The sequence below is a fragment of the Cnephaeus nilssonii genome (assembly GCF_951640355.1).
Source record: "Cnephaeus nilssonii genome assembly, chromosome: 20".
Lineage (NCBI taxonomy): Eukaryota > Metazoa > Chordata > Mammalia > Chiroptera > Vespertilionidae > Cnephaeus > Cnephaeus nilssonii.
In genome coordinates this window covers 35,454,006-35,504,703 of record NC_137091.1, presented here as the reverse complement: position 1 = coordinate 35,504,703, position 50,698 = coordinate 35,454,006, and the positions used below count along the sequence as shown (strand labels likewise).

At 49.8% G+C, this 50,698-nt stretch overlaps 4 protein-coding genes and 2 pseudogenes across 10 annotated transcripts; 1 reads left to right on the top strand and 5 right to left on the bottom strand.

Annotated features, from left to right (window-relative positions):
* Window positions 1–4,779: 4,779 nt before the first annotated feature.
* On the bottom strand, window positions 4,780–11,217 carry COX6B1 (cytochrome c oxidase subunit 6B1). Its single transcript, XM_079799614.1, has 4 exons — window positions 11,084–11,217; window positions 9,060–9,176; window positions 7,066–7,166; window positions 4,780–4,943 (listed from the first exon to the last, which is right to left on the bottom strand). The coding sequence occupies exons 2-4, from the start codon at window positions 9,163–9,165 to the stop codon at window positions 4,890–4,892; spliced, it is 261 nt and encodes an 86-aa protein (XP_079655740.1). The 5' UTR covers window positions 9,166–9,176; window positions 11,084–11,217; the 3' UTR covers window positions 4,780–4,889.
* A 4,265-nt stretch (window positions 11,218–15,482) lies between these two features.
* Window positions 15,483–18,006, bottom strand: ETV2 (ETS variant transcription factor 2; the record flags this gene model as incomplete). The annotated part of the gene is made up of 5 exons (XM_079759773.1): window positions 17,751–18,006; window positions 17,250–17,309; window positions 16,538–16,996; window positions 15,931–16,043; window positions 15,483–15,689 (listed from the first exon to the last, which is right to left on the bottom strand). Exons 1-5 carry the CDS (start codon window positions 17,839–17,841, stop codon window positions 15,483–15,485), a joined length of 930 nt encoding a protein of 309 aa, XP_079615899.1. The 5' UTR covers window positions 17,842–18,006.
* A 2,880-nt stretch (window positions 18,007–20,886) lies between these two features.
* On the bottom strand, window positions 20,887–29,483 carry RBM42 (RNA binding motif protein 42). Of its 3 annotated transcripts, none has more exons than XM_079800363.1 (10): window positions 29,266–29,483; window positions 28,885–29,029; window positions 27,562–27,646; window positions 27,133–27,207; window positions 25,566–25,631; window positions 25,316–25,491; window positions 24,515–24,847; window positions 23,872–23,989; window positions 21,213–21,407; window positions 20,887–21,132 (listed from the first exon to the last, which is right to left on the bottom strand). In XM_079800363.1, exons 1-10 carry the CDS (start codon window positions 29,391–29,393, stop codon window positions 21,020–21,022), a joined length of 1,434 nt encoding a protein of 477 aa, XP_079656489.1. In that variant the 5' UTR covers window positions 29,394–29,483; the 3' UTR covers window positions 20,887–21,019. The 3 variants fall into 3 exon arrangements, with proteins under 3 accessions (XP_079656489.1, XP_079656490.1, XP_079656491.1); XM_079800364.1 differs by having other exon boundaries at window positions 25,316–25,470; XM_079800365.1 differs by lacking the exon at window positions 25,566–25,631 and having other exon boundaries at window positions 25,316–25,470.
* Window positions 29,484–32,372: 2,889 nt separating this feature from the next.
* Window positions 32,373–33,614, top strand: LOC307092495 (EEF1A lysine methyltransferase 4-like; annotated as a pseudogene). Its single transcript has 2 exons — window positions 32,373–32,400; window positions 32,977–33,614. The product of its transcript is annotated as an EEF1A lysine methyltransferase 4-like (transcript).
* A 907-nt stretch (window positions 33,615–34,521) lies between these two features.
* Window positions 34,522–43,696, bottom strand: HAUS5 (HAUS augmin like complex subunit 5). 3 transcript variants are annotated; one of them, XM_079800080.1, is made up of 19 exons: window positions 43,575–43,696; window positions 42,782–42,844; window positions 42,664–42,696; window positions 42,502–42,526; window positions 41,812–41,917; window positions 41,574–41,733; window positions 40,114–40,183; window positions 39,940–40,022; window positions 39,375–39,432; window positions 39,096–39,220; window positions 38,834–38,897; window positions 38,593–38,723; window positions 38,244–38,406; window positions 37,946–38,026; window positions 37,701–37,846; window positions 37,335–37,446; window positions 37,124–37,256; window positions 35,097–35,229; window positions 34,522–34,727 (listed from the first exon to the last, which is right to left on the bottom strand). In XM_079800080.1, the coding sequence occupies exons 1-19, from the start codon at window positions 43,670–43,672 to the stop codon at window positions 34,610–34,612; spliced, it is 1,902 nt and encodes a 633-aa protein (XP_079656206.1). In that variant the 5' UTR covers window positions 43,673–43,696; the 3' UTR covers window positions 34,522–34,609. The 3 variants fall into 3 exon arrangements, with proteins under 3 accessions (XP_079656206.1, XP_079656208.1, XP_079656207.1); XM_079800082.1 differs by having other exon boundaries at window positions 38,593–38,669; XM_079800081.1 differs by lacking the exon at window positions 39,096–39,220 and having other exon boundaries at window positions 38,593–38,897.
* A 290-nt stretch (window positions 43,697–43,986) lies between these two features.
* Window positions 43,987–46,397, bottom strand: LOC307092494 (small ribosomal subunit protein uS5-like; annotated as a pseudogene). The gene is made up of 3 exons: window positions 45,753–46,397; window positions 44,669–44,726; window positions 43,987–44,008 (listed from the first exon to the last, which is right to left on the bottom strand). The product of its transcript is annotated as a small ribosomal subunit protein uS5-like (transcript).
* Window positions 46,398–50,698: the final 4,301 nt, after the last annotated feature.

The following is a 50,698-nucleotide window of genomic DNA, read 5'->3' as shown; positions in this document are numbered from 1 at the left end:
TTGGCGGAGTCCTTAGGACTTCTTATACGCAAGATCATCATCTTCAAACAGAGACCATTTTAATTCTCCCAAAGACATAATCAGTCGTTCACGGTTCAATTCCCAGTCAGGATACATGCCTGGGTTGAGGGCTCGATCCCCAGTAGGAGGCATGCAGGAGGCAGCCGATCAATGATTCTCTCCCATCATTGATGTTTCTATCTCTCTCCCCCCCGCCCTGTGTTTCCTCTCTCTGAAATCAATAAAACATTAAAAAAAACCCCACAAACTTCCATATTCTTAAAAAAAAAAAAGTATAAGCCACTGTGGAGAACAGTATGGAGTTTCCTCAAAAAACTAAAAATGGAACTCCCATTTGACCCAGTGATCCCACTTCTAGAAATACTAGTATATCCCAAGAAACTAGAAACACCAATCAGAAAGGATGTATGCACCCCTATGTTCATAGCAGCACAATTTACAAGGAGGACAAGGAGTGGATCCCTGTCACCAAGCTCGGCTGCCTGTAGTCAGTGTGCTCCCACAGGGGGAGTGCCGCTCAGCCAGAAGCCGGGCTCACGGCTGGCAAGCACATGATTTGGAAACAGCCTAAGCGCCCATCAGCAGATGAGTGGATTAAAAAACTGTGGTACATCTACACACTGGATAAAAAGGAACTCCTACCATTCGCAATAGCATGGATGGGCCTAGAGAGCATTATGCTAAGTGACATAAGCCAGTCAGAGAAAGATAAATATCACATGATCTCATTCATTTGTGGAATAGAATGAACATAAACTGATGAACAAAAACAGATCCAGAGACAGAGAAGCATTGATCAGACCATCAAACCTCAGAGGGAAGGCAGGGGGTAAGGGTGGGGGTAAGAGGGAGAGATCAACCAAAGGACTCGTATGCATGCATGTAAGCATAACCAATGGACACAGACACCAGGGGGGTGAGGGCATGAGCTGGGGGTGGGGGTGGTGAGGAGGGGTGTGGGGGGAAGCAAAGTGGGGATAAGGGCACATATGTAATACCTTAATCAATTAAGAGAAAAAAAAGTACAGACAAGGGAGTCCTGGCCAGCCTGGAGCAGAAGCTGAAGGAGCGTGGGATGCAGGAGAGCAGGTGTGTGGACCTCAAACTCACCGTGGAGGTGAAGGATAACTTGAGAAGGCTGAGGCCACGCCATAGCACTGGGTACCACTTGGAGAACATGGACACTGCCCCAAACTGTATCCCAGTCAACTCTGCAACGGCACTCAAGAACAGACCTCTTTGGCTCAGTTGGTTGGTTGGGCATTGTCCTGTGCACCATACGGCTGCTGGTTTAATTCCTACTGAGGGCACATGCCTGGGGTGGGTTGTGTGCTTGATTCCTGATAGGGGGCGTGCAGGAGGCAGGTGATTGATGTTTTGCTTTCACACTGATGTTTCCCCCTTTCTCCCTCTCCCTCTCAATAAAAATAAATCTTCAAAAAAAAAAAGAAAAATAACAGACCACTTTCTGTCACAGTCACAGGCAAAGGCACTGTCCTCCAGAAAGCCAAGGAATGGGAGAAGGAAGGAAGGAGCCTGCAACCTAGGTACATACCCTTGATCAGAATCAAACCCGGACCCTGTGGTTGGTAGGCCGAGGCATCATCCACGGCTAGGGCAAGATATGACATTTCTTAGCCCCCCAGCAGCAGACCTTCGTTTTTTCCTCCAGGAGTGTGGTGGAAAAACCCAGATCACCTTCTTGAATTCTTATTACCCAAGTTACCAAGAACACTGCGAGTGGCATACTGGGAGCTTATCCAATGAGCTGTCAGAAAAGGTGTTTCCCCCAATAGCGCCCCTCCACCTGGTTCCCACCCCACCCTCTGCCCTTATCCCCACCCCACCCCAACCCCCGCTGCCACTGTCCTCATCCATAGGTGTACAGTTTTTGTCCAGTTTCTTCCCGCACCGCCCACACCCCTTTCCCCCAGAGAATTGTCAGTCCACTCCCTTTCTATGCCCCTGATTCTATTATATTCACCAGTTTGTTCTGTTCATCAGATGTTTTAATCACTTGATTTTTAGATTCACTTGTTGATAGACATGTATTTGTTGTTCATAATTTTTAGCTTTACCTTTTTCTTCTTCCTCTTCTTAAAGAATATCTTTCAGCATTTCATATAATACTGGTTTGGAAGTGATGAACTCCTTTAGCTTTGTCTTATCTGTGAAGCTCTTTATCTAACCTTCAATTCTGAATGATAGCTTTGCTGGGTAGAGTAATTTTGGTTGTACGTTCTTGCTATTCATCACTGAATATTTCTTGCCACTCCCTTCTGGCCTGCATAGTTTCTGTTGAGAAATCAGCTGACAGTCATATGGGTACTCCCTTGTAGGTAACTGTTTTTCTCTTGCTGCTTTTAATATTCTTTGTCTTTTGCTCCTGGCATTTTAATTATGATGTGTCTTGGTGTGGTCCTCTTTGGGTTCCTTTTGTTTGGGGTTCTCTGCACTTCCTGGACTTGTAAGTCTATTTCTTTCACCAGGTGGGGGAAGTTTTCAGTCATTATTTCTTCAAATAGGTTTTCAGTATCTTGCTCTCTTCTTCTGGCACCCCCATAATTCGGATGTGGTACACTTGAAGTTGTCCCAGAGGCTCCTTACACTGTCATGTTTTTGGATTCTTTTTGCTTTTCCGTTTGGGTGTTTTTTGCTTCTTTATATTTCAAATCTTTGACTTGATCCTTGCGATCCTCTAGTCCAGTGGTTGGCAAACTCATTAGTCAACAGAGCCAAATATCAACAGTACAATGATTGAAATTTCTTTTGAGCTGAAAACTGACTTCTGCGCATGGGCCATGAAGTTTCAATCACACTGTACGTGCGCGCCGGCACGTGGTATTTTGTGGAAGAGCCGCATGTGGCTCGCAAGCCGCAGTTTGCAGACCACTGCTCTAGTCTGCTGTTGGATCTCTGTATGTTATTTTTTATTTCAGTCAGTGTATGCTTAATTTCTAGTTGGTCCTGCTTCATATCCTCGAGGGTGTCACTAAATTTATCGGCCTTTTCTAGAAAATTCTTGAAAAACCTTATTACTGTGGTTTTGAACTCTATATCCATTCGTTTGCTTTCCTCCATTTCTTTCAGTTGTGACCTGTTTCTTTGTCTCCGCATTTTGGCTGCTTCCCTGAGTTGATAGAGTGGCTTTGTGTGGTAGGTGTCCTATAGGGCCCCGTGGCTCAGCCTCCCCAGTTACCTGAGGTGGACACTCTTGGTGCACCCCTTTGTGAGCTGTGTGCACAGTCTTGATTGTTGTTGGTATTACTGAGAGGAACTGACCTCCAGGCCAATTGGCTGTGAGGATTAGCTGTGTCTACGATGGGAGAACTTCTGTGCGGGAGACACCCTTATGAGACAAGACTTGCTTCAGTGGAGCTTTGGTGCTGTGTCTGCCCCCTGAGTGTGTCCCTTATGGATCTGAGGAGTTGTAATCTGGATGGTCCTACTCTGACCCTTGGGTACACTGGCTCTTGTATCTCCAAGGAGGTGCTAATTTAGCCTCTGCCTGAGGCCACCCAGCAGGAGTTATGGAGAGATCTGCAGATTCCTCTTCTTTGTTTGGGTTTTGGTGGTGCCCAGATGAGGCCCAGCTGTGAAGCAATGCAAGCTGCTGTGGGGCCTTGGGCCTTCTTTTGGATGTTCTGGGTCTCTCTGACTCAGCTGCAGTTTGTTAGGTAAGTTTAGAATTCAAAGGACCAGGCCATTCATATGCAAAAGCCTCTGCGCTCAGCTTGGATGGGGCGGAGTCTCAGGGCGGAGCAAACAGCAATGGCTTCCCGTCAGCCCTGCCCTAAGAGGCCCCTGGAGCTCAGTGTCTGGTGGTAATCGCTGCCTGCACCTCTGAGAGAAAGCCGCCCTTGAGTTTCGCCCACTGCTAGACAGTCCAGTTTCTCCCCGTATGAGTCTGGGTCCCCAGAGTCTTGCCCAGAACTGGAGTTCAGAGCAGTCGGGAGCTTTTGTCTCCCTCCCACTTGAAAAAGCCAGCTGCGTACTCAGTTGCCAGCCCTCTTCGCGGCGTGCGCGTCTCCGTACCTCTGCCTTTACTTCCGCAGCTCCTGTGAACCTCAGTGTGCTTTTCTCTTCCCTTCTAGTTGTAGAATTTCCACTCAGCCAGCCTTCCTGTGGTTCTGGATGATGTCCCTTTTGTCGTTTAGTTGTAGTTTTTAAATTATTGTGCAAGGCAGCAGTTCAGGTGTTTACCTATACCGCCATCTTGGTTTCTCTCCCCACATATGTGTTTTTATTATACTATTTTCATTACCTAAGAAAAGTTTAAAAAATTATCTGACAATTAAGGGAACATACTAGTACACATAAACTTCAGCATATACAGCGCTTAAGACTATTTCATATAATCATTCATCCTACTGTCTGGAACAGAAAAGGTGGTCAAATTTTGATAAAACAAAAATTAAAAACAAGCCGAAACCGGTTTGGGTCAGTGGATAGAGCGTCGGCCTGTGGACTGAAAGGTCCTGGGTTCGATTCTGGTCAAGGGCATGTACCTTGGTTGCGGGCACATCCCCAGTAGGGGGTGTGCAGGAGGCAGCTGATTGATGTTTCTCTCTCATCGATGTTTCTAACTCTCTATCCCTCTCTCTTCCTCTCTGTAAAAAATCAATAAAATATATTTTTAAAAAATTAAAAACAAAATTAAAATATACTCACTCTGAAGCCCCTCTTACTGGTCCAGGTACTATTTCCAACCCCGATTCTTGCCCAGTAATCCAGCTTTTTACACATACACAGTCTTACATTTTTCCAACAAGTATTTATTATTAGTTAAGCCATGATTCAGGATTCTAGGGTGGGGTGTTCCCAGGCCCCCCTTCACCTCCCTGGGAGAAGGATGGAGGATGCCCAGTTCAGATCTTCCCAGGAAACGTGCCTTCTGCCCGGCGGTCATCCCAGGCCGAAACCTGTGGAAAGAAAACCAGTGTTACTTACTCCCTTCCTCTCTGGGAAACCAGATGGGTGGACTTAATTTTTCTCACTTTGCCTACCTGTTCATTTCTTCAGTCAATCAACAAATAACCCCAGTACCTACAGAAGCTGGGGAACCAGCAGTGACCAGAAAGAATTACTGTGGTGTTTGGCTGGCATGGCTCAGTGGTTGAGCATCGACCCATGAACCAGGAGGTCACAGTTTGATTTCCATTCAGGGCACATGCCCGGGTTGCGGCCTCCATCCCCAGTGTGAGGCATGCAGGAGGCAGCCAATTAGTAATTCTGTCTCATCATTGATGTTTCTCTCTCTCTCTCTCCGTCTCTGAAATAAATAAAAATATATTTTAAAAAACCACAAAAAAACAAAGAATCACAGTCCTGAATGAGCTGATACAAGCTGAACCACTAAAGGGGTGAGGGGAGGAAAAATAACACACAGGAAAATCCCCAACTTCCTGCAGGGCTGTTCATGGGAGATATGTGAGGTACAGAGCTTCAGGAGAGTGGCTATGCCCTGCTTCAGGAAACCTAGTCAACACTCAATGATGTTTGTCAGAATAGAGGAAAGAAGAAATACTAGGCAGCTGTGAAAAAGGTAAGGCTGATCTATGCTCCAGCACAAATAGATCTCTAAGACATAGTCAAGTGCAAAAAGATGCCAAATGGAATCAAGAGTAGGATACTAGTGTTAATCACAGATATAGTCAAACAATTAGGCTCTCGACCAAGTTGTTCATAGATAAAATGTTGAACAAAAACTTCAGTCCTGACAACCCTTTCATGCTGATACATCACCATGAAAAAAAGGCATCTCTCAGGCCATAAACTAAGGAGAGAATGTGAATTAGTTTACCCCTAAACCTCACTGCTTCTTAACATCTCAGGAAATCGTGCTGTGAATACATATTTAATATTTTGCTTTTTAAACTTTTTTAAAATTTTTATTGATTTCAGAGAGGAAGGGAGAGGGAGAGAGAATCATTGATGGCTATCTCATGCATGACCCCTACTAGGAATCAAGCCTGCAACCCGGGGGACTGGAATCCAACCCGGGATCCTTCAGTCGAAAGGCTGACACTCTATCCACTGAGCCAAATTGGCTAGGGGCGTACTGTGAATATTTTTGTTTTTGCTTTTGTTGCTGCCAAAATGGACAATTAGCACAATTTAAAAACATAAAGAGGCCATCAAGTGCTAATGTTGTTCAATCTCCAGACAGGGCACATACAACAAGCAACCAATGAATGCATAAATAAGTGGAACAACAAATTGATCCCCCCACCACCATCTCTCTCTCCCACCCTCAAATCAATCAATAAAATTAGCCCTGGCCAGTGTGGCTCAGTTGGTTGAGCATAGACCCATGCACCAAAAGTTCACCAGTTCACCAGGGCACATGACTGGGTTACAGGCTCAATCTCTTGTAGGGGGCATGCAGGAGGCAGCCAATCAACGTTCCTCTCTCTCCCTCACTCTAAAATCAATAAAAACATATGAAAACAAAGTAATTAAAATAAAGAATTTCAGTTATCAGGGCTAAAAGGACTGACTGCCTCAGTGTCCATATTTTTTAGGTACACACTTGAAGTAAGGAGGGGTGAAATGACATGCTGGGATTCATTTCAAAATACTTCAGCAACAAAGGAAAGATGAAAAAGAAAAGGGATAGATGAAGGAAATGTGGAAAAATTGTGACATTATTCAGTTTGGGTGATGGGTATATTTTGTGGCATATTATCCTACTTTTATGTGTATTTGAAAATGTTCACAATGAAAGAGGACAGGATGGCACAAAATGGTGAGCTCCACAGGGACAGGAACGCAGCACTGAGTATGTATCTACAGAGTGCGTGAGCAAGATGGGTTTAGCAAGAAGACAGCTCTGGTCACCTGGGCTGAGAGCCCTGACTTACTGAATGTATCAGTGAAAGAAGAAAAGGAAGGCAATTATAGGAAGAAAAGGACAAGTCCCATGACAGTGCGATGCCCTGTCTTCCCTCCACCTCTTGCAGCTGACCTTCCACCAAGTCACCAAACTCCCCTCTCCTAAGACCCCACCCGTGTATCCCAAGGGCCCCAGCAGGAGTCACTTACCCAGGATACGGGGCACAGGGACTTGTACACACGCCGGTACCATTCACACACAGAGACATCACCCCCTTTCGCAGTCATTGCCTTCTCACAGCGGTGGAAGTCTGAAAAAAGGGGTTCAGGTTCAGTTCAGACAAAGGGCTAGGACACATTTTTTTTTTTTAATGCTTTTATTGATTTCAGAGAGAGAGGGAGAGAGAAAGAGAGAGATAGAAACATCAATGATGAGAGAGAATCATTGATCGGCTGCCTCCTGCACGTCCCCTACTGGGGATTGAGCCTCAACCTGGGCATATGCCCTTGTTGGAATTGAACCTGGGACTCTTCAGTCCGCAGGCCAATGCTCTATCCACTGAGCCAAACCAGCCAGGACTAGAACACATTTTTTAACAAAACTCACAGAAATACCCTTTTACCAGTTACACACACACACACAATTTTGCAAATAATGTATAGCCTTACAAGTGGACTAAAAAGGGTTAGATATAACTCACTAAATTGACTTTGCAACCTCTAGAGAACTGCTGTTTAACTAGAAATCTCTGGGGTCAGACCCTAGCAAGTTTCACTCAGTAGGTAAGAGCATTGGCCCATGGACTGAAGGGCCCCGGGTTTGATTCCGGTCAAGGGCATGTACCTTGGTTGCGGGCACATCCCCGGTAGGGGGTGTACAGGAGGCAGCTGATTGGTGTTTCTCTCTCATCGATGTTTCTAACTCTATCTCTCTCCCTTCCTCTCTGTAAAAAAAATCAATAAAATATATATTAAAAAAAAAAAAAAGCAATTAAGCCTGGCTGATATGGCTCAGTGGTTGAGCATCAACTCAATAACAAAGGGGTCACTGGTTCGATTCCCAGTCAGAGCACATACCCAGGCTTTGGGCTTGATCCCCAATGAGGACATACAGGAGGCAGCCAATCAATGTTTCTCTCTCATCAATGTTTCTATCTCTCTATCCCTCTCCTTTCCTCTCTCTCTAAAAATCAATAAAAACACACTTTTTGGTTTTTTTTTAAGTAAGCAGTTAATTAGCGTTGGCCAGGTAACTGAGTTGGTTAGAACAGCGTCCCGATACGCAATCCCTGGTCAGGGCACATACAAGAATCAACCAATGAGCCCTAACTGGTTTGGCTCAGTGGATAGAGCGTCAGCCTGCGGACTGAAAGGTCCCAGGTTCGATTCCGGTCAAGGGCATGTATCTTGGTTGCAGGCACATCCCCAATAGGAGGTGTGCAGGAGGCAGCTGATCGATGTTTCTCTCTCATCGATGTTTCTAACTCTCTATCCCTCTCCCTTCCTCACTGTAAAAAATCAATAATATATATATATATATATATATATATATATATATATATATATATTTTTTTTTTAAAAAGAATCAACCAATGAATGCATAAATAAGTGGAACAATGAGTTGATATTTCTCTCTCTCTAATCAATGAAAAATAAATAAATAAATAAATAAATAAATAAATAAATGTAAGCAATTAATTAAAAAAACAATCAATCCAGGTATTCATTTAGCTGTACATTATGTTTTCTGTACTTCCTGCATGTTTGTTCCATAACACACACACACACACACACACACACACACACACACACACATCTTATTTTTAAAACTGATTTGAAAGAGGGAGAGAGAGAGAGAGAAACATCAATTTGTTCCATTTGTTCATGCATTCATTTGTTGCTTCTTGTACGTGCCTGACCAAGGATCGAACCCACAACCTTGGCATATCAGGAAGATGCTCTAACCAACAGAGCTACCCAAGCCATGGACTTAATAAATCTTTAAAAGAAGAAATCATGTAGGAACCATTGCACTGGCCCAGACCTTGAACACAGCTGATAAGTAGCCTAGGTCCTGTGAGGTAGGATGTCCATAAATAAAAAAGGCCTGAGATTCGTGGGTCCCCAAGGAGGCAAGAGGTGAGCAACTTCAGGTGTGGGAACAGGGGAAGATCTGCATTCCCCAACCACCATGAACTGCTTACCCAGGTAGTTCTGCCAACAGTTCCTGGTCTGGTTCTGGTTGGGGAAGCGGCTGTCAAAAGGAGCAGTCCGGTAGTTCTTGATTTTTGTCTTGATGTCTTCTGCCATGTTGCTGATTCCTAGAGGCAAAGAGAATGGGTGTTAGCAGGGGTTGTATGGGGCCTGAACCTGACCATGTCAGCCCACCCAGGCCCAATGGGGCCCCAGATACAGAAGATGGGCTGGGTGTGAATAAGCCACTATCCCCGCCCTGACAACATACACACACAGATATGAGCGACAGAGCAAATCCATAGGTCTAAATGTGTAAGACAGCAAGGTTTGGAGGGAGGGTCAACTCCTTGGTAAAATTTGGCCTTATCTGTCGCAAAATAACACTAGCTAACCCGCACTGAGCGCTTACTATAGGCCAGGTGCTGTTCTACACTCCTACAGCTTTACTCCTGCCGCCAGTCTAATAAAAGGTAAGAACTATTACTGTCACTGTTTCTCAGACAAGTGTCTAAGTGACTTCTCAAGGTCACACCGTATACAAGTGGTGGAGCTGCATTCAATCATTAACATAATGTACAATGCAGAGATTCTTAATGTCTCTGGTGCCATGAACTCTTCAGAGGGGTCTAGTGATCCCTTTCTTAGCACGTGTTTAAGTGCATTAAAAAACTGCACACCCGTGACTGGTTTGGCTCAGTGGATAGAGCATCGGCCTGTGGACTGAAGGGTCCCAGGTTTGATTCCAGTCAAGGGCACATGCCTGGGTTTCTGGCTTGATCCCCACGAGGGGGCGTGCGGGAGGCGGCCGATCAATGATTCTCTTTCAACACGATGTTTCTATCTCTACCTCTTCCTTCCTCTATATGCAGCTGAGGTTTTATGAAGTACTACAGTTTTGGCCCTAACCGGTTTGGCTCAGTGGATAGAGCGTCGGCCTGCGGACTCAAGGGTCCCAGGTTCGATTCCGGTCAAGGGCATGTACCTTGGTTGCGGGCACATCCCCAGTAGGAGGTGTGCAGGAGGCAGCTGATGGATGTTTCTCTCATTGATGTTTCTAACTCTCTCCCTTCCTCTATGTAAAAAAAAAAATCAGTAAAATATATTTTTAAAAAAGTACTACAGTTTTGAAGTAATCATGAGTAGAAACATTTTGTGCTATCTGCAACCATTTGATTGCTGAAGTCACAGATGCTAATATTCCTGAGGTTGTTGCCTCCATGCCTAACTGAAGCAAATGCTACATTTCAATTAGAGGTCAGTAAAAATGCAGATGTAATTCTCCCCCCCCACCCACTGGAGTACTGTAACTCCTTGAATTCACTAGATTCAGTAGACACAGGGTTAAAAAACCTCCGGTACAATGTCTCTTATGAGGTGACACACAGTTTTCACCAGGGAACCTGAGAGAAGCTGCCTCTACCCAGAGATTTCGAGGAGTCCTGGGTTTACACTGAGGTGAGCAAGCCAGTATTAAATTGAAGCGATCCCAGATAGCGGTCGGGATCTGGGACAGTAAATTGGGAGGAGATCTTGACCCGCTATTTGGGTGAGGGTGGATCCGGATGACACTGTGACCCCACAACGCCCAAGGGGAGAGGAGGGGCCAGGCACCAGGGAGCCGGGCTGCGGCCCTGGCAAACTGCGGGCACCCACGCCTCTGGCCCAAGGATTAAGGGCACCGCAGTCCACACCACTGAGTCCAAATCATGGTCGCTGGCTAAGTAGCTTAATAACCTCTGAGGCTCGGGTGCCTCCCTGTCAAAAGGGACAATTACAGGCTGGGGGTGGGGGTGGGGTTGGGGGTGGGGGTGGGGGTGGGGGGCTAAATGAATTACTATGTCACTTGGAATGTTGCCCGGCATGAAGGGAGAACGAAACGTTAGCGGTGACTACGAACACAACAGAACCCCAGGCCCCCGCAGGAGGCCGAACCCCGCCGTCCGGAAACCGCACCTCGTCCTCGGGGAAGCTAGGGCCCGGGTCCTCAGCCCCCCAGGATGGGATGCCGGGTACCCGAGCCCTCGGCACTCACCTAAAGGCGCCCCTGAAGCCGCTCGCAGCTCAATGTGACCTCAGCAAAGAGACTCCTCCGTCTGGCCGGAAGCGGAAGTAAAGCGGGCCGGAAGCCGGGCGGGATCAGTGAGTCTCTCACCCGGCTAGAGCGCCCTCGGAAGGGCGGCCCCTGAGGCTAGTGAGACCACGCCCATGCAGGAGAGCCCCGGTCTTCTATTGGGCTGATAGCTGTTCATCAACACTCTAGGCCCAGCCCTAGCCGGTTTGGCTCAGTGGATAGAGCGTCGGCCTGCCGACTCAGGGGGTCCTGGGTTCGATTCCAGTCAAGGGCATGTACCTTGGTTGCGGGCACATCCCCAGTAAGGAGTGTGCAAGAGGCAGCTGAATTGATGTTTCTCCCTCATCGATGTTTCTAACTCCTCTTCCTCTCTGTAAAAAAATCAATAAAATATATTTTAAAAAACACACACACGAAAAACCACTCCAGGCCCAATCATGAACTTGTACCGACTGGTTACAGCCTCTCCTCACTTCCTTGGCTTTACCTGCAGAAAGAAATTCTGTTTGGGTCCTGCTGCTGGCTCCAGAGTGGGCCTGGGGAAATACCCAAGCGGAAGCACTCTTTTTGTGCGAGTATTATTTGTTGCATGCCAGGTATTTTTGTAAGGGTTGGGGATGCATTCTTGAACCAAAGGCAACCCATACCCTCTTTGAGATTGTTAGGAGGTCAATCGTTCGGGTATTGGAAAAGAACCAGCCTTTCTCGCAGGGTCATTTGTCATGTTAAGAGGAATGCCTGCCGGGACTCCGCTTCCAAACCCAGAAAGATTTGGGTGGCTGAGGACTCAGAAATCAGTCCTGCATCACGGAGAGGAGGGGTTAAGAATTAAAACTTGGTTCTGTGAAGGATCTGGCAGAAACCGTTCCATCTCGGGAAATTGACAACTCTGTTCTTCTGGACAGTTGTCCTTGACGCCTATCTTTCTCTCACGCCTTATAGCTGATCTATCTAGAAATCCGGTTGGCTCTGCCTTTAAAAATATACTCAGAATCTTCTGCCATCTGGTTCAAGTCCCCAGCACCTCCAGCCTGGACTATTACAGTAGCCCACTCCCTGGCTTCCTGGCTTCCCTACTGCCCTCCACAATCAAGTCCACTCAGCCAGAGGGACCCTGCTAACACCTGTCAGATCATTCCCCTTCCTTAACTTAGAGCCCTACCCTGGTGTCTGGTCTGACTTTTAGTCTAAACAGAAAGTCCTTACAAATGACCTACACAGTTGCCCCCCTTTTGACCCTCATCTCTGTAAAAACTGATAAAACCTTATTCAAAATGGAGTTGGAAAATCCTGGAGAGTTCTCATGCACACGTAATGAAAAAGAAAAATAAGATATTTTTATTAATATCAGAGAGGAAGGGAGAGGGAAAGAGAGGTAGGAACATCAATGGTGAGAGAGAATCATAGAGAGGCTGCCTCCTGCATGCGCTCCACTGGGGATCAAGACCTAAACCTGGGCATGTGCCCTAACCTGGAATCAGAATGTGACCTCCTGCACAGCCATGCACACCACCCAGGCAAGAATTATTTTAACAAGGTCTGTTTATCAACTTCTTGTCTGTGATAATGTTACTTTTCATCTAGTTCAAAGGAGACATTTTTCTTTTCTTTTTTAAAATATATATATTTTATTGATTTTTTTACAGAGAGGAAGGGAGAGGGATAGAGAGTTAGAAACATCGATGAGAGAGAAACATCCATCAGCTGCCTCCTGCACACCCCCTACTGGGGATGTGCCTGCAACCAAGGTACATGCCCTTGACTGGAATCTAACCTGGGACCCTTGAGTCCGCAGTCCGACGCTCTATTCACTGAGCCAAACTGGTTAGGGCAAAGGAGACATTTTTCACATGGGAATTTTATCTCCTGCTAAAGAGAGAGGGTAAAAAAAAGATCCCTCCCTGCCCCAACAATAACACACTAGCCACCGCTTGCAGCCAGTGAGAAACCACTGCAGCCTCAAACTCTTGTTCTCCTCCAATGGACTTTGGCTCAAAACCACCCTCCCTAATTTCCTCCTAAAACCTAATAAAAGCTGACCTTCCCTTTGTCTCTTTGGACTTGCCTGTAGTTTGCTACAGTTTGCCTGTCCTGAATTGGAATTCCTCCCCTATTCCTGAATAAACTATTTTTTTGAGCTTGCCTCAGTTTACCTTTTTAAGTCAACATCTCCTACCCTTCTTCTCACTCTCTGCGTCAGCCTGGGAGCTGGCCGCCTCAAAGGTCCTTACATATGTGGGCTGGCTCCCTCCAAAGAGCCTTTGTGCTTGTCGCCCCTTAGCCTGGAATACTCTCCACAGCTGGCTCCCGCCTCACCTCCTTCCGTTTTTTTGCTCAAATGCCACCTTCTTGGCGAGCCCTTCTCAGACTAAGTATGTGAAGTTGCCATCTTGTCAGCCTCTATCTCCCTTCTCTACTTTATTTCTCCATAGCACGTATCCTCTCAGACACGACGTCCTTTCTTTTATTGTGTTTACCTTCTTTTGTTTTCCTCAATGTAATAGAAGATCGGAAGGAGCAATTTTTGTCCTATTCACCATTGTATCTCCAGCACCTGAAATATCACCTGGCACACAGGAGGTACACTATAAATATTTGTTGAAGGAGTGAATTTCTTGTGTGAATAAAGCGCCGAATGGGGACTGGACAAAGGAGCTGTGGGAAAGAACTGCTTTCCTCCTCCTCTTGGTCTGGCCTCCAAACCCTCCCATATACTGCCCAGGCCTTATTGGGTCAGGGGGGAGGGTAGGGAAGGGTGGGGGTAAAGGGGAAGATCAACCAAAGGACTTGTGTGCAGGCATATGAGCCTAACCAGCGGTTAAGGACAACAGGGGGGTGGGGGCATGTGTGGGGAGGGGTGTGGGATGGGAATGGGGGGACGAGGACAAATATGTGATACCTTAATCAATAAAAAAATAAAAAAAATAAAATAAATATATATATTTTATTGATTTTTTTTTACAGAGAGGAAGGGAGAGGGAGAGAGTTAGAAACATCAGTGAGAGAGAAACATCCATCAGCTGCCTCCTGCACACCCCCCACTGGGGATGTGCCCGCAACCAAGGTACATGCCCTTGACCAGAATCGAACCCGGGACCCTTTAGTTTGCAGGCCGACGCTCTATCCACTGAGCCAAACCGGTCAGGGCAAGGGTCAGGGGCTTCTTATACATTCTGTGTTCATCAACATTGTAATTATTTGTGGAACTACCTGTTTATGTGCCTTTATTCACTCCCTTCAACAAGATCTTCCTAAAGCCCAAACCCTTTCCATGCTTAACCCCGCTATGGCTCCCCTGTGACCTCAGGACAAAATCCAGGCTCCTTAGCATGGCCCCACAGATTCTTTGTGAACTGACCCAGGGCCCCCTCTCCGACCACAGTGATATTTCAGTTTATTGAACAGTGCTATGAAATCTCCTACCTTCAGGCCTCTGCCCATGCTGCTTCTTCTGCCTGGAACATTCTTTGCCTGACTTCTAAAATCAGCTGTTGTTTTTTTTTTGTTTTTTTTTTTCCTCTCTCAGGAAGCCTTTCCTGACCTCCTCTTCCCCAGGCAAGGTAAAGTTCCTCCTTTTGGGTCCCTCCATATCCTGGAGTTTTCCTATCTCAGCTCTGACCACTCTGGGCTGTCCCTGTCTGATGATGAGTCCGTCTCCCTAAAGGGCAGGGTCCAGAGTTGCCTTAGTCACTGCTGTTATCACCACACCAGCCTTGTCCACAGGACCACTCAGCAAGCCTCCTGCACACCCCCTACTGGGGATGTGCAGGATGTGCCCGAAACCAAGGTATGTGCCCTTGGCTCTCTTTAGGGGCCCAGTGGTTTCCAGAATGGGGCAGGCTCTTCTTAGAGTCTAGGTCTGAGTTCTATGTTCTCCAGCTTGGGTGGGGAAAGAGTAGGTGGCTTTGGGGCGGGGGAGGGGAGTGGGAGGTGGTGGGAAGCACTAGGTCTGATTCCTTGCCAGTCCCTAGCATTGTGAGAGCACACACTAAGCCCTTTTTGGAGCCCCAGTCCTCTTTCCAAGGGGGACAGAGTAGGTAAAGTCACAAGTTGGTGATTTTTTGGGTCTGATTTTTTTTTTTTTTTACAAGTTCCAGCACAGGGCAGGCACACAGCAGAGCCTCTGGGGGGTACTGAGTTAGAATCCTTTGCATGTCTCATCACACAATGAGCACACAGTTAAGTCCTCTAGGTCTGGGTCTGTTTTGGTCCTGGCATGTCTTAGGATCACACAGGTGGGGAGGGGTGGGGTGTGTGTGGGGGGAGGGTGCACACAGGCTCCCCAGCGGGTCTAGGGGTCTTAGTCGGTATCATTGAGAAGGATGCAGACAGCACACGAAGGAAGTTTGACCGGAGATTTTTATTCCGTGGCTGCTCCCTGTCGGACCCTGGCCCCGGCGTGGTCTGGATAAGCGAGGCCCGGCACGCGGCCCCCGAAGCGGTACGTGTACTTGCGCCCACCGCTCTTTCGCACGATATCGCGGCGGTAGTAGTAACGCAGGCCTCGGCTCAGCTTCTCGTAATTCATGCCAGGTTTTCTCTTGCGCTCGCCCCACAGTCGCGCCACCTAGGGCGAAGGCCGGGCTTAGAGAAAGTGGGAGCCGGGGTGTGTGTGTGTGGGGGTGCATAGCAATAGATGGGCAGGGTTCCGGTGAAGTCCGCACACAGGTTAGGTCGGGCAGAGTGCGGGTGAGGTGAGGGCATGCTGGGGCGGGACCAAGGGCGAGGCAAAATGAATGGTGGTGCTAAGCTGGACTAGAGGAGACTAGGGCCGGACTGGGCGGGTCGGGGGGGGGGGGCTGCCCCACCTCTTTGGGGTCGCACAGTTGGAACTCGAGGCTGTTGCCTGTCCAGCGGATGCAGCTGCTCCGCGCCTCGTCTTGGAGCAGCTCCAGGAGGAACTGCCACAGCTGAATGGGACCTGCAGGGGGGTGGAGGGGGTGGGGAGGGGGCGGCAGGTGACGACTCAGGTATTCGGGCCCTGGTCCAGGTCATGCCGATGACCCAGGAGCCTGGGGTCCCTCACCTCGAAGGTCCAAGGGTCCAGGTTTCCCAAATCGGGACCTAGGAATCCGGATCCCCTCCTCCTTGGGGACCAGCGAGTCCAAATCCCTCCATAGAAGGGGCCCAAGAGTCAGCCCCAGGCCCCATCTCGGGGATTTGGGAGTTTGGGTGCCCACCTCTGAGACCTGTCCCCTAATCCAGGAGCTTAGGTCTTCGTCCCTGGCTCCCTAGAAGACGACCAGCGTCTGACTCCTCCCTTCCCTTCCCTTCGGACTCAGGAGTGAGGTCTGGGGCACCTAAGTCCCGCCCCCTCCCCGCCAATTTCCCGGGTCCCCGCCCCTTCGGCGTCCAGGCCCGCCCCGCTAGACTCCAGCTCCGCTCCCTCCGGACCAAGTCTCCCGGACCTCTCACCTCGGTGGTTCGTTTTGGGGTAACGGGCCAAAATCGCGCGGTCCAGCTGCTGCTGCGGTTCGGAGGAAGTGGTGAGATCGGAACTCTGGTACCCCTTGGGAGAGGCGGTGCACGCCGCGTGCAGCCCCGAGTCCCAGGAGGCGGGGCAGTCCGAGCCCCCAGGCGCACCCCAGGACATGCAGTCGGCGCGCCGCTCCTCCGCGCAGAGGCCCCGGGTCCAGTACGCGGCGCTGTCGGAGCCGAGAGGGTCGTCCCCGCCGGGGGAGCTAGCGGGGGCGGGGGCGCGCGACCACGAGTGGGTGTCCCCCGCGGAGCTGGCAGCGTTCTGGCCCGCGACCCCCGGAGACGCAGCGAAGGGGGCGGGGCCCGGCGCCGGCGAGACTCGGCTCCACGCGTCCCAACCGGTGCATCCCCGTTGGATCCAGTCCCCCAGCCACGGGAGAGCCTGCGAGGCGTGCTCTGCGAGGAGGAGCGGACCCGGAATGAGGGGAGGCCAGGGGTCCCGCTCCCTGGCCCCCTCGGGAGTTCTAGAAGCCAGAGCTCTCGGCCCTCGCGCCCGAGGCCCCCTGGCTCCCCGATCTGGGCCAGGCCTCGTGAAGGACACAAGCGTCCCCAGTCCTATCCCCATTCTCCCTCAAAATGTCAGGGAAGCTACACTTCAGCCCTGGTGGAAGACCCCCGACTCCTTCCCTGCCTCTCCGCACACACTCACCCGCCCCCCAGGGAGTTTCTGGGTGCGGCCACGCGGAGCTCCAGTCCTGCGGTGGGAGGCCTGCGAGGGGTAAAGAGGTAGCTGAGTTTAGGGAAGAGTGTGAGCAGTGACTAGAGCACCCCCTCAACCACTCACCCAGCAGGCTTTATTTGTCGGGGACTGAGAGTCCTTATTACCCCCGGCCCCTACTCATTCAGACCTAGGGCTCAGGACCCAGCCCCCTCCTCTTTCAACCTCAGGAGTTCAAGCCTGCGGCCCTCTCCCCACTAAACCCCAGGAGTCCAGGCACGCCCCCTTCCTCCTCAGACCTAACCTTCCCCAGCACCCCGGGGGCTCTGCTCACAAACACCTTTCCAGCAGGTCTCCTCTGTCAGTGTGTCCACTTCAGGGAGGCAGAAGCCAAGCTCAGCTCCTTCTGCAGGCAATCAGATCAGAGCTGGTCAGGGTCAGCGGAGGCCCCCCACCTGGGCACCCCCCTTCCCCCCCCCCCCCCCCACACACAGTTCAGGCCCACAAACCTACCCAGCCTTGACAGTCTGTTTCCCAGGGGCACTCCCTGTGGCGGTGCTTCATCCCACGTCCACAGGTCCATGGGTGCTTGTGAGTGCTGGGCAGGGGGAGCTGGGGACACTGAGGGACCCTGCAGTCTGGGCCCCAGCCTGCTTCTCTCAGACCCAGTAGTCCAGACCTCCAGTCCCCAGTTCACCACGGCTCACCTCTGGTGGGTTCCTCTGCCCCACCTGGGGGTCTCAGCCTCATTTCATACCATGCATCCCCTCCCCTGGGGGCCTGGGCAGGGGGAATTTTCCGAGACGTCAGAGCTGGGGGTTGAAGCTAGGGTTGAAGCTAAGGTCGAGTTGCAGGGGGCTGGGGCGGGGCTGAGCTACACTCCCCTCGCCTCCTCCCCCGCCCCCCCCCCCCCCACACACACACCTCAGGGATGGCCGCCTGCCTCGTAGCTGGGGCTGTCCTGCTACAGGGATGGCTAGGACTTGGACAGAAGCTTGGGGAACAGCAGGCTGGGCAATGGGGGGTGCAGGGGGTGATGGGAGTGGGACAGGGGGCTTGGTGGACAGGTTCTCCATCTTGGGGACTTGATCCTGCGAAATGAGTGGTGGTGGTGGGGAGGAGGGTTTGGGTACAGCTGGGCTGTTCCAGGCTTATCTGCAACCGGAAGGGGGATTTCCGGCCAGACCCTTGGTCTGCCTACGTCACAATCCACAGGGGGACTGGGGGGGATGGGAATGGGGGGGAGGCCTGACCAGGGTTTGAGTTCTCCCCTCCCAGGGCTTTGAGGACATTCTGGGCTGCTCTGGAGGAGCATTAATCATAACAATAGCATTAAGAAAATAAACAATAACAACGGAAACAGCCGCCCTAGTCCGGCTGCAGGTTTAATTCCTGATTAAGGGCACATACCTGGGTTGCAGGTTTCATCCCTGGCCCTGGTTGGGGCGCTTGCAGGAGGCAACCAATCAACGCATGTGTCTCTCCCTCCCTCCCTCCCTTCCACTCTCTAAAAAAAAAAAAAATTCAATGGGAAAAATACCATTGGGTGAGGATTAACAACAAAAATAAATAAATAACAGTAATACTGATAGCTAACATTTTATTGAGGGCTCATTGCATGCCACCAACAGTGCCATGGGCCTTCATTTAACTTTCTTATGAGGTAGGTACAAGTCTGATCTCTATTTTATGGAAAGAGGAAATTGAGGAAGACTTTCTTCATCTCCAGAGTCCATGCCCTCCCATGCTATAATAGTTTGGGACAAATGGGAAATTTGAGTATAAACTGAATATGACATATAGAATTACTAATTTTCTTAGATGTGACAGTGGTATCATGATATGAATGATATCTCTATAATGAAATGAACACTGAGATATTTAGGGGTGATTATGATGTCTGTAACTTGCTTCAGATGATTCAGTAAACCTCCCCAGGTCTCTGTTTTTTAAAAATATATATTTTATTGATTTTTTACAGAGAGGAAGGGAGAGGGAGAGAGAGAGCCAGAAACATCGATGAGAGAGAAACATCGATCAGCTGCCTCCTGCCCCCCACCCCCCCGGGGATGTGCCCACAACCCAGGTACATGCCCTTGACCGGAATCGAACCTGGGACCTTTGAGTCCACAGGCTGACGCTCTATCCACCGAGTCAAACCGACTAGGGCCCCAGGTCTGTTTTTGAGCCTCTCTCTCTTCTGCCCATCTCCAGGCCCATTGTACTGCCTCACAGCACTCATATCTTTTATTTTTCTGCTTTCCTTCCCCATCCTTCCATTTCTCTCCATCTCTCAACTCACAATCTTTCTGTTCTCACTTTAAAACCCTATTTTCTGGCATTATTCTCCTTCCTTATCGCCTCCTTTGCCCCTGTGGTATCAGTAGAGGCAGGGCAGGAGTAGGGAGGGCTAGTGATATGGGGGTGGGGTTTCAGGGTGGTCGAGCCCAGGTGGCAGGGGACTGAAGGGCACTTCCTGCTGGGGAAGGAGGCCCTCACCCTCTGACCAGACTGGAAAATGTGACATCAGAGAGGGGGCAGTAAAGGAGAAAGGCAGAGGGAATTTGACACCTCTCCTGGGTGGCTAGCTTCCTGGAGACTGGCATTTTTTCCCACTTCACCTCTTACCACTTCCAATCCAGGGTTCTGACTACTATGCTCCTGGGAGAATCTCATCCCTTCCTCATGCTGGAACCATGCAGTCTCCCTCCTCTGCTTCATCCCTGCCCCAGCCTCCTAGACCTCCAGCCCACAGTAGTCTCAAGACTTTCTAAAGTGCAGATCTGTGATGCCAGATCCCTGCCTGAACTGTCTCAACTGCTGCCTTTGTGGTCAAGTCTAAGCTTTTAGTCTGGTATTCAAGGTCCTGCATGGACACTTCTTCAGACAGGCAGAGACAAGCTGGGAGCTGGGAAGAGATGGGAGGAGAGACCCACAGATACAGAGAGAACTGATTCAGAGAGATCTAGATGCATAGCAAGGGATAAACAGGGCACTCACAGAGAAACACTCAGAGAGGATTTATAGAATGAAGAAATTGGGAAACAGTCTCAGAGATCCAGAAGGTGAGAACTGCAGACTTGGAATGATAAAAGAGAATGAGACAGTCTCAGAAGTGACCAGTTCCTTCAGGAAGCCCTCCTTGATTCCCAGGTTGCACCAAACTCCCCCATTCCAACCCTGACCCATCTGAGCTGTCACTATCTGGCACTGGGCCTATCTTCTGACACTGGACCAGGAGCTTTGAGGGAATGACCTGGGACTGCTTGTCACCGATGTGTCCCTTGCAGTGCGTAAGTACTAGGTAAGTTTGCTGAAAGCCTAGAAGGCGCTGAGCTCCAGAAGGGCGAGGTCCGGAACCCCTACCTTGGTGTCAGAGAGCATGGGTCTGAGCCTCAGCCTGGCTTCAGCCCTGCCATAGCCCAGCTTCCTCTTCTGTGGAATGGGCTGCACTCAGCGTGCACTTCAGAGGTTTCCAGAAGATGTTATGGGAACTCAGGAGGGACTGAAAAATGCCCGTCTGCATTTCTGTCTGTGTTAACTTAACTCTCAAAGCTCCCCACTATTCCCAGGTGCGGTTTGCGCTAAGCCTTGCACCCCAAAGAGTGCTTGCAAGCCCAGCCAGCGATGGAAATGAACAAAAATTTATTGACACTCGTTTTGGGGAGGATGGATGGGTGAATAGTTGGGGGTTTTCCAAAGATAACTATGGGGAGGAGCCAGCGCCCGGCCAAGTGGGAGCGGGTGCCCGGCCACAGACCCTATCTCAGGCCCAACTTCTTCTTCTCTTTCTGCTTCTTGCGCACCACATCCAGGTTCCGGTCCTTCCACATGCTCTTGCGCAGCTTGATGGGGCGCGAGCCCACATACTTCCCTGTGGGAATGGAGGTTTCCAGGTCAGGTTTAGGCCAGATGCCCGTCACACCCACTGTCCCTAGGGGAAGCCTCACTCACCATTCATCTCACGCATGGCTCGCACATAGTCGCTGGGGTCCTTAAAGCTAACGAAGCCATAGCCCTTGGTCTTGCCTGTGCGCTTGTCACGGATCACTTTAGCCTTAAGGAAGGATGGGAAGCGGCTGAAGGCGCGTGCCAAGATGTCATCATTCACCTCATTGCCCAGATCCCCACAGAAGATCCGGAAATCATCTGGAGTTGGGAGAAGAGAGGTCAGAGGATGCAGATGCCTAGTCCAGTGTCTGCCTTATTTAAAGAACCCCACCTTCTTTGGAGGCACTCCCTTCCCCACTCCGCCCCCAGCCATCCTCCCTTTGTATCCCTCAGCACTGGCCCCCTTAGTAATAACAGCCAACACCTGTACAGTATTTACCCGTACTAGGCTGCCCACTAAGCACTCATGAGGTTTTTAACACATCTGGAACTCCCAACAACCCTTCTACACGGAGGCACAGAGAGGTCAAGTGGCTCAAACAGGAAATGGTAGAACTGGGACAAGAACTCAGGCATCTGGCTCCATAGTTCTTTTGATTAATTGTACTATCCTTCCCCACCCTAGGGACATCTTACCCACTCCTATGATGAAGCCCCTAACTCTATCCCAGCCCTGGCTTCTTCTCTGAGCCCTTGGTATCCCTTGGTCTCCTGGATACCTCCCCACGGACATTCCCTGGGTCCCTGACACAGCTGGCTCCCATAATGGCCCCCTCCTACCACAGACTTCATCTTTCCTCAGCTCTGCTTTCTCTGCAAAGCCTACTCTTAATTCCCACTTGAGTCCCTGGAACCTGAACACATTGCCTGATCCTTCTCCAAGGCTGACCTCAGTTGCCTTTTCCAGACATATCCTCTGGGCTGAGCCTCAACAGAACATGCTCACGCCCAAAGAATCCCTTCCCCACGAAGCACATACTATTATTATCCCCTTGTTAGAGAGGAGGAAAACGAGACTGGAAAGGCTAAGTGACTTGCCCAATGTCACAAATCTAAGATCTACATCAGTGGTTCCCAAAGTGGGGCACACGCCCCCACAGGGGGGCAATTTTATTTTTAAGGGGGGCAATTAGAGAATGAGTTATCTGAATTTTTTGCATTTCTTATGGTTCTAGGGGCCTCATATACATATATAAACATATATTGTGACATATTTATGCATTTTCTCTATTATGTTTTGAAACTTTGCTATTTTTCGTATCACTTCATATTATTATGTTTTAACAATTCTTAGTGATTTCTGCCTCAGTACTTCAACTGTCCTTTCTTTTATTTTTCTCTCCCATGAATGCCATGTTCTTTGGAATCCTGTTTAGACCAAGTTAATGGCCTTTTAGGCTTCCTCCACCTGAATAGGAGTCCACTTTTTGAATAATCAGAATTATTATGTCACAGGGGGGCATCAGGATTTTAGAGATGCTTAGGTGGGGCATGGCCAAAAAAAGGTTGGGAACCACTGGTCTACATCCTGTACTGGCCACATCTGGGCCCATGCTGTCATGGCCATGGCCTGGGGTGGTAAACTATCCAAGGAGAACAGGTAGAAGTCAAGGACTGGGATGGGAGGTAGGTACCTTTCTTCACCTACAACGGGCTGCCCATTGTTTCTGTGGTAATTAAGGACACTCTGAGAACAAGTTAGGCCAACCCAGGAAAAAATAATCTAACAAACTCAAGAGGGTGAGATCTTCTATAAGACAACTGGTCTGGACACTTCATATAACTATTATACACAAAACAAGGCAGTGGGAGGGAAACCATTCTCATTAAAAGATAATCTAGAGCTCTAGATTATCAGTGGATAGAGTGTCAGCCTGTGGACTGAAGAGTCCCAGGTTCGATTCCTGTCAAGGGCACATGCCCAGGTTGCAGTCTTGATCCCCAATAGGGGGCATGCATGAGGCAGCTGATCAGTGATTCTTATCATTGATGTTTCGCTCTCTCTCTCTCCCTCTCCCTTCCTCTTTGAAATCAATAAAAATATTTATATTAAAAAAATCTCGAGGCATAAAACTGCATGTATCCTGATTTGGGGGAAAATGGCTATAACATATAGTTTGGGGAGAACTGAGTTAATTTGAATATAAATGGACATGAGATACCATAGAATTTTTGTTAATTTTTTTTTTCTTACATGTGTTAATGGTATTATGACATGGAAGAGAATGTCACTTTTCTTAGGAGATGAATACTGAGGTGTTTAGCAGTGAAGTGATAACTTAATCTATAACTTGCTTCAAATGATTGAGCAATAACCCAAAAAGCACACATACACACAGAGATAAAATAAATATAGCAAAATAGTTGAATATAGGTGGCGTATATGTTGCTGTTCACTGTGCAATTCAGTGTTTAACATTGTTCATAAGAAGCTGGGAGAAAAAGAATGTTTTCAAGCCAGGCCCCTCATGAATAAAACAGAGGCCAGAAGGTCCTCAGTGCCAATCACCTCGATCAAGTTCTGTTCAGTGGCTGGATGAGGGCCTGGCCCTGAGAGCTGCAGCCCAGTCCTCCATGAGGTGTGCTAACCACCATGCCTGCCCTACAAAGAGGAGGCAGTTGTGAAGTGACCTGGTTCATCTTCCCTCTTCCTGCCTCAAGAAAGAGAGCTTGGCCTGACTTCGGCTCAGCAATGCCTGACCCTGAACTTTGGCCCACTTACCTGCATCCCACTCCAGCAGGCTGGGGTCTTCCCAGCTGCTCCCAGCTGCTGTGCGAATGCAGCGTTTTAATTTCTCTGGCTTTCCTTTCTTCTTGTCCTCACCCAGTGGCTCTGGGACCTGCAGAAGAAAGGGGAGCAAAGGCTTGGTGTTGGAGTCTTTTGGACCCATCTGCCCCCGCTCCCCTCTTCCTTTGCTCCACTCCCACCTTCCTTTGCCCTCCTGCCTCCACAGTTAAAGGATATGGTCCTGGGTGTGGGGTATGTGTTTGTCACCCTCTCCCCATGTCTTTCCAGTCCCTCCAATGTCCTAGGCCAGCGGTCGGCAAACTCATTAGTCAACAGAGCCAAATATCAGCAGTACAACGATTGAAATTTCTTTTGAGAGCCAAATTTTTTAAACTTAAACTTCTAATGCCATTTCTTCAAAATAGACTCGCCCAGGCCGTGGTATTTTGTGGAAGAGCCACACTCAAGGGGCCAAAGAGCCGCATGTGGCTCGCGAGCCGGTTTGCCGACCACGGTCCTAGGCCCCTCCTACTTCCTTCAATAGAGGACCACATGTGTTTCTGGGTGTGAAAGCCCATGGGCTCCTGTCTGCCCTCCCAGTCCTTTCTCTCCCCCCTCTGTGGTGCTCCTTACTTACCTCAAGAGCCATGAGGCCAGGGGGTGGCTCAGGCCTCGGGGGCCGGGGTCGTGGACGCAAGGACAGGAGCTCAGGAATGCGTAGTGGGGGCAGCAGGCCTCGCACAACTTCCAGAGGGAGGGGCAGGGGCTCAGGCTCAGGCAAAGGCATGGCCAGGGCCAGTGGTAGGCTGGGTCCAATGACGGCAGGGCCAGTTGGGGTGGCTCCTGCTCCCACAGCTACTGCTGCACTAGCATCCTCCAGCCCGGCTGCTGCTGCCACCACTGCCTCCTCCTTCTCTTTAAGGCCCAACCCCAGGCCTAGGCCCAGCTCTCGGGGTGTTGCTGGCTCTTCCTGTGGGCAAGGGAAGTGAATGAGAGGGTCAGCTCAAGGCTCAGACTTTACTCCCGTTCTAATCCTGTATAACAAAGCAAGGGCCTGGGGGTCAGGGAGCAGGCAAGAAATATGGAGACAGAGAAAGGAGTCTCGTCAGAAACAGACACAGGGACAGAGAAACACAGTCAGAGATACACACATACGAACAGATACAAGGACAAAGAAAGATACCAAGACAGAAAAACAGAGAGGGCCAATCAGAGGAAAAATTGAGATACAGAAATATACCACAGCATGTTTCTCTCTACAGTTTTCTCAAAGAAAAACAGAGATTTGACCACAGAAATACAAGGAAAGTCAGACAGAATGAGAAGGCAGAGATGAAAAGTCAGGGAAAAGGCAGACTTAGACACAGTCCATTAAGCCAGGATCAAGGATGTCCCCACCCACCGCACTTCTGACCATCAGCAACCTGTCCACACTTACCAGGGGAGGCCTCAGAGCAGCCATGGAGCCCAGGGGAGGGCCCGGGGCCCGAGCCATCGGTGGTAGCATCATAGGTGGTCCAGGGGGCCCAGGCAGAGGGGGACCCACGAGGGCCTGGTGAGGGGGCCGCAGGGCCATAGGGCGAGGACCACCTGCTGCAGAAGAAAGAGCAGAATCTGTCAGGGTGTTAGTGGGAGAGTTAGAGGGCTTGGGGGGTTATGTGGCATGGATGATGACCCTTGCCCCTCACCTGCTCTCTGAAGCACATGGGGGACGAAGGCCGGACGCAGGATAGGGGCCCTCTGGGGGGCCACAGCTGCGGGAAAGAGAGATGGGGGTGTGTGTCATGGGGGACCAGGGCACTTGGGGCAAGGTGTGTGTGTGGGTGCTCTCACCATCCAAAAAGTCCTGGAGAAGAGTGTGGGGAGATGCAGAGGTCTTTTCATTTGTTCATTCAGCAGAAATTTACCACTGAGGATCTCCTCTGTGCCTCCTCCTTCTCTTTAAGGGCAATGCCAGGGACACACCAAAAGACCAAGGCTCTTAGGGAACTCCTGGTCTAGAGTAGGAGGGAATTAACCCATTACCAGAGGGTAACAGCCCAGAGTGATTAGGGCTGGGGTGGGGGAAAGTCCAGGCACAGTGATTTGGGCTCGGAGGGGGAAGCCCAGGGAGTAGTGGGAGCCCAGAGGATCCCTCTGACCTATCTAGGGGAACTAGAGACGGTTTCCTAAAGAATGGGACCTGGGAGCTGAAACCCGAGAGAGAATGAAGCATTAGGCAAAAGACAAATGGAAAAAGTACTGGCAAAGGAGAACATTTATAAACAAAATCCTTTCCCCCTTTCAGTTTAGTATAATTATAAAAGAGGAAGTCAGGGTTGGAGGACATCATAAGAAAATGGTCAGGAGGTCAGTAGGCATCCAAGCATAGCCTTATTGGCTGAGCCATGAATACCCTCTGGAGAGCACCAAGGAGTCACAGCACAGTTGGAAGCCGGGCATGGTGACTAGATCTGATTTGCATTTTGATCAAAACCATACTAAAGAGTAAGAGATGTTAAAATTTCTCACTACCAGAATCTTAAAAAGTACAATAGGATTTAACATGTTTAATCTAATAGAGATTGTACCATATCCTTTTCATAAGGAAATAATATCACAAAAATTGCCTAAGTGTATAAAATTCACCTCTACAACAAAAAGTAAGAATGGCCTGTGGAGAGGATAGATGTTAGTTGCCTTTGGTTAGTTTGATTTTGGTTTAGTTTATAGGTTTTAGAAGGTTATAGTTGGTGACAGTGGGTAGGGGAGAGAACTTCAACATGAGCATTGCTGGCACATCCCAGCAAAGTTTAAGGATGTGGAGATCTCTCTCTGAAAGGAGCCAGGTGATGTAGGGTCTTGACTGGCAGGTGAACAGCTTGGTGCTTGTTTGATGGTTTGTTCATCTCATCAACAACTATTAGCATGTAGTGCTTACTATTTGGCAAACACCAAGACTTCTGCCCCTCATGGAGCTTATATTTAGAGAAAGCAAAAAGTAATAAATTGTATAGCTTGTTATAAGGTGTTTAATGCTATGAAGAAGCGAGTAGAGGGTAGGGATTAGGAATGACAAAGGAGGTTGGTTTACAATGACCAAGTTAAGCCTTATTAAGGCCAAAATAACTTGAAATACATAATCACAGAAAGATGACAACATCAGAGTGGGGATGAAATGAACAGGGTAAGTTAGAGCAATGAATCAAGCAAGAGGTTGAAGTAGTGGAAATAAGACTGCTTCGTTAAATGTGGATTTCCTGGCCCCAGACCTACCTGCTCGTCGCAAAAACATCGCTTCTCGAGCCTCTGGACTTTCCAGGTGACTCCGATCACCAGGGCCAAAGCCAACTGTTGAGAGAGAAGAGACAAGAATGGTGGGAAGAGAGTTCTTCTTTTTTTTTTTTTTAAATATATTTTATTGATTTTCTACAGAGAGGAAGGGAGAGGAACAGAGAGTCAGAAACATCGATGAGAGAGAAATATCAATCAGCTGCCTCCTGCACACCCCCCCTCCCCACTGGGGATGTGCCCGAAACCAAGGCACATGCCCTTGACCGGAATTGAACCCGGGACCCTTCAGTCCGCAGGCCAACGCTCCATCCACTGAGCCAAACCAGCCAGGGCGGGAAGAGAGTTCTGAGCATCCCTTCTTACCACCCTACCCAATCCCCTGGCTCCCTCACCCCACTACTCCTGACTTACCTGGACCCACAAAAGGAGAGCCACCCACCATGGGAGAAACCACTGTGGCTGCAGCAGCTGCCCGGGCCTCCAGAGTTTGTTGGACCTGTTGGGAAGGAGGTTGGGGTAAGGGGCCTGACTCAGTGCTCCCAAACTGCCCTGGCTGGTGCACCTTGGGAGGCCAAGAGTTCCCAATCTTTGCGCTGTGTGGGGGGCTGGCTATCCGTCAGCCTTTAGGGCTTAAAATGGAATTTTTCAGAGAGGCTTTTGGGATCACACTAGCTAAAGCTGTCCTCAGCCCATCCTTAGCAGCAACTTCTCTCACTATCATGCTACTTCATCTGCCCCATAGCACTCAGCACTATCGGAAATTATGTCCATCCTGTCCTCCCTATCTCCCATGCCACCACTGTCGCCTTGATCATTATAATAGCCTCTTCCTCAATCTCCTTGAGTCTGCCCTTGCCCCCCGACACTCTTTCTCTAAGCATAGCCAGAACTACCCCATTAACCTCTAAGTTGGACCATATCACCCCTCTGTTCAAAATCCCTCCGTGCTTTCCCACCTCAGAGTGAAAACCAAGGTCCTTATGGTGACCCACAAAGCCCTGACAACCCTGGGGTCTCTGTCCTCATCTCCTCCCACTCTCCACTGCTCACTCCACTCCAGCCACACTCTTCTCCCGGCTGTTCCCTGAACATGTCAGGTACACACCTGCTTCATGGCTCAGACATCTGCATGGTTCCCTCCATCATGCCCTTTATATCTTTGCTTAAATGTCACCTTCTCAAAAAGGCCTTCCCTACCTGCGCTGATAAACCTGTCCTTCTGACTGCACTTTGACCTGTCTCTCCCAAGTAAAATTTAAACTCCGAAAGGTAGTGATTATTGTTCTATGTTTTCTTCTATACATGCCTAATTCCTAGAATAGTGCCTGGTGTATATAAGGCACCAAATAATTGTTTGTTGACAGAATGAACAAGTTTCATTTAATTGTTTTCTGTTTAGTTTCTCTCTCCACTAGTCATACATAGCTAGCTATTGAGCACTGGAATATGACTAATGACATTCAGACAATATTTGACTGAAATATGTATTTTAAAATAGATATGAACATTTCCATCATTGCATAAAGTTCTACTAAACAACATGCTCTAGAATATAAGCTCTCATAGAGCAAAAATATTGTTTGCCTTAGTCATTACTGTGTCCTCAGTGCCTGGCACATACACTATTTGTCATGCAAATCAATCAACAAACCAACATATCATTAGTGCTCTGTACACAAACACTGGGTTCCAGGCGTTGTGCTCTCTGACTTCTATGCCTTAGTTCAGACGTACCTGCTGGTATGTGTTGGTCGCGATAATCGGGCGGATCACAGGAGCTGTTGGGACCTGCATTGCTTCTACTGTGGGGACCGTAGGCATTGCAGGCATGGCAGTTGGGATTCCGGTTATCGGAGCCCCCAGAACCTCCTGCTCAAACCTGGGGGAACAGGACACCAAAGCTCAGGACCTTGCACCAAGTCTGGAACTTTGGCTATATTGAGACAGCGCCTTCATCCCTACCAACATCTCCTTACTCCCGCCCCCACAATCCCAAGGTCCCATTTCTCCATGATAAAGCCCATATGTCGGCCCTATAGCGGCCTGGAGGCTCCAGGGTTCGGCGGCCCTGGCTCTGGGACGTTTTTTTTTATCCCGTCCTGTCGCGGGCCTTACAGGGCCATCTCCGCCTCCATCTCCTTCAGGCGTTCTTCGCCGCTCTTGCCCGGAATGCTGGCGCCAGGGCCCGGGACCACGGGTCCTCCTGCACCCGGGAGTCCCGGGAGCGGCCCCGCTCCAGCCATCGCTGCTGCCTTCGCTGTCGCCGCTACCACCCGGGGCCTCCACCGGTTCCGCTGTCTACTCTCGGGCTGGGTCCGCGTCGGCGCCCGCGGATGACCTGTCAGCGAAAGCGACGGGCGCTGGTGCGTGATGTCATACGCCTGTCTTCAGAGCGGAGGCCAATGAGAACGTGGCCACACCCGGAGGGCCCACCCAAGGAAGACTATGTAGGCCAATCAGAATGCTGGAAAGTCGAACCAATGGAAAGACACCTGAGTCTGGGAGTGTGCAGTGTAGAGAGGCGGAGCCGGCCTTCACAGAGGCCGAATGAGAGCGCTCTGAAGTCAGTTGGCCCGCCCCTAAAGCGGAAACCGAGCCTCGGAGAGCTTGGGAAAGGGCGGAGGCCCGTTCCGGAAGCTGCAAAACACACTTCCGTGCGCGTCAGCCCCGGGCTGGCCGAGGCTGGAGACCGCGGGGGGCCGTGGGCTCCCAGCCTGGAGCAGACAGACCAGGTACCAGACGGTGACTCCCGGAAACACCAGGGGCGTGCTGCGGGGAGCTCAGAGGAGGCGCTTCCCGGAGGACAGGACAGCTGGAGGCTTTTACTAGCGGAAATGGGGCGAATGTACCGGCCGATACAGTAGTCCGGAGCGTGTGTAGGTTAGGTCTGTGTCCTTTCTTTTTTTTAAATATATTTTATTGATTTTTCACAGAGCGAAAGGGAGAGGGATAGAGAGCTAGAAACTTCGATGAGAGAGATACATCGACCAGCTGCCTCCTGCACACCCCCCACTGGGGATGTGCCCGCAACCAAGGTACATGCCCTTGACCGGAATCGAACCTGGGACCTTTCAGTCCGCAGACCGACGCTCTATCCACTGAGCCAAACCGGCTTCGGCTGTGTCCTTTCTTTTGACAGCTGACCGCTCCGGTTTTGGTAGTCCTCAAAATGCTTTATTATGAATATTTGCAACAATATGCAACAATAGAGGAATAATATAACTCCCCACAATTACTAACATTCTACCCTCTTGTTTCATCTATACTTCTCTTATTATTATTTTTTTTTTGCTGGAATATATTACATTCCAGCCATTTGTCGATTCATGCTTCATGATGTTTCTCTAACAGATAAGGGCTATTAAACATTTTCAAACCCAAGAAAATTAATTTGTAAGTATCATCTAACACCCGACTGGTCTTCAATGTTCTCTGCCTCAAAATGTCTTTATACAATAGTATTGTAAAATCGGGATCCAGATAAGACCCACATACCACACTTGGTCTTTGTTTTTTTTCAGAACAATTTCATTGGCTACCTTGGATTCTTGAAGTTTCAGTCTGAGCACAAATTAATGTTTTGTTAAAATTCTGGCTCTTGTTTCTGTTAGAGATGTCATAAGAATAGGTAGCCTTTTAAAAACATTGTTATTAACTAGAGTTCATATTTTATTCAGGTTTCCTTAGTGTTTACCTAATCTCTTTTCTTTTTGAGCACTCTAACCAGGATACCAGCTTACATTTAGTTATGTTTCCTTCAGCTTCTCTGCTTGAGAATTTCTCACGCTTTCTTTTTTTTAAAAAATATTTTATTGATTTTTTTACAGAGAGGAAGGGAGAGGGATAGAGAGTTAGAAACATTGATGAGAGAGAAACATCGATCAGCTGCCTCCTGCACACCCCCTACTGGGAATGTGCCCGCAACCAAGGTACATGCCCTTGACCTGAATCGAACCCGGGACCTTTCAGTCCGCAGGCCGAGGCTCTATCCACTGAGCCAAACCGGTTAGGGCGTCTCACGCTTTCTTTGTTTTTCATGACTTCAGTAGTTTTGATGGGTAATGGGCAGGTATTTTTGTAGAATCTTCCTCATTTGGGATTTGTCTGATTTTTTTTTCTTATCATTAGACTGGGTTTATTATTGTTTTTATTAGAAAAGACCACAGAAGTGCAATTCTCATCATATGATAAACATTATCAACATGCCTGTGACCACTGTACATGTTAGCTTTGATCTCCTGGCTAATGTAGTGTTTGTCAGGTTTCTCCACTATAAAGTTACTTCAAACAAAAACCCAACTCTCTTTCCATGCTCTTTGAAAGGAAGTCATTATTCATTCCCAGTTCACACTTCAAGGTGGGAGTTAAGCTCCATCACGATCAGTAGGGAGGTGGGGTTTGGGAGCTGAGATGAAGAAAGGGAGGAGGGGGCACATAGGAAAGCAAATGTATAAAGTTTGGGGAAGAGTAGCCAGAGATAGAATTGAGAGTGAGGGTACTCTGGAGGCCAAGAGAGGAATTATGAGAAGGGAAATGGAAAGCCAGGTTCAAGTTCACAAAGATGTCAAATCTGCCTAATTTGTAAACTTACTGCAACCCCACTAAACCTCCCATTTGTGTTTGTATTTCTTCTGGAGCCAAGTAAGTTGGGTCTAAAGTTCATTTCATTGGGAGAAAAAATTAGCAAGAGACAAGAAAACCTTGAAAAATAAGATGATGGCAACTAGCCATTCCAGATACTAAAAGGTATTTACAAGGCTTGTATAAATAAAACATATAAATAAAACATGGAATGGCACACACAAACCAGACATGGGCTTGGAGAGAACCCAGATACAGCCCAATTACTCATGGACATTTAGAGTATGAAAAGGTGGCATATCAAGTCACCTAAAGTTTTACTTTATAAAGTTTAGGTGGGTAGCCAAAACCGGTTTGGCTCAGTGGATAGAGCGTCAGCCTGCAGACTGAAGGGTCCCAGGTTCGATTCCGTTCAAGGGCATATACCTTGGTTGCGGGCTCATCCCCAGTAGGGGGTGTGCAAGAGGCAGCTGATCAATGTTTCTCTCTCATCGATGTTTCTAACTCTCTATCCCTCTCTCTTCCTCTCTGTAAAAAATCAATAAAATATATTAAAAAAAAAAAAGCAAGTTTAGGTGGGTAATTTTACTTTATAAATTCAATTCACAGTGAAATGCAGAGACCTAAAAATGTATAGCTCGATGAGTTCTGACAAATTTATACACCTATGTAACGCTACCACTCTCATCATATACAATTGACCCTCACACAATACAGGTTTGAACTGTGTGGATTTGTTTCAATAAATACATACAGTACTATAAATGTATTTTCCTTACAATTTTCTTAATAACATTTTCTTTTTTTCTGGCATACTTTGTTAGAATATAGTATATAATATATAAAACATACAAAATCTTAATTGACTCTAAGGCTTCTAGTCAAGAGCAGGCTATTAGTTTTGGGGGAATCCAAAGTAAAAGTTATATGTGGGGGTGGCACCACTAATCCCAGCATTGTTCAAGGGTTAACTAATACATTTCTAACTCTAGAAAGCTTCCTTCTCTTCCTTTGTTAAATTTTTGTTGTTGTTGTTAATCCTCACCAGAGGATATTTTCCCATTGATTTTTAGAGTGGAAAACCTGGAAGAGGGGAGAGATGAGAAACATGTTGATTGGTTGTCTCTAGCATGCGCCCCCACTGGAACCTCCCCCCCCCCCCCCCCCCCCCCCCCGGCCCAGGTTACCAGAACTGCAGGTACTGAGAGGTCTAGTAGTACTGGGGCCAGTGCTACTGGGACACAGCCGACTCTGCCCCCTGCAGGTGGTTCGGGGACTTCTTTCCGTGCCCTCCTAGAGCCGTGGCCTGAGGACCGTATCATGTTAGGCTGCGGCAACAGCTCCCTGACTTACAAGCAGTACCCTGGGAGCTTCTCTGCTGTGACCAGTGTGGACTACTCATTAGTAGTGGTGGCTGCCACGCTGGCTCGCTATACCCACGTGCCCAAGCTGCGCTGGGAGACCATGGATGTGCGGGCAGTGGGTTTTCCCAATGGTTCCTTCAGTGTGGTGCTCTCGAAGGGAATGCTGGATGCCCTGTTGGTTGGAGAATGGGAACCCTGGACCGTTTCCTCTGGGGGTGTCCACACTGTGGACCAGGTGCTGAGTGCTGGTCCCTGGGGGCTAGTTCATCTCACTGACCTCTGCTGCCCTCCACTTTCAGACTAGACTCTGCCCAAGTCTGTTATGGCTGGTCCCTGAGGCATGCAACCTATGGCAGCGTTTTCCACTTCCATCTTTACCTCATGCACAAGGGCGAAGAGCTGAGTGTGGCCTAGCTGGCCCTTGGGACCCGGATCCTCTCACCCCCCAGACCTCCCACCTCACTCTGCTTTCTCCAGGACTCAGATCATTAGGACTTCCTTAGTGCCATTCAGCTGTGAGGCCAGAAGCATGGCCTCGAGCCCTCCCTTTCTGCCCTGGACTCTTCAAGTTGTTGTAATTTCTGACTCAGGGCTTAATGCTGGGTCCAAGGTGCTCACATCCCAGGGACCTGATGCTTAAGATAGAGCTGATGGGAGCAACTCTACATGAAAAAATATAGCCCAGGCTAAATTACTACCCGCCCCCCACCCCCGAAAACAAAACAAAACAAAACCAAAACAACCACACCCCTACAACCCAGGGATGTGCCCTTGTCTGGAGAATTAAACCCACAACCCTTCAGTGCACGGGCCAACACTCTAAACACTGAGCACAGCACATGGGTTAGGGCCTGTTTTAGTAAGTGCTATTGGGATATATGTAAAATAAGACAAAAATGGATCCATTTGCATAAATTCCAAATGGCTGACTTAAATGTACAAAAAGAAACCATATAAACTAGAAGGCAATCTCATCTTAAACCCCCCTACCCCACCCTAACCCGCACGCCTCTGGCTGTCACACAGGCCAGAGATGCACTCAGGGCCTTTGCATGCCTCTCACCTTTACTGAGGGTGACCTTTGCTGTGTAGTCCTCTTTAAAATTTCACCTCCTACAGCCTGTTTTATTTTTCCCCATGGCAGTTATATTACAACATACTAGATATTTGGCTTACTTATCTTGTCCGTGGTCAGCTTCCTTATCCTAGAATGTCAATTTCCTGAAAGCAGGGACTTTTAGTGTTTAGAGCAGGTGCTCAGTTATGCTTTGCAGAAGGTAAAAGTGATGAGAAGAGTTTCAGTGGGACCTGGGGTGGGGTCTAGAGCACCCCACTCTCTTGGCTTTGGTGGGATGAAAGTTGAAAGGAACAGCAGAACAGCCTGTGAGGGGAAGGGCAGGTGTGGGTAGAGACAATGGGCGACACAGCCAGGTGATGCTTTCTTTAATACTGAGGAAGGGGAGGTGTTGGGGTGAACAAACGTGAGGTTCTTGACTCCTGTTTGTGTCCCCTCTTCATCTGCACAGCTGCTGCAAGATGCCTTGGGCCTTGGCCCAGCGTAACCGCCACTGGGGCAGGGACAGGCCTTGGCAGAGCTCGCCCGAGAGGGTGACTTGGCCTGGCTGATCCCACCTGGGGAAGGGGATGGTGTCAGAGGAAGGCCTGAGCCTCCAGACCCTCACTGGCTTCCCCACCTCATGGCCAGTCTTCCCCCCCTTCCCTTCCCAGTCTTTTCCCCAGCCCTGAGTTTGGCCTATTCCACCCAGCTCAGCTCTACCCCCCATCACCAGTCCCCCACATTCCCCTCTCACCAGTCCCCCACAATCCCCTCTCACCAGTCCCCCACAATCCCCTCTCACCAGTCCCCCACAATTCCCTCTCACCAGTCCCCCACAATCCCCTCTCACCAGTCCCCCACATTCCCCTCTCACCAGTCCCCCACAATCCCCTCACCAGTCCCCCACAATTCCCTCTCACCAGTCCCCCACAATCCCCTCTCACCAGTCCTCCACAATCCCCTGCAGCTTGGGGATTCGTTCCAGGGTTTGTTCCAGCAGGTTCTCCAGCTGCTTTAGAGCCTGCCCCACATTCTCTTTCTGCTCCTTTTCCTGGGATGCATGGATCTGCAGCAACTCTGCAGGTTAGAAGCCCAGAAAGTAGCATTGAGTCCTCTAGTTCCCTGGTGCCTTGCAGCCAATGGGTCACCAAGTAAATCTCCAGTCACCTAGTCTTGACCTCAACATCTCTCCCAAACCTCTCCCTCCTCCCAGGTCCTCATCTCAGGAGCAAGCCCACTATCTCCTCCTCCCCCACTTCATCCCGGATGCCTCCCGCCCGGACAGGCCATCAGTCCCCATGACCTATTCTTCAGCTTCCTCCTCCTTCCCTACTCATGCCCCATCCCCAGCCTCCCTTAGGCTCCAGGCCTCAGTTTCCCACTCTGCTCCATCCTTTACATGGCAGCCAAAGTGATCTTCCTGAAGCCTAAACCTGATCCTTTCTAGCTTGGAACCCTCCAAGGCTACCCAGTGCCCCCAAGACATAGTACTTGAGGGCTTGCATTATATGGCTGCTGCTGCTGCTCACTATTCCTGAGCAAAACCTCACCTACCCCCCAGGGACCACTTGAGACACCATTTTTCCTCCTGGTAGTCCTTCTCAGCATTCCTCATCCTAAGGTTTCCCCCTCAGACTGCTGCAGCCCTTCACTCTACCAGGTCTACTCCCCCTCCACAGGTCCAAAACAGGCTCATGTCAGACCTGCAGTGTGATCAGACTCCTTGGGTCTGGATCCTGACTCCAATCTCGCCTTGTGACACTGGGCATGACCCTTACCCTTTCTTTAGCTATTCTACGGTCAGTTGTCATTATCTGAGCCACAGGCTAGTGCGGCTGGGGCAGATTGAAGCATTCTGGAGATGGGACCCAGGGCTTGCTGACAGGCTGAAGGTGGGTGGGGTTAGGGGCCTGGGAGGAATTAAGGATGATTCCTGGTTTCTTGCTCAGGCACCTGGATGAGGAGGGTAGGATCATTTATTGAGGGAAGGAAATCAGGCTGAAGAAAAACAACTGCTTTTGGAGCAGAGGGAACTAAGTCCCATTTACACATGTTAAAGTTCACAATGCCCATGAGGTGGGATGCAGCTGTGCTGGCTCTGGGGCTGCCCCTGCACACGGCCCCGTGCCCACTGGAGAGGGGGAAGGCACAGAGCCTGAAACTCAAACAGTTCCTTCCTATTTTGTTGACAGTACCCCGATTCATTTCTCACCAATTCACCTCTTCTATCTATTTACCCTTTGATTCTACCACCAGGACACTCCCGGGGCTGGACTGCTCTTGCCTCTCTTCCCATTAAGCTCTTGGGGCCAGCACCTGGCAGGTACCCACTGGGGGCTTGCTGAGTGAATCCAGGAATGAACAACTTTTCTTAGAAATTTCCATTTCCTCATTTGTAAACGGAATCTTAAACTCTTTTCTGTCCCTCATGGTAAGCACTGGAAGAGACTGCGCACGAGCAGACAAAATGACTGTAATCTCATACCTGACTATGTCTTCCCAGCAACTCTGTAAGGTATGCTTATTCCACTGAGGAGGAAACTGAGGCATAGGGAGATTACACAAGAGGCAGTCCTGAGAAGAGATTCCAGGTAGTTGAGCTCTACATCCCAGCTTTTAACTATTCAAGAATACTGGATGGTGACAAATGAGTACTTAGCAATTAGATAGGCAGTGTCACCTAGTGGTTAGGAGCACAGACCCATTGGAAGCCAGAACGCCCGAGTTTAATCTTAGCCCTGCCATCTTGGCATCTAAGCAGGCCTCTGCATCCAAGTCCCTCCTCTGTAAAAGGGAGAATGGCAGCACTAACCCCCTGGGGCTGCTGTGCAGGTGAAAGTAATGAACATGCTTAAAGCACTCAGAGCTCGGAAGGCTCTGGGTCAGCCATGGGTGGTTTGTGATTGGTTCTGGAGGTTGATGGTCCTGGGGGTGGGCAAGGATGCTAGATATAGAAGCAGGGCAGGCCTACCCTGGGTGGATGGTCCTGGCGGTAGGCTGTTCTTCATATGGAGCAGATCCCAGCACTGGAGTTTACACTGGTCCTGGGAGAACAGAAGGTCCTGGCGAAGAGAGGCGGCCTTTGGGAGGAGCAGCTCTGGAGCCTAGAGGAAGGGGGAGAAGACAATCATCTCGGGCGGGGGGAGGGATGGGAAGATAGGTCCTGGGGGTAGAGCACTCACCTTCCCCGTGGGTAGCCCCAGAATGTGGCTGAGCGCTATAAGGCTGGAGCCCCTTGAGGACGCAGGATGTAACTGGTGGATGGATGGCAAGACTGTAGGCAGGGGCTGCAATCTGGGGGGAAAGTCCAGGTTAGGTGGGGCATTGAGAGCAGAGGCTCTGGGGCTGAGGGATAATTTTGGGAGGTCCAGGAACTTGGATGTGAGTCTTGGGACTAGAATTCCAGAGTGGGACTGAGGACCTGAGTGAGGTCTGGCAGCCTGGGAACACTAGGGTCTGGAATTATCTTTTGTGGAGTAGGCGGATTATTTTTTTGGAGTGGGGCAGTCAACCAAGGGAGGGGATACAGGGGATGGCCCTCGTCTCACCCTCCAGGACTGTGCCGCAGCAGGGTGCCCAGCAGAAGGTGGGGCAGATGCTGGGCCTCCTCCTCTAGACAGCGAAGCAGTTCCTGGCTCTGTGGTGCCACTGCCTCAGATGTGGGGGCTACCTTTCGCTGAATCAGAGCAAGCACCTGTGGGGAAGGAAAGGGAAGGGCGGGGAAACCTGAGATCACCCAGCCCCATCCCCTAGACCTGGCCCTACCCAGACCTCATTCCAAATCCCAACTCACCTCCCCAGGGCTCCGACACAGGTGCGTCTTGCTGGCCGAGTTGCTCTTGATGAGTAATCGGACCTGTTCCTGTGTCTCCCCCTGGATAACCAGGGGGCCACCAAGACGGGCTGCTTTTCCTTCCCAGCTCCCAGCCTCCAGCCCTGCCCTCCCCTTTCCACAGGTCCTACTTCCCCTTGGAAGACTCATCCTGGGCCTCTTCCCCCACCAGGAGGCCCAGTTCTGTATCATAAAGCTCCCCTCCTCACTCTGACCTTCCACCGGGCCCTGCCATTTCTCCCGGAATCCTGCTTCTCACCACCAGCTGGCGCCAGTGCAGGATCCGTTGCTGTTTGGCTTGTAGCTCCTGCAGCAGAAGCTGCTGCCGTCCAACTGCCTCTTCCAGCTCCTGGCTATGGGCACACAGGGCCTTGAGCTCTGCCCACAGGCCCTGAGTCCGGAGTCCCAGCGCCAATGCCTGCCTGGAGAACAAGCAGAAGAGAACAATGGAGAGGAAGGCGACTAAGACTCACAGTGGCGGAGGGGATGCCCAACGCAAGGAGAGCAGGGAGGCAGGGACAAGAGCGAGAGGGGCAGAAAAAGCCCAATATTCTGAGACCCCAGGGAGAGAGACGGCCTAGAGGCCTCTGCCCTGGGAGCCCCCTCACCTCTCACTGGATCCCAGGGCACACCTCTCCACCTCCTCCAACAGGCTCTGGAGGCGCTGGGTCAGGTCGTGATGCTCCTTCAGGAGAGGGCCCCGCTGGGTGACCAGCACACTCACAGTTTGCCAGCCCTCCTGGGGCAGGGGGACAAAGTCAGGGTGGGCATCATCCCTGGTGGTGAGGGGACTGAGTGGGCCTTGGGATAGGAAAGAGATAAGAGTCTGGAAGGGTGCCTGGGGGTCACCTGGATGAGATGCATCACGGACGGCAGGGCCTGGCTGGAGGCTGACTGATCTGGGACCTGGGACCTGGGGGTGGGGTGAAACTGGTGAGGGAGGAGTCCCGTCCCCTTGCTTGGACTCTTGAGGGTAGCCAATGTCAACCCCACTTGGGTTTGGCCCCTGGCTTTCAGTTCTCTTATCAGTAATCCCTGTGCCTGGTCTTGGCCTGTCCCAGCTCACACAGCCACCTGCCCTGCCTGACTATGGAAGTACTCGACTACACACCTGGCTATCCTCGTATCTTGGAGTCTGTCCTGACTGCACAGGGACCGAATCTCTGCTTCCCGTTCTGTAGCCAGGTGTTCCAAGGCAGCCAAGACGTGGCTGGGAGGGTGGTTTGTCAGCAGTGTCTGGTGTGGGGAGGGGTGAAGTAAGGGCAGGATGGGGGCCGGGCTGTGAGCTGGGACCACAAGGGGACTGGGCAAGGATGAACATTTAGGTCCTGGCACCCTGAGGCTTGATAATGGGACAGTGGGTATGGTCTCTCCTGAAAGCTCCCCTCACCTCCACTGAGCTAAGCCATTGCTGGTAGGAAGTTCCAAAGTGGTCATCTTGAGGGGTTCTGTGGGGTTTGGGGGAGGGGACAGAAAATGTTACAAGACATATCAATTCTTCCTCTAGTGATCACCACCACCCTATAAAGTAGGATCTGTCCCTGTGCCCAGTTTATAGATGAGGAAACCTAATTCATCTCTGCTCATTTGACTTGATTCCCCCTCTTATACCAACCTGCTGACCATGGGCCCTTTCAGATGTGCTGCTTGCCTGGAACACCTTTCCTAAGCCTGCTCACCAGAGACCCATCCTCCCTGCTTCCTGAGCTGCACAGGGTGTCTCCTCTCAGTACCCAGAGCCTCCTAGACTTCCCCATCCCCAACAGTCCTAACTGCCTGGGTTGTTACTGTCTGTGATGGGTCTGTCTCCACCTCCTCCCAGCCTGGGAGCCCTGTCAGGGCAGGCCTGGGTCTGACACAGCCCAGACACTCAGTGTCTGATAAAGTAACAGACAAGTAACTCCTTCCAAAGCCCAGGTCCTTTGTAGGGTTTCTGGGGGCTTAGTGACACTCACGGGATGCTGCCTCCTTTGGCCTGAGGAATCAAAAGGTTCTGCAGGAACTGGGTTCGGAGGGTGCAGGCTCTTCGGACATCACCCTGGGAACAAGAGGATGGGACATAAAGGGGACCCAGGGGTCCAACCTGATCCCAGACTCCCTCCTCTCCCCCCATGGCCCAGGACTCTTACCAGGACCAAAGGCTCCAGGCCTAGGGCTGCCGATGTCAAGGGGCCAAAGGTTATATCCATTTTAGTCTTCCTGGAAAGAGGAGTGCAATTGGGGCTGGGTCTCTGGTAGGAGGGAGCTTGGAGAACAGATGTTTGTGTCCCCTCCTGCTGCCAGCAAAGCTAGTCACGGGGATCCCCGAGTCTGAATCTCAGGGGCCATCTCCAAAATTAGGCCACTGTCATCTCCTGGCTGGACGACTCCATTAGCCTCCTCACTGGTCTTCCTTACTTTCGTTCTCTGCAGCCTGTTCTCCACCCAGCAGTTAAAGGATCCTGTTAAAACCTCAGAAAGAGCATGTCACTGTTCTGCTCAAAACCCTTGTATATATGTCCTCATCACCATTAGAATAACAGTGGTGAACAGAAACTCTTCTAAGCACTTTGCATGATTTAACTCAATTATCATACCTGCCATGTAAAGTAGGTAATATGATTCCCATTCTATAGATCTTCAAAACTGAGGCACAAACTTTGCCCAAGGCCACACTGTAAGTGGCCACGCCAGGGCATGAACTCAGCCTGAGGAGAATTCCAGTGACTCCATGGTGCTGTGTCTCCCTCTCTAACCTCACCTTCTCATGCTCCCCCTCTTGCCTGTGGCACTCAGGCTGAACTGCACTCCTGGCTGTTCTTCTCATATGCCAAGGTCAGGGCTTCTGCTCCTGCTGTCCCTCTTCGTGCAAGTTCCTTCCCCAACTCAAATGTTACCTCATCAGAGAGGCTTCTCTGACCATCCTACCTAGAGTAGCATCTTCGTCTCCCCTTATATAATTTTTCTTCATAGCACTCATCTCTACTTGCAATTACTGGGTTTGTTTGCTTTCTAGTTTACCAGCTGTCTCCTCTGCATCAGAGTGTAAGGTCCACGAAGGCAGGGCTGTCCCTTGTTTACTGTTCTTTCCCAGCAGTGGTGTTCTAGATCTACACTGAGTGGCCAGATTATTATGATCTCTGAATGCATAATAATCTGGCCACTCAGTGTATATCTGATATAATAAAATGCTAATATGCAAAATGTCCCCTCAACCAGGAGTTCGACCAGCAGGCAGGCTGGCCAACCGCCCATGTCCCCTCCCCCTGGCCAGGCTGGCTGGACCCCACCCATGCACGAATTCATGCACCGGGCCTCTAAAACACACACACACACACACACACACACACACACACACACACACACACACTGAGTGTCCAGATTATTATGCGTTCAGAGATCATAATAATCTGGCCACTCAGTGTATAGGTGGCACCATTGTAGGTACAAATTCTGGTGGGTGAGATGACAAAACTTCCTGGCCTCATGGACTTTAAATCCTAAAGAGCAGAGCCTAGAATTCTGGAACTCAAGAAGGGGTCAGGGCAGAATACTGGGGTCTCTAAGGAAAATGTCTCTCCACCCAGCCTGGTGGGCACCTGAAGCCCACCTTTCTATGTCCTGCAGGCGCCTGAGCTGATTCTGTAACCACTGCATGGGATGTTGGAGTCCATGTTGCTGTCTTCTCATGGCTCCAGCTTGGGCCCGAAGGAGGAGAGCATGCCGCTGGGTGTCTTGCATGCTCTGCAATGCCTGCTCCATGGCCATGTCTGTGGGAGGAGCAGAGTGGTCATCAGTACCTTCCCAATACCCTTTCTGCTGCCCATCTGTCCAGCCACATGGGTTACCCTGAGCCTCGGTCTCTTGATCCATCAGCTCCGAGCTCTGGTCTAACTCCTGGATCTCTGCCCGTAGGTGGGCAACAGCAGCTTCCAGTTCCAACTTCCGACAGGCCTGGTGGGATCAAGTACAAGGTCAGATACATGGCCTAGCCTTGGCTCAGCCTGGCCTGACTATCCTTTGTGGAGCATGAGTCTCTTCATCTGCCCGGGGGTGTGGCAGATTTTTTTTCCTAGGTAGTTACTATGTCTGAACCTCTAGGCCCAGAGGTACATTAGGGTACTATCCTGGGCCCCTTCCTCTGGAATTATATCACCCTCTCAACCTGTTTCCTGTCTCTGCATTGATGACACATCTCTGTCCCAGTCCTCATCTCTTCATGAGCCCCTCATCTGAGAGTCTCAAGGTCTCTTGGAAGTGTCCCCCCAGATGTCACCTGGACCATTCGCACATACTGAGTCCCACCCTGGCCTCAAACTAATGCATTCTCCTATCTTCCCTCACCAGCTCTGATGCCTCATACCTATGTTCTTCCCTTTCCCCTAGCTCATGCCTGTCTCCCCTTGCCTGTAAACCCTATGAATGCATGGATCAAGGCTGTGACCCAGTATCCCCGTTATCACTCAATACAAGGCGGGGCCCAGAGCAAATGATCCTCTCTTTTGATGAAAGAAAATCTTGTAGCACATGCTTCTTACCTCTGAACTGTATTCGTGGCCATACCTGAGGAAATGAGGACAGAGTTAGGGAATGACAGAGACTTCCAGGAGGTGTGAGGCTGTGGCGGGGAGGGGTGGTGGTGGGGGGAACAGGGCTGGATAGGACTGTGGGAAATATGGATAGCTTTGAGGACAAGTTACCAGAGTAGGTTTCCCCGGATCTTCTTGACATTCCTACAGTGAGAAGTAGGAGAAGTTACTGTGGGACTTGCCTGTGTTCCTTCCCCTGCCACAGCCACCCCTATGCAGCCAGGCTCACCTCTGGCTGTGCACATGCTGTAAGACATAGGCCCAGATGTCAGCGCCCTGGCCCAGACACAGCCTGTGGGGACAGTATGCAAAGGTATGCCTGGGACATCACCCAGTATGGAGGATCCTGATTCCCAGGGTGGGGGTGGGGGTCTTTACTAGGGAATTCTCACTTCCCCCACGGAGGGAGGATTCCTATTTTGGGGGTTAAGATATTCCTTCTTGGATGGGTCCCTGAGAGGGTGGGCTTCTCTTCTCACTGGGTATGGGGCAGTCTTATTCCCTCCCTGGCGGGGTGCTTCCTCTCTCCTGGGAGAGGGTTACTTCCAGAGGTGGGGGTGGCGGATATCTGTCATTACTGGATGTGGGCTATCATTCCTTCAGATTTAATCTCCAACGGGGTGGTCTTTGCTGACTCGAAGGTCCCCACTGGCGGAGCTGGGTGGTGGGTGGTGCAGACAGCCTCCCTTACCCAGGGGTTCCTATTTACACACGGGAAGAAGGGCTTCCTTAACTCAGGGAGGATCCTCACTGGTGCCAAGGCCCCCCCCCCCCCCCCCCACCACCACCGCCGGGCGGCCTCACGGGGTGGGGGTGGAGTGTGAGGGTTACCGCCGTGACGTCCTCACTGAGGTCCAGGATCCTCTTCCTGAATACACTACTGGGGGGCGGGGGGCGGGGAAGCGCCCTGAGAGGTGATTCTCACTGGCGCGGAGGAGGAAGGCGCGTCCGCAGTCAAGGCGGGGCTCTCCCTCCCGGAGGCTCTCCAGGACGGGTGGTCCTCACTCCCGAGCCGCCCTCACCTGCGCAGCAACGACTCCGGGGCCCGGGCTGCCTCGGGCGCCTCCATCTCTTCCGCAGCCCAGCAAACCAGTTCCCGCGCTTCCTGCACTAACTCCATGCCGCCGCCGCCGCCCGCCGCGCGCCCTCCAGCGGCGCCGCCTCTGACGTCACGAGCGCGCGGACCGGGCGGGGTCGGCTCCCGGCTCCGAGCCTCCGGGCTTCGCGGGACGTCCCCGGGAGGATCCCGTTGAATGAAGAGGGGCGGAGCGTGGGGAAACGCGGGAGGCCGCTGGCTCTCTGCGTCCTCCCTCTCACTGCTAGGCTGTTCCCTAAACGTCAAAACGTCCCTAACGGCTCCCTTGATGTTCTGGACGAAATGGGACTTGCATCCTGGCCCAGGGGATGCCAAACTTACTTAACTGCTCGCTGAGTTCAGAAACGGGGGACCTCGGGTCTGAGGGAGGAACAGGGGGCGGATAGCATGACCCCCATATGGTCCCGGCATGCTTTCTTCCAGATGCGTTTGTCCCTGCCGCTCCACAACCGTCCTGAGCCTAGCCGGTGCTGGGGTCACCGCGGCGGCCCGCCCAGCCTCAGCCTCCCTGCGACGGAGCTCACAGTTCAGTGGAGAAATTAGATGCTTCACCAGGTAGGGATGGTAGAAAATAAGCAGCAGGGCTGGGTCCCTTTGCGATAGGGGTGCCCCAGAAAGCACTGGACACTGGGGCTGGAGTTCTGGAGAGCCCACGCAGCCTCAAAAGAGCCCTGAGAAGAAAAAAAAAAAGACAACATTTAGGGACCTTTCAGTAACAGGATTGCCTAGGTCACCACGCGGTCCTCTGTCCAGTACAGAGCCTGACTGGTAAATATTTGTTGGGCGGGTGTGTGTGTGTGTGTGTGTGTGTGTGTGTGTGTGGTGACACTAAAGTTGGGAACTCAGGGAGGAGCGTGGAGCAGAATGAGGAGGAAAGTGCTGGTCTGCAGTAGGGCTGTGGAGCAGAAAGGAGACTGAGTGGATGGGGTTGATTGGCTGTTGGTGTGTGTGTGTGTGTGTGTGTGTGTCCATCCAAGCATGAGGTCCAGGACTCTGGCGTAGGGATTAGGCGGAGCAGACCTTGAGATTCGGAAGTGGAAGAAGGGGGAAGTGCTGACCACAGTGTGGGCCGCTATCCCTATGAGGGGCCAGGGAGAGACATCCAAGGGTTGGTGAGTCTCTGGCCCAGGGACAAGGGGACCCTGGGATCACGATTGAGAAGGCAGAAGAAGCTGAGTCGAGCTTCAAATGTTTCGTAAGGGCTGAGAAGCAGAAGAGGGTGCCAGGGGCTGATGTAATCCAGGTGGGCTTCCCGGAAGAAAGATGATCAGTTGCGCAGAAACTGGTTTGGCTCAGTGGATAGAGCGTCGGCCTGCGGACTGAAGGGTCCCAGGTTCGATTCCGGTCAAGGGCATGTACATTGGTTGCAGGCATGTCCCCAGTGGGGGATGTGCAGGAGGCAGCTGGTCGATGTTTCTCTCTCATCGATGTTTCTAACTTTCTATCCCTCTCCCTTCCTCTCTGTAAAATATCAATAAAATATATTAAAAAAAAAGATTATCAGTTGCTGCTCCATGATGCTTGATTTCTCAACAGTTGTCATTTCTCTCAAATATCTCCACTCTTCCACTTTGTGGGCTGTTTTTCTATTTTAAAAAATATCAACAGCCAGCATATCTGCCAAAAATTACTGGCTGTAAGAGAATTAAAAGATAAGTCACAGACTGGGATACAATATTTCCAAAACACATCTGATGATGAACTTGGATCCAAAATATAAAAAAAAAAACCTCTCCAAACTCAACCATAGATAACAAATAATCCAATTAAAAATGGACAAAAGTTATGGAACAGATGTCTCACCAAAGAAGATAATCAGAAGCATATGAAAAGTTGCTCAACATCAGATGTTATCAGGTATTGCAGACTAAGACGATGGGATTCATCTATTAAAATGTCTAAAATCCAGGATGTGAGGGCGATCTGGCTGCGACATCTGTCACCCCATTGATCGCCAGGGTTGATTGGGCTGATCTGGCTGGCTAGGCGGGTGTCCCCCTCCTCCCTCACCGGTCCATGTGCGTCCCTCCCGAAGCTGCGCGCTCGGTCGAAGAGGACGACCTTCCCCCCAGAGGAGAGGACCGGTCTTCGGTCAAGGGTATACGAGTAGCTGGAGCCTGGGTCCTCTGCACAAGAACTCTGGTGTGGGTCTTTACAAGAGGGTTGGTGAATTCCTGATACACAATCTCTTTTCAGGAGTCGGGGGTGAGACAGCTGTAGGTCTTAGAGATGGCAGCAAAGGTGGCTTTGGCAAAGTAGCCCGGGGTAGCAGTGCAGCCCCTGGCCGAGGTGTAGCAGTCGTCAATACTGGCCATCAGTAGCAGCGTCTTGGGCACAGGGGCTGAGATGATGCCAGTAATTCTGGGGCAGAGATGAGGCACGCCAGCACAGACCCACAGCAGCTGGTCATCTTGTAAGGGATGGTGTGGGGCTTGCCAATCTTGTTCCTTCAGTAGCCTCACTGCACAGGGACAGCAGAGAGCTTGATCAGGATGATGACTCCACGGATACAGTGGCTACTTCCTTGGAGCACTGGAACCCGGTCCTCTGGCCAGCGCGTCTGCTTTCGCACGGGCATAGTTTTCAAAACCTCATCCTTGAGAGATGACCCCGGGAGAAAAGTCAATAATCTCAGATTCTTCGATGCACAGGAGAAGATACAGATATTCTCCAGGGACTCGATCTTCGTGTTCTTAACCAGGTGACCCAGCGTGGTGACAGGGATCCACTCCTTGTCCTCCTTGTTCATGCCTCTGCTAGCTGCACGGCCTCAGCCCAGTCCTGAACCCCCCCCCCCCCCCCGCCACGACCTTGACCCTGGATGCTGCTGCCAAATCCTCCATGGAAGTTGCTGCAGCGTCCCATTCCAAGGCCCCTGGAATTCCAGGCCTTCCGGTAGCCCTGGTGTCATCTGCATTTGGTGTTTCCTTGGAGAAGAAGCAGATTTGAAACCTTTATCTAAATAAATTTAAAAATTTAGTTTTTTACTTTGTTAACAGTATTACAGATACCTCTCACTACCTGCCTCCACCTCTTTGCTCCACTCCACCCAACGCCTGCCCTGTCCTAGGACTTCATCTCACTATTGTCTGTGTCCATGGGCTATGCATATATAGTCTTTGACTAATCTCTTCCCATTCCCCACCACACCCTTCCCCTCTGAGGTCTGTCTTCTTGTTCCTTTACCCATATTTCTGGATGTATTTTGATCATCAGTTTATTTTGTTCATTAGATTCCACATAGAAGTGAGATCATGTGATATTTGTGTTTCTCTGACCGGCTTTTTTTTTTCGCTTAGCATAATAATCTCTAGGTCCATCCATACTGTCTCAAAGGGTAAGAGAGCCTTCTTTCTTTTTTACAGCTGCATAGTATTCCATTTTAAAATGTACCAATGGACACTTGGGCTCTTTCCAGATCTTAGGTACTGTAAATTGTGCTGCTATGAACATAGGGGTGCATATATTCTTTCTAATTGGTGTTTTGGGATTCATAGGATATATTCCTAGAAGTTGGATCACAGAGTCAAATGCCAGTTCCATTTTTAATTTTTTTAAAAAGTTACTTTTTATGTGTTATTTATTTATTTATTTATTTATTTATTTATTATTGATTTCAGAGAGGAAGAGAGAGGGAGAGAGAGAGACAGAAATATCAATGATGAGAGACAATCACCAATTAGCTGCATCCTGCATGGCCCCTACTGGGGATTGAGCCTGCAACCTGGGCATGCGCCCTAACCGAAAAAGAACCCGGGACCCTTTAGTCTGCAGGCTGACGCTCTATCCACTGAGTCAAACCGGCTTGAGCCATTTTTAATTTTTTGAAGAAACTCCATAGTCACTGCACCAGTCTGCATTTCCACCAGCAGTGTGTGAGGGTTCCCATTTCTCCACACCATCACCAGCATTTGTTTGCTGATTTCTTAATGCTAGCCGTTCTGACAGGTGTGTATTTTTGTATTTTTAATTTGCATCTCTCTGATGATTAGTGATGTTGAGCATTTTTTCATGTTTATTGGCTATCTGTATGCCCTCTTTGGAGAAGTGTCCATTCAGGTCCTTTGCCCATTTTTTAATTGGATTGTTTGTCTTCCTTTTGTTGAGTTGTAGGGATTCTTTCTATATTTTGGAAATTAACCCCTTATTAACATTTTGTTGGTAATTTCCTTTGCTGTGCAGAAGCTTTTTAGTTTGATGTAGTCCCATTGTTTATTTTTCCTTTGTTTCTCATGCTTTAGTAGATGTATTGTCAAAAATATTGCTATGTGAGATGTCTGAGATTTTACTGCTTATGTTTTCTTCTAGGATTTTGATGGTTTCACGACTTACATTTAACTCATTGAGTATGATGGTGGCTGTAGGTTTGTCATATATGGTATGGCCTTTATTCTGTTGAGGTATGATCCCTCTATTCCCACTTTTCTGAGAGTTTTTATCATAAATGATTGCTGGATTTTGTCAAGTGATGTTTTTTGCCTCTATTGATAGGAACATGTGATTTTTATCCTTCATTTTGTTTATGTGATCACAATAATCAATCATAATAATTGATTTTTGAATATTGTACCAGCCTTGCATCCCTGGAATAAATCCCACTTGATCTTTTTAATGTATTGCTGGATCTGATTTCCTAATATTTTGTTGATGATTTTATCATCTATGTTCATCAGGGATATTGGCCTGTAATTTTATTTCTTTTTAAAAATATATATTTTATTGATTATTTTACAGAGAGGAAGGGGAAGGGATAGAGTTAGAAACATCGATGAGAGAGAAACATCGATCAGCCGCCTCCTGCACACCCCCCACTGGGGATGTACCCGCAACCAAGGTACATGCCCTTGACCGGAATGGAACCTGGGACCCTTGAGTCTGCAGGCCGAGGCTCTAGCCACTGAGCCACACCGGTTAGGGCGAGCCCTGTTTCTTGATTAACCCTTTCAGTACACACTGTGCTGACGTACTTTTCTATAACCTAAATACTGATGTCCCTATTTGGCAAGAAGACTCTTTTGTCCAAAGTGGTATAAAGATGTGTTGTTGACCAGCCACAATGGGATGGACCCTGGCTCTCAGGAGTTTCAGTTTTGGAAGTTGAAAAGCCCAAGGTCAAGGTTCTGACAGGTTTTGGTTTTTGGTGATGGTTCTCTTTCCTGGCTTGCGTTTGACCACTTTATTTCTGTGCCTTCTAGTGGCCTTTCCTCTGTGTGCCTTTGCAGTCAATGGCCCCTTTTCTTGAAGGATATTGTTTCTTTGTGCAAAAGTAACTCTATTGTCTCATCCTGTAGAATCCCAGAAGTCTTAACAGCCTTCTTGCATTCTGTCCCTTTTTTTTTTTTTTAATTTAAAGTTTTTAAAAAGTGGGAAAGAACAATCTGGTTGTTCTGTGGAGGATGGATAAGAGAAGGAGACTGAGGCTGGGGCAGGGAGCCAGAGACGGTGATGACAGTGTTGAAGCATAGCAGGGGCAGGTGGGAGAGATACTGAGGAAGAGTGGAGGAAACTTATCCACAGGTTAAAATCTTCCCAGAGAGGAAAGCAGTGTTCTCATTGAGGCAGTACTGATAGGGGCAGAAATAGAATATTGGGGACCAGCTATAATTGTAAGAATGATTAATCAGGCTGTGAACCACAATTGTTTTGTTCTGATGAAAGAAGACACATTCTAACCTGGCTGGACGTTGCAGGCGGTACCTGGGAGCTCACCTGGACTTGCGGCCCATCCTCTACATCCAGGAGCTGCCTATTAATCATGGAAAGATGAACAACCTTGTTGCTGAAACCAGAGCCTCCAGCCCTTTGCATATTGCCAGTCTGCATTATCTGTAAACTGTCCACTTGGCATACCCTTTTGCCTACTTCCCCATGTAGTCTTTGTCCTTCTACCCCATGTAAGCAGCTGGTTTATGGTGGGGGGCAAAGCAGATTTCCGTGGCTGACCTGCTCTCCCATACTGCGGCAGTATTGGAATAAACACTCATGTACGATTCAACCCGGTCTCTGCTTAACTGGCTCAAGTAGTGACAGGCAGCCCGGACCCGTGGGCTGTCTGGTGACAGTACTTCCCTTCTACTTCTGGGATTTTATTCCCGCTGTGCCCCTCCCTCAGTCACACTTACTCCTTATCTTCCATACTACCTCCTCCTCAGCTGTTCCCGCCCAGGAGAGCCAACGGGTTTGCTGGGTTACCTCCTCTGGACTCAGAGCTAAATCTCCTTTTGGATTCTGGATGTCTGAAAACCCAATTCCAAGTAGTTTTCCCCCTCCCAGATAAGAAACATCTTGGCTCTCACATTGTTTTTTTAAAAAAAACACAACGGGTGCAGGTGAGGTGTGATTCAGCAGCTCAAACACGGGAAGGCACTCAGAATGAGCAAAACCCTCTGTTAGTCTGACTGACTGGGTTTGAATCCCGACTCCACCGTTCACAGGCAGATGAGTTTGGGCAAGTCTCTCAATCACTCTGGCTTCAGTTTTCTCATTTATGAGTTGGGGACAATAACAATACCGACCTCTCAGTAATGTTGTGGCATTTCAATGAGATAATATGCATAAGCTCTTTGAACGGTGCTTGAACACAAGTGACTGTTCAGTGACTATCATGGTGATGGTAATAGCGACGCTGAGGAACCCGTTTCCTGTTCAGCCACGTTCTATTGTTTTCTTGGCTTTCCCTAAATTCTGGCAACCCCAGGCTCTCCCACTTGGTTGAGAACTGGCTTACCCTGCAGCCTTCAAGGCGAGGGAGAAAGATGTGGTTTTAGAGGCTAACATGGAAGAGGTAGGCTGCTTCTCTTTGGTATAAACATCTGGAGACCACTTATTTAAGTTTCATTGGCTCAGGAAGGTTCACGTGCCTACTGTTGAACCACATAATGACTGCTATGCTGCACCTCCCCGACTTCTCTCTTACCTCCTTCCCCAGATCACACAAAGGGAACTCTGCCCTTCCAGCTCCTAATGCCATGAGACAATGGACTGAATGCAAAAGGGTCAGGCTCTTCAGAGCCACAGCTTAATTGTAACAATTCCCCCATGCTTCACCGT

Excerpts from the sequence above, each read along its gene's own strand:
- COX6B1 (XM_079799614.1), bottom strand. The coding sequence starts at position 9,165 with ATGGCAGAAGACATCAAGACAAAAATCAAGAACTACCGGACTGCTCCT. Across the intron at positions 7,167-9,059 it reads CTGTTGGCAGAACTACCTGG|ACTTCCACCGCTGTGAGAAG; the intron begins GTAAGCAGTTCA and ends CCCTTTTTTCAG. Across the intron at positions 4,944-7,065 it reads CCCTGTGCCCCGTATCCTGG|GTTTCGGCCTGGGATGACCG; the intron begins GTAAGTGACTCC and ends TTCTTTCCACAG.
- RBM42 (XM_079800363.1), bottom strand. The coding sequence starts at position 29,393 with ATGGCTGGAGCGGGGCCGCTCCCGGGACTCCCGGGTGCAGGAGGACCC. Across the intron at positions 25,492-25,565 it reads CCATGTGCTTCAGAGAGCAG|ATTCTGCTCTTTCTTCTGCA; the intron begins GTGAGGGGCAAG and ends ACACCCTGACAG. Across the intron at positions 24,848-25,315 it reads CTGCTCTGAGGCCTCCCCTG|GAAGAGCCAGCAACACCCCG; the intron begins GTAAGTGTGGAC and ends CCTTGCCCACAG.
- HAUS5 (XM_079800080.1), bottom strand. The coding sequence starts at position 43,672 with ATGGAGTTAGTGCAGGAAGCGCGGGAACTGGTTTGCTGGGCTGCGGAA. Across the intron at positions 42,527-42,663 it reads ATCCGGGGAAACCTACTCTG|GTATGGCCACGAATACAGTT; the intron begins GTAACTTGTCCT and ends TCATTTCCTCAG. Across the intron at positions 34,728-35,096 it reads CAGGGGATTGTGGAGGACTG|GTGGGATCAGCCAGGCCAAG; the intron begins GTGAGAGGGGAT and ends CCCCTTCCCCAG.